The sequence below is a fragment of the Nicotiana tabacum genome, chromosome 15 (assembly GCF_000715075.1).
Source record: "Nicotiana tabacum cultivar K326 chromosome 15, ASM71507v2, whole genome shotgun sequence".
Classification (NCBI taxonomy): domain Eukaryota; kingdom Viridiplantae; phylum Streptophyta; class Magnoliopsida; order Solanales; family Solanaceae; genus Nicotiana; species Nicotiana tabacum.
In genome coordinates, this window is record NC_134094.1 from 130,839,754 (window position 1) to 130,911,842 (window position 72,089).

At 38.8% G+C, this 72,089-nt stretch overlaps 1 protein-coding gene and 1 pseudogene across 2 annotated transcripts; both read right to left on the reverse strand.

Annotated features, from left to right (window-relative positions):
* Positions 1-11,558: 11,558 nt before the first annotated feature.
* On the reverse strand, positions 11,559-32,309 carry LOC107800423 (apyrase-like; annotated as a pseudogene).
* Positions 32,310-42,633: 10,324 nt separating this feature from the next.
* On the reverse strand, positions 42,634-45,789 carry LOC107762616 (putative glucan endo-1,3-beta-glucosidase A6). Of its 2 annotated transcripts, none has more exons than XM_075231878.1 (3): positions 45,635-45,789; positions 43,950-45,254; positions 42,634-42,788 (listed from the first exon to the last, which is right to left on the reverse strand). In XM_075231878.1, the coding sequence occupies exons 1-3, from the start codon at positions 45,702-45,704 to the stop codon at positions 42,751-42,753; spliced, it is 1,413 nt and encodes a 470-aa protein (XP_075087979.1). In that variant the 5' UTR covers positions 45,705-45,789; the 3' UTR covers positions 42,634-42,750. The 2 variants fall into 2 exon arrangements, with proteins under 2 accessions (XP_075087979.1, XP_016436469.1); XM_016580983.2 differs by lacking the exon at positions 45,635-45,789 and adding an exon at positions 45,382-45,526.
* Positions 45,790-72,089: the final 26,300 nt, after the last annotated feature.

Here is a 72,089-nt window from a genome sequence, read left to right on the forward strand (position 1 = left end):
GGATTCAAAGGCGAGGTTAATGTGGTGGGTGCTTTTATTGCAAGAGTTCAATCTCGAAATCCAAGACCGCAAAGGCAGTGAAAACTAAGTGGCAGACCACTTGTCTCGCTTGGAAGAGGAGGGGAGGCCACATGATGGCCTTGATATTAATGACTCATTCCCCGACGAGAAACTTCTAGCCATTTCAATGACCGAGATTCCATGGTTCGCCGACTTAGCAAATTATCTTGTGAGTGGTATTGTACCGAATGAGTTCTCTTCAAACCAAAAGAAGAAGCTCAAACGAGATTGCCTTGACTATTATTGGGATGGACCGTATATCTTCCGAATTTGTACCGATGGTGTGATTCGAGATGTGTGCTGGAGGAAAAACAAGTGGAAATTCTTGAGGCTTGCCACTCTTCACCATATGGTGGTCACCATGGTGGAGCGAGAATGACAACAAGAGTGTTGAGTTGTGGATTCTATTGGCCTACACTCTACAAGGACGTTAGTGATCTAGTCAAGCGTTGTGATGAATGTCAAAAGAACGGTGGAATTTTTAAGAAAAATGAGATGCCACTCACCACCATCTTGGAAATTGACATTTTTGATGTGTGGGGAATTGATTTCATGGGACCGTTCGTAAGCTCTTGTGGGAACACATACATTTTGGTAGCTGTGGACTATGTGTCAAAGTGGGTTGAGGCCGTTGCTCTACCCAACAATGAAGCTCGAAGTGTGGTGGCATTTTTGAAAAAGAATATCTTTACAAGATTTGGCACTCCAAGGGCCATTATAAGTAATGGGGGATCGCACTTTTGCAACGAAGCTTTTGATACCTTACTCACCAAGTATGGTGTCACTCACAAAGTCTCGACCCAATATCATCCTCAAGTAAGCAGACAGGTGGAAGTCTCCAACCGGGAGATCAAGAGTATTTTGTCAAAGACCGTCAATGCCAACCGGACGAATTGATTGAAGAAAATTGATGATGCTCTATGGGCTTATAGGACGGCTTAAAAAACATCGATTGGGATGTCTCCATACCGGTTGGTGTTTAGGAAAGCTTGTCACCTTCCAGTGGAACTTGAGCACAAGGCTATGTGGGCATTGAAGAAGCTTAATCTTGAGTGGGATGTCGCCGCTAACCTGAGGGTGGCACAATTGAATGAGATTGATGAATTTTGGTACCATGCATATACAAGTTCTTCCTTATACAAGGAGAAGATGAAGTACCTCCATGACAAGTACATCCGGAACAAGGAGTTCAAAAAATGTTATCTTGTGTTATTGTTCAATTCTTGGTTAAAGATGTTTTCGGGAAAGTTGAAGTCTTAGTGGAGTGGTCCGTTTGAGGTTGTGAAGGTGACACCCTTTTGTGCATTAGACTTGAAGAATAAAAATGATGAAATATTTAGAGTCAATGGTCACCGCGTGAAGCATTATCTTGGAAAGGTTGATGATGGCCACGTCGTGGCTTTAATTCTTTTCAAGTGATTGATGGTAATCTGCGTCGTGTCACGACGTTAAATCAGGCGCTTCATGGGAGGTAACCCATGTTTCTTTTTATTCTTATCTTTCTTCTTTTTAGATAGATTTTGTTTTGTGCTAACTGATTTTGAAGTGAATTGCAGGAATGAGTGTGCTTTGCAGGAACTGTGCTCGAAAAAATGGCTAAGTGTTGAAAAGGTGCAGATTGCACAATCTTGCATGCCACAGCAGAAAGAAATCTGCGTCAGCATAATTCTTTGTGCGGACGCACAACTGGAGACCCAAAAATGCAAACTCTCTAAAGTTTGCAATTGTAGAGAAATGGCCAATCTGCGGCGGCACTTGGAATGGTGCGGCCCGCACAAATATCTGCGACACTATGCTGCGAGTGCCTTCTTCCTCCACATATCCACTCACTGCGCTGCGAGTCTCCCAGACATTAACGAGTCTCAACTGGATGCAGACAGCTACTGCAAAGCTGTCTGACATATCCGGTACTGTTGCAGCTCAGTCTTCTACCGCAGCAGCACCATAGGTTCTTCCGTTAATGGAGGAAACATTGAAGAAGATCTTGGACAATCGGAAGACCACCATGGATACATTAGTGGCACATGGGGAAGCTATTAAGGAGTTGGGTAAAAAGGTGAAGAAGATGAGGAAATCACAGGCCTCAAGAAAATCAGTTAACAAGTTGAGAAAAGAGGTGGCCAAGATAGCAGCAGCTGGTGATCTTCCATTTGACTTACTGATGGAGACAGATCCATCAGTACCAGCAAACCCAGGAGCACCATCAGCACCAGCTGGCTAGTCTGACGAGCCAGACCTTGCTGCCCATACTGTTGAGGAGGTGCTTCAGATGTTTACCAACCCCGTTACTCCCCAAGCAGAGGATGATGAGATCCAGTTGGAGGAGCCTGAGGGTGGTGATGCTGCCATGCACACTGAGACCACATAGGGAGTTCTCTTTACTCTCTTCCCTTCCTTATTTTGATTTTTGTTAAGCATTGAGGACAATGCTTATTCTTATTCAGGGGGTGGTCTATTTTGATTTGATATGACATTGGCCTGTAATAACTATAATACTCTCTTTTTATCTTTATTTTCTTTTTTATTATGTATATATTCCTCCCTCTCTATTGATGTATATATTCTCTTTCCCATTCTCGGCTTGTATATTCATTTTTTCTTTCAGTAGTTACTTCATAGCTTCTTTATTTTGTTTCTTAGTAGTTTAGCTTCTTATTTACTTTAATAGATTCTTGTTGATTTGGTAGTTTCTTTTTATGTTTAAGTGATCAATAAGCCTTTGGTTTTCTTAATGCCACGATTCTTTCCGAAGGTGGTTTTTGTGTAAACCGAGTGGCTCTTCCCAATGATGGATGGCGTGACAACCTTCTTAAGGGATTGAGTCCATTTTTGATGATTAGGTAAAAATAATAGTAATAATGAATAAAAGGGTCAATCATGCTTCACTTGGTACCAACACACTTAACTATACGCTTATGGTTAAAAACAAGTTCTTGGAAAGAAATGGCTCTAGTTAGTGACCTTGTGACTCTTGTGCTGACTTAGGCAATCATTGAGTGGTTTAGTTAAACCATTGGCAATTTTTCAATTTTAAATATAGTTGTTGTGGGCCCTCACCTCTATCCTCTTTAATAATCCAGTTGTGTGAGAGATGAGATGTTTTGTTACAAGTCTAAGTACCCGTGCGAATGGTCTAGAACTTGCTCGAATGTGTTCCTAGGCGAAGTTCTAAGTTTTGCTTGGCTTGAGAAGTGATTATAGGGGCTCCTTGACCCGTTTTGAAATTTTTCATGTCCCACCAATGATATTATCCCTAGTCAAATCTTTTGAGCCTAAAGCCTTTCTCATTTGATAACCATGCTACAAGCCTTTACCCGTTTTGTAGTGACCCTCTCTTGACACCCGAGCTTTCCTTAACACTCATGAGAAGCAAATTGGTGAAAACATAAGTTTGGGGGAGAGCCGAGGAGTTTAAAAGTGGTATCAAGGTACAAAAAGAGAAAAAAAATGAAGAAAAAGAACGAACAAAAGAAAAACAAAAAAAAGTGAATAAATTGAAGAGTTGAAGAGATTCAAAGAAAAGCAAAAGTGCAAAGCATGGAGAAAACAAAAAAGGAGAAAATGAATATCATGACCAAGAAAGAGTGATGTCAAGTCTCTCTAGTTCCCCTAAGGAAAACAAAATAACTCAAAGAGTCGGCAAAGCATGAGCCAAAAAGAGAAAATGGAGTGCTTAAGGAAAGATGAACGCGTTCTATTCCAACATTTCCTACCTTAGTCCAAAAGCCTTCATTACATGTTGAAAAAGCCCTACGTGATTTCAAGCTGAGTGAGCTTACATTAGTGGTGATTTACATTAGGGAAAAGCATATGGTACTTAGAGTCGTACTTGTGACATTCTTTTAAGAGTGATGAGCGACCGTTTCACAAATCATTGAATTGAGTGCTATATTCTTAAGTGAGATGAGCTAACAAGGAGCATAGGATGAGGAGTTTGGGATCCACAGTGAGCTACATGAAAGTACGAACTTTCTTGATGAGTAAAGTCAACTCTTGATGCTCAAGTATCACATTAGAGCTATTTGTGCTTTAACCTTCAAAATATTGCCTTGTTGATAATTCATGAGTGTGTGGGTAATTATTGGTCACAATTGATGTGTGTTTGATTCACCTTAGCTTAGCTGGAATAGCTCTTTTCTTGTGGAGGTGAGAATTACCTTATTTGCTTGAGGACAAGCAAAAGCTTAAGTTTATGGGAGTTGATAAGTGGGGATTGTGACTACTTATTTGCACCTTTTGACTTTCGTTTTAGTTAAAAAATGCTTAAAGGTATTCCCGAAAACTGATGAAATATGCTTACTTGCAGGAGTATTGGAAAATGAGCCAAAGTGATGAAATTCAACTCAAGAAGGACTGATTTTGAACAAGGACAAAAATCAAGCAAAAAGGCTAAAGTGCGGACCACAGAATTCTGTCTGCGGCCGCAGAACAAGAAACAAATTTGACAGTGCTGCAATGCAAAGTGTGGACCGCACAATAATTGTGCGGTCACAGAAGTCAAGGTTCAGAGATTTGGGAATTCAAGACAATCAAGATCTACTGATCGCACTATAATTGTGCGGCCGTAGAAATCAAATGTGCGGCCGCACCCAGAATTGTGCGGTCCGCAAAACTCAAGAAGTGCGGCCGTAGTTCAGAATTGTGCAGCCGCATAAACCACTCCTGTCAAGAGCTGCAGCAAAGTGCGGATCGCACACAGAATTATGCGGCCGTAGAACCTCCGAAAGTGCAATCTTGTCCGAAATTTCAGCTATGTATAAATAGTCTTTTTTTACAAAACTGAGTCAAGTTTTGAATATCTGAAAGTTGGTAGCCATTTTTATTTACTGTTTTAGGAATCTTTATCATAGCTTGTCAATTTAACATTGGATTTGCATCTATTTATCATTAAATATGAGTTTAATCATCTTTTTTTCTTTATTTTCTTCATAACCCACTATGAGTAACTAAATTTCTAGCTAGAGTTGTGACCCAACCCTAGTGTGGGTACCTAATGGGTGTTTGATTTAGGGCTTGTTTATGGTTGGGTGTGTAATATTTAGCCTAGTTCTTGCTATAATTGTAGAATTAATTGTTGCAAATATTGATTCAAGCCTATTTGACTTAGTCTCTACTTGATAAAGAGAGGCTTAGTCTAGTAAAACTTGGCTAACAAGAAATTGGGATGAACTCAAGAAATTGATAGTCCCAATTAAAGGGTTGAATCTAGAGATAGTAAAATCTGACTTGAGCATCTATCAATTGTTTTATGCATTACCCATTTGGACTTGAGAGAGAGCCAAATTGGGCAAAACCACTATATTACCGAGAGGTATTGAGTGGATAATTGTGTGTTGATTTCTATAAAACACCCCGACCAATAAAACCCACTCTAAAGCCCACAACCCGTTAGGCAAATACCTAGGTGGAAGTCACAACCCTAGATATTTTACATACTTGAAAAAAATACCAAAAATATTATTCTCTAACTTTATATTTGCAAATCGTAGCATAATTTAGAAGTAGAATCAAAACACATTTTGTGGAAGTGCATCTTAGACACTTTACACGCTTAGTCTGAATATATACCTAATCCCATCTATGCTCCCTGTGGATTCGATCCCGACTCCCAGTCAGGTAATTATTATTGCAATTGACCGTTTCACAACCCCAAACTGAGGTTTGATTTGGGCGAGATCATTTACCTCATAATAGCTATCCACATCCAATACCGAATGCATAAGCTTTACGATCATACCGGAGTCTGATCCCTTCATTTCTGTGGACAATTCAAGATTGGCTAGTGCATCTACTTTCGCATTCTCTTCCCTTGGGATGTGCGTAATTGACCAATCCCAGAACCGAGCGAGCAGAGCTTGGACTTTCATTACGTATTGTTGCATGCATTCCTCTTTGGCTTCGAATATCCTGTAGACCTGATTTACTACCAATTGGTAGTCGCATTTGAATTCTATGACCTCTGAATCCTGTCCCCGGGCCAATTCGAGTCCTACAATCAAAGGTTCATACTCTACTTCATTGTTAGTCAGAGGAACAAATCTTATGGCCTGCCTTAGGGTTTCTCCCGAATGCGTGTTTAACACTATGCCGAGCCTGGACACCTTCACATTTCTAGCTCCGTCCGTGAACAAAGTCCAAACTCCCGATGTCAATTCCGACACCATTACTGCTTCTTTGGTAGCCAAAGGTAAAAGTCCCAGACTGAAATCGGCAACAAAGTCGGCCAAAACATGTGACTTAATCATAGTCTTGGGTTTATATTCTATGTCAAACTCGCTCATTTCGACAGTCCATTTGGCTAGCCTGCCTGAGATTTTAGGTTTATGAAGAATATTCCGCAGGGGAAAAGTGGTTACCATAGCTATTGGGTGACATTGGAAATAAGGCCTTAGTTTTCGAGCAGCGACTACGAGGGCTAAGGCTAATTTTTCCATATGTGGGTAGTGAGTTTCTGCTCCCATTAAAATTTTACTAACGTAATAAATAGGAGATGGCATACCTTCGTCCTCATGGACTAAAACGGCACTTATCGCTACCTTCGAGATCGCTAACTAGATCATCAGTTGTTTGTTGTCCTCTGATTTTTACAGTCACGGAGGACTTGACAAATACCTTTTCAGATCCTTCAAAGCCTGCTGACATTCCGATATCCATTTAAAGTTATTCTTCTTTTTGGGCAAAGAAATGATGACATTAATCCTAAGATCGACAAATGAATCTGCTCAAAGTGGCCAGTCTCCTTGTCATCCTTTGAACCTCTTTTACACTTGATAGCTGGTACAGGATGTCTTCGATGGCTTTGATTTTTTCAGGATTAACTTCAATCCCACTTTGCGACACAATAAATCCTAGGAACTTACCGGAGCTGACCCCGAATGCACACTTCTCGGGATTAAGATTCATGTTGCGCTTCCTTAAGATGTTAAAGGTCTTTTGCAGGTGTTTAAGATGATCACCTGCATTCAAAGACTTAACCAACATATCATCTGTGTAAACTTTCATAGTTTTCCCTATTTGTTTCTCAAATATTTTGTTTACGAGCCGCTGATAAGTGGCTCCGGCATTCATTAGCCCGAAAGGCATCACATTATAACAATATGTGCTGAAATTCGTTATGAATGAAGTTTTTTCCCGATCCTCCGGGTTCATCTTGATTTTGTTGTACCCAGAGAAAGCATCGTGGAAACTTATTAACTCGTGTTAGGACGTCGCATCAATTATTTGATCAATGTTTGGCAATGGGAATGAGTCTTTTGGGCACGCCTTATTTATGTCCTTATAGTCTACGCACATGCGAAATTTATTATTCTTCTTTGGAACTACTACTACATTAGCTATCTAGTCAGTATACTTTACCTCTCGGATTGAACCAATATCAAACAAGCGAGTTACCTCTTATTTGACAAATTTATTCCCGACCTCGGCAATAGGACATTTTTTCTATCTTACCGGAGGGATGTTCGGATCCAGGCTTCGTTTGTTCACGACCACTTCTGGTGGGATGCCTGTCATATCTGCATACGACCATGCAAAACAATCGACATTGAATTTAAGAAATTCGATAAATCCAAACTTGAGCTCGGAATATAGTCCTGTTACCAAGTGGCACTTCCTCTCCAAGAATTTTTCGAACAATGCAACTTGTTCAAGTTCTTCCGCTATGGATTTTGTTGCGTCCGTTTCTTCTGGTACCTGAAAATATCTTGGTACCTGATAGGATTCCGATAACTCCTTCCCCTGGTTGACTTCTCTCGGCTCGGGAGCAGGCGTCGGTTCTTGTAATTGCTATACCGCATGTTCCTTCCCTTTGCTACTGGAAACTAAGATTGCATTCATCTCCCTTGTTGCCAGTTGGTTGCCTCTAATTTGTTTAATTCCCTCGGGAGTTGGGAATTTCAACAAATGATGATATGTTGATGGCACAACCTTCATCTCGTGCAACCACTGCCTCCCCAGAATAATATTGTAGCCCATATCTCCGTCCATCACTTCAAAAAGGTTCGTCTTCATCACCCCCTCAGCATTTGTGGGTAGCAAAATCTCTCCTCGGGTTGTCACGCTCGCTAGGTTGAACTCGACGAGGAGTTTTGTGGCCTGAATGATACTTCCGGTGAGGTTGGCTTGCTCCAACACTCTCCATTGGATGATGTTGGCCAAATTTTCTAGATCCACCAGAACACGTTTACTTTTAAAATCTAAGACATTTAAAGAGATTACCAATGCATCGTTGTGCAGCAGCAGCTGTCCATCTGCGTCTTCCTCCGTGCAAGTAATTTCATCCTCATCGACTTTTCGGAGTCTCTTTTTGTGGGTCACTGACACCTTCATCTTTTTTGTAGCCAAGAATGTCACACCATTAATCTCGTTCTCCCTGAAAATCATGTTGATCGTCAAGCGTGGGGGGTCTTTTCTTGCTTTTGAAGGTTCTGCATTATCATGATTGCGGTCCTAGTTGTTTTTAGCCCAGCCACTTAAAAATTCTCTGAGATGACCGTTCTTTAGTAATGTCGCCACCTCCTTGCGCAGAGTCCGACAGTCACCTGTTCGGTGACCGTTGGTCACATGTTATTCGCACCACAAATTAGGATCCCTTTGGTTGGGATCAGATCTCATTGGCTTCGGGAATCGTGCTTCTTTAATGTTCCTCATAGCCAACACCAGCTTTACTAGGTTGACATTAAAGTTATATTCAAAAAGCCCAGGTCGGAGGAATCTCGAGAACCCGACATCTCCTTGTCCTGCAATGACCTATTATTTCGGTCCCCTTGAAGACCGTCGATCTGTGTCGAAATCATCCTTTAATTTTTCTTTATCATTCTCTCGGTCCCGCCCTTTGGTTGACGTCGGAAAGCCGAGTTGGTCATCTTCAATTCTTATCTTTGACTCGTACCGGTTATAAACATCCGCCCATGTTATTTCTTGGAACTCAATCAAACTTTCTTTCTATTTCTGGTAAGCATCGGAACTTCTCAGATTCAACCCTTTAATAAATGCTTCTGCTGCCCATTCGTCTGGTACAACCGGGAGCAACATCCTTTCTTTATGGAACCGGGTCATGAACTCTCGTAATAATTCGGACTCTCCTTGTGCAATCCTGAATATGTCGGCCTTTCAAGCCTGTACCTTTTTGGCTCCGACATGGGCCTTAATGAACGAATATGTGAGCATCTGGAAGGAATCTATGGAATGCTTAGTCAAGAGTGATTACCATGTCAGGCCCCCCCTTCGTGAGGGTCTCCCCAATTGTTTTCAATAAGACTGACTCAATCTCTTGTGGATCCAGATTGTTTCCCTTGACTGTCGTTGTATAGGTGGTGATATTCTCCTGAGGATCTGAATTCCCATCATACTTCGGCACATCTGGCATTTTGAACTGCTTCGGGATTAACTCTGGTGCCGCGCTCGATTTGAACGGTAGCTGGGTGTACTTATTTGAATCCGATCCTTTCAGTACTGGTGGTACGCCCGAAATTTGATCCATTCAGACGTTTATTTCCCTCATAAATCACATGAGTTCGGTTTTAAAGGGATCATTTTCATTGTTATTTTCGGCTCCGCTTCCGTTCCCCCCAGCCCTGTCAAAGCCAACTTCTCCCCTCGGGGTATTGTTATCGACTCTCTGCATTTTTTGATTTGCGGAAGCACCGAGAGGAATTGGACCTCGTCCATTCGCGTTGTTGGAAGCACCTTACAACACCTGCCTTAATTCCGTCATGAACTGATCCTGCCGCGAGAGATGGCCCATAATGGTCTTTTGTTGCTCCCTCAGATCCTTACTGTTTCAACGACGTGCTCGTCTTCAGCATCATCAGGAGTTTCCTCTCGAACATGTCGTGGATATTGCTCGCCGTGAACCGGCGTGGACTCGTTCCCCTCGTTGCGTATATCACTGATGGAATCTTCGTGCTGAGGCTGATTTTTCTGGGCCTCAACGTTGTGTGCGATGTTGAAATTATTATCTACCATTTTTAGTGATTTTTGCTAAGAGCAAAGAATCAAACAAATTAGTAATAGATAGAGGGATCAATTTAATTACACAATTGTCTAAGCCCCACGGTGGGCGTCAAACTGTTTACCCATAAAATGATACAGTAGAATTTATACGTGGTTTATAGATAAGTGAATCGATTTGATCCTAAAATGATAAATAAATTAGACAAAAATGTAAGACTTAGCCTTAAAATTAAAATAAAATAACAGATATCTTAGTCCCGGGCGCAGAGCTTCCGGAGGCCGTGAGAATAATATAAATAAACTAGAAAGTAAAATATTATTGAGCTTTTGATAGAATATTGTGTATGCTCGTCAGAAAATTCGTGTCCCTTACAATGATGGTAGAACTCACTATTTATAATTGTACCTAGGGAATAAGGTTCTAGGATCAAGCCCCTCCTAAATGACAATTATGAGGGCCATTGAAGAATATGTAACGGTAGGCAGTAAAGGCATTATTCTCTGTAACAGACCATGCACTTAATACTATAAAATATTTTTCATTAAATGCTACCAGATGTTAGGCATTTTTTTCGTCTTTATGAATATCATTCTCTCCGATTACAAGCGAGATCATTGCTCTCGGCCCCGACTGTCTTCTGTTTTCGGCTCCACACGTCACTTTCTCATGCGAACATTAAATATGAACACATTTTACCCTATACAGGGTCATCGGGTCTGCTTCGTTTTAAAAAAATGGGCAGACTTATTTTTTTTTAATCAAATCAGACCGAATCTACCAGGAAAAAAATTACCATGTGGCTTTAGAGAAATATGTCTACTCAAAAATATTGGTAGACTTTTTTTAAAGCCCCGTGGAGAATTCTTTTTTAAAAAAATAAGATAAAATTCAGTCAGCAAAAAAGGTATATTTGCACCATTTGTATAATGGCAGGGGTATATTTGCACCATTTTGTAACGGTAGGGGTATGTATCCAACACCTTTATAACCGGGGGGGGGGGGGGGGGAGGTATATCTGCTCCAAATTGCAAAGTTGAGGGCTATATTTGCACCTTTACCCTTCCTTCCTCTTATCTATTAGGAGCTCAGTTCAACATCACCAAACTTTTGTTTTTCAGGCGGGCGGGTTCTTAACAATATTTATGGAGTTAAAGTCTATCATTAAGAATCTAAGTTTAATCTCTTCTTTTATTCGATTTTTTAGAGTACTAAGGTAATAATATCGAAGAGCTAAGATCAGAAATTGTACATACTTCCTCTTTTTCCCACGTAATCAACAGGGGAAACAGAGAAGATGTAATTTGAATATAGCATGAAATCGTTAGGACTTTGAACTCGTGAAATTACAATTCAAATTGTGACAGCTTGACTATTGGTTGTTCTATTGGAGCCACAAAATGCACAATTTTTAAGTTGGAAAAGATATTTTATTGAAATAAGTCGATCAAAACCATCAGGTTAAGCTCTTTAATATAAGGTATGTGAAAGTACTAAGATAAAAAACAAAGCAAAGGGCATGACATTATTGTTACGACTAATAGAATGACATAACACTAATGTGATGATATTCTAGTCTTCTTTGGAGATGAAGAAACTAAATCAATGGCACATCCCAATGGCCAAGCTGCTCTAACAAGATAATTTTTGTATTTGACATCAAGCATCACTGTAATGTCTTTAGTATAGATTTAGTCCTGTCCAAAGTTGCATCAAGAAAAATAAAAGGTTAAAGTAAGGGAAAAAAGGACAAGCACCAAATTATTTCTGTTAGATTGATAATACATTTAACTTATATACACCGACAATATAAAAAAACGATAAAAAATAACTTACCGAATCCATCGACAAGCAAAGTTTACTCATATACCAAATCAATGCATAAGTATGGGATATTTCTATCTTGAGTGTTTGGAAATACTGATTTCACATCTGCTGCTTTTGTCTCGCAAGCAACTTTAGCTGCATTTAGGTACTGAATTGGCTTTGCTATAGCTGATGGAAATTATTTGCTATCAACAATGCCAACCTACAATGCAAATTGAACCCCATTAGTCGAGCTTAAAAATAAACTGAATTGATTTAATCAAATAACAAGAAGTATAAACATCACATCAACTGCAACTACTAAGTTTCAAGACAAAACAAGTTGGAGTCGACTATGTGCTTATTATCCATGTCACTCTATGTTGGCCTAAATCAGTCCGCAGTTACTCTTGACATGGTATGATAATTTTCGATTTGAGCCAAGTACGCACGATTTTCCTTAAAAGACCTCATACCATTAAGAGATGTATACACCTTATATGTGTTAGGTGTTTGTCCGATTTTCTTGCCATATTTGGTTTTTCTATCTCTTGAATAAAAGACAACATATTTATCATAATTGATTTTGCCTTTTACGAAAAGAAATATATAATTCTTCCATGTTTGGCTAGTAATATTTCTAGGAGGAAAAGGCTTTAGACTTCTATAAATTGAGGATCCTTCCTTCTCATTCAATAGTATCCACAATGTCTACATGAGGTTTGAGAGTCTTGTTTAGGGTTCGAGAGTCTTGTTTAGTGTGCCACTTGTGTTTGCCTCTTTGTGAGGTTGTTCTCTCAATATTTTGTACTCTCTTTTATATAGTGGATTGCTCATCTCCACCTACGGACGTAGGTCAAATTGACAGAACCACGTTAAATGTTTGTGTCTCTTTTGATTTATTTCTCTGATTTATCGTCGTTTAAGGTTTGTTTTACTAGCTTCCGCATGACACATGATTATTTCGGTCCTAACAATATGTAGGTTTCTAATATTTTCGGCTACTAATGTAAGACTTTGTTCGTATACCCAACATTCCGTTTATGAACATCAAAACACATAATGTTGTACTTATGTATGATTATTGATTTGGCACTGTTGATTCTAACCTATATTTCTTCATTTTCTTTTTTATAGTTTTGTGGAATTGTTGAATATAAATACAACTTTTACCCGAGCACCAACACCATAGAAAGGTGATGAAACATGCAGTCTTGGTTCCAGCACCACCTCCCCCATTTCACACTCCATTGAATGTACAGTTCTTGTAATTGCATGGTGCTCTAATTTTAAGTGCTTTCCTAGCTAATGCTCTACAGTTTTTCAAGCTAGTACCACTTTGTGGAGCTTTTACTTTGTAGTCCACTCTTCCATATGTGTAGTACCCTTGAAAAATAAATGATGATTTGTATTAGCATTTGACTAATTACTTATAAGTAGCCTATAAGATACATCGTTAGCGCATATAACTTAAACTCTTAGCATATTAGCACAATGTTTCTCGTATTATTGAGAATATTTTCAATTATATTGTTGTAAATGATCATAGGCAAAAATTCATAAGAAATTAGAGATATATATACCATCATATCCTTCCAAGGCTCAAGGATTACTATAGTTTCTTGAAGTCTTTAAAATCTCAACACGACCAGCTAGTTGTCCATAGTTCAAATAACTGCATACAATATATTCTCGTTTTATGCTGTCAACATATACTCATTTTTAGGTGACATGATAGTGTAAAGTTCTTTACGTTGCTGATTAGACTTCTTATATAAATATTTTTATCTCAGTAAATATTCTCTCTCTAGCTCCCATGCCCTCAGCGCATGTTTGTTAAATGTACGCCCACCGTGGTTATGGCTATGGGAAGAGGTCGAGCTCGTGGATGATCTAGGTTGCAACCTTTAACTACCATCGGTAAAGCAGCTGAAGCTCACATGCAACCGGAAAAGCCAAAGTTGACACAATCGGCGACTATTCCTGTGTCAAATCTGAAGCAGAAACAAGTGGAATCAAGTGTGCAGCACACCGCTAAGAGAGTGGACTTAACTACTAGATCATCTCTAAACGTGCGACAAGAGATTCCACCAGAGAAAATAATAGATCAGGCGAGTACAAGTAAGGACATCCCAGATCTGGAACCAACATTTGAGAACAAGGAGAAGCCAATTGAGGGGGCATCCCACTTTGCAGGTAATCGTAGTTCAGAAAATGGTTTAAAATTAGATTACATTCCTCCTGCTATTGTTGAGGGGAAAGTTGTAGTTCAACTGAAAAAAGATGATGTTGATAGAGAAATTCAAAAATGGAAAAGTGCACTAATTGTGTATGTAATTGGAGAGACATCGGGATATAACTATATGCATAGGTTTGTGAAATAGAGTTGGAATCGAGTGGCTGAAATAGAGATATTTTACCATGAGGAAGGATACAATATTACCAAATTTCAGTCTGTAAGTGACATGCGGGAAATCTTATATTCTGGGCCTTATACAATTAATAACAAACCGGTGATATTGAAGCCATGGACCGCTAATTTTGATTTCACAAAGGAGTTCCTACAGGAAATTCCCCTTTGGGTGGTATTGCCAAATCTACCTATGAGTTGCTGGGGAGAAACATCACTGAGCAGGATTGCCAGTGCAATAAGAAAACCACTGTATGCTGATGAGTATACCTCAAAACAGAAAAGGATTTCCTATGCTTGCATGCTCATTGAAATAAATGTTAAAAGGCCACTTCCTACTAGTGTCTTAGTATGGGAACCATATGGGAGATAATTTGAACAATCAATTGAATATGATTAGAAACCAGAATTCTGTGAGGTTTGCTTAAAAATAGGTCACTGCTGCAAGCAAAAAGAAGTTGAGAATCAAACTTTTATGTAGCCAAGGAGAAGAAGAAGACCAAGAAAAAATGCAAGAGTCAGAGAACCAAATGTGAAGAGAGTTATTAAAAACATATTACTATGATGGGCATTGCAGTGCAACTACCAGAAAGCTGTGAATAGAAAAATATGGTTCACCTGGGATCCAAATGTGTATAGTGTTGATATTGAAAAAGTAGAGGCTCAGATTATACACTGCCTAGTTAAAGGCATATTGGATGGATTTGAATCATATCTAACATTGGTACATGGCTTCAATACAGTTGATCAAAGAAAAGAACTATGGACAAGTCTGGATGATATCTCTGCACACACAAACAAGCCATGGCTGATAGGTGGTAATTTTAATGCTATGCTATATACATAAGACATGATGCATGGCAACCCTGTGATATTGAATGAAATAATTGACTTTTCTGATTACATACACAATCTATTACCGAATAAACTATCATGGAAATGAGACTACCACACCTAGTCCAATAATTAACAAGTGGCAGAAAGGATTATCAGCAGAATTGATAGGATGTTGGGCAATGATAGCTGGATGATGAATCGAGATCATGTGCACACAAAATATGATATACCTTTAATCTCTGACCACTCATTAATTCTTATAAATATAAAAATATGTGAAACTCAACATTAGGACTGCTTTTAGGTTTTTTAATGTATGGGCTTCCCATGATGAGTTTGATACAATTTTTGGCAATCGATGGAGAAGAAAGGAAGCTAGTGATCAAATGGAGAACATCTGGAAGAAACTGAAAGCTTTGAAACCTCTATTCAAAAGCCTTAATACTATTGAGTATAAGGGCATTGCTGAGAGAATTGAGAATGCAAGGGCTGACCTTATTCAAGTTTAGGAGAAAATGAGGTTACAATACTCAGACAATCTGCTACTACAAGAGAAGACTATCCTACAGAACTTGGAGAAATAGTCACTTATTGATGAAAGTATCCTCAAACAGAAGGCTAGAGTGAAATGGATCAAGCTAAGAGTTGCCAATACTAAGTACTTCTCTGTTGTCATGAAAGAGAGAAGTCAAAGAAAGCAGATACCGGAGATCTACACTGATGATGGAATGAAAATGGCTACTCCTACTAGCATTAAGAAGGAGATAGTTAAATTTTATAAGAGCTTGATGGAAACTGTTGCTGCATCTATGCCTGCTATCAACAAGAAAACTATGAAAAATGGACCTAAGCTCACTCATGAACAACAGTTGATCTTATGTTTTAAAGTAACAGAGGAAAGGATATATGCAGCACTGTGTGCAATACATGAAGATAAATCTCTTGGAGTGGATGGATATAACTTTTACTTCTTCAAAAGAGCATGGCAATGATCAAAAGTGATGTAGTGAGAGCAATTGTGGATTTCTTTACTACTGGTAAGCTATATAAAGCAATAAATTGCATTGTAATTACATTGGTACCTAAGGTAAACAATCCTAGAACAGCAAGAGATTTCAGACCTATTCTTTGTTGCTTAGTACTATATAAGATCATCTCAAAGGTGCTAGCGAATAGACTACAGAAAGTTATAACAAACATCATTAGTGAAGCACATGCTGGATTCATTCATGGGAGGAAGATTGCAGACAACATCATTTTGGCTCATGAGCTTGTCAAAGCTTACACAAGGAAGAACACTTCTCCTAGATGTATGATCAAAATAGACCTGACCAAGGCCTATGATTATGTATAGTGGATCTTTCTAGAGCAGAACATGGTTGAGATAGGATTCCCTAGAAGATTTCAAGACTGGGTCATAACCTGTGTTAAGACTTTAAGCTACTCAATTGTGGTAAACGGAGAGTCTTTAGTTCCTTTCTCAGCAGCTAAAGGACTGAGATAAGGTGATCCTATTTCACCTTTTCTGTTTGCAATTGTAATGGAGTACTTGAGTAGAAGCCTCAAAGGATTGCAAAATGAGGAGTATAAACTTCACCTTAGATGTTCAAAGCTAGGTATTACACATCTCAATTTTGCTGATGATTTGCCCCTATTTATGTAATATGTGATATATATTTTGTTACTCAGCTTCAACAATGCCTTAACCAATTTTATAGAGCCTCGGGTCTTTAAGATAATCAGACTAAGAGTTTTATCTACTATAGAGGTGTTACACAAGCAGTGCAAGATGAAATCCATCAAAGATTTGGTTACCCTAGAGGTGAACTCCAGTAAAATATTTAGGAGTGCCTTTATCAACTAAGAAGATGTCCTTAGCTCAATGGCAACCTCTGCAACCTCTGATAGAGAAAATGGTAGCTAGAATATCTTCATGGACAGCCAAAAAATTATCGTATGTAGGAAGGATACAACTAGTACAATCAGTCATGTTTGGTATACAAGCTTATTGGTCACAATTGTTCTTCATCCCAAGTAAAGTTCTCAAAACAATAGAGGCTTACTGTAGTAGTTATACATGGTTTGGTTCTAATGTTATCACAAGAAGGTCGCTGGTGGCTTGGGAGAAAATGTGTACACCTAATAATACAGGAGGGCTAAACCTCATCAACCTGAAACTATGGAATAAAGCTGCAGCTGCTAAAAATCACTGGGATCTTGCACATAAGGTAGATTAGCTATGGGTTAGGTGGATCCACTCCTATTATATAAAACAGTAGTAGCTAGATGACATGCCAATTCCTCAACAGGCCTCTTGGCTGGTCAGGAAGCTGATTGGGGCAAGGGAGATAGTGGACCTAAGGCAGACAATGGCTCAAAGAAAATGCAGTATGATCACATAACTCTACCACCAGATGTTTGGAAAAATTACCTTGAGTGGAATGGAAGATCTTCATGTTTAGAAATGAAGCAAGAACCAAAGCTAAATTTACTATGTGGATGTTCTTTCAAAATAAACTACTTACAAGTGATAGACTCGTGCAATGGGGTATGCCAGTGAACACATTATGTATCATGTGTCAATTACATAGTGAAAGCAGAAACCAACTTTTTGTTGAATGTGTCTTTGCTCAAAGGATATGGAACAGAGTCCTAATGTGGCTTCAGATGCAACCACATGGTCTGAAATCATGGAACTAACATTGGAGATGGGCAATGAAGAATGTTAATGGAAAGTCTCAAGCAACGGCTGCATTCAAGATGATATACGCTGAGATAATCCACATGATATGGTGTGAAAGAAACAATCGAGTGTTTGAGAAGGCCAGAAAAGATGCAGATGAAATAGCAAGAACTATAGCATGTGTATGCAATGTTAGAGCTAATGCTGGAACTAGGAGACTACTACAACAGTTAAAATTTTGAATAGATGTTAGTGTTAGTTGACTTAATAGTTAAAAAAGGAGGTGAGAAGTTAACTAATGTATAGGAAGAGATAGATATTGTATAAAGACATCTGACTGGGCCTAAAGTCATGTATAGCTTTGTAATGATTCACTTTTTATCTCAGTGCTATATTTATTATAGTGAAAAAAAAGTTGATCTTAGATTTATTTTTGTGACATAAGAGGAATACAAACCTGTGGACATAAAGGTTGTAATCTTTTGACATAAGATGTTTTTCTTGAACATAAGGTTATCCATCCTCATTTTGAGGAGCATTTGCAATTTGTTCCTTTGAGATGGCATATGCCATTTGGACTGAACCACCACCTAGATCAATTGTTTCTGTGGTACTTTTATAGGTGTTTCCCAAATTTTCCAATAGATAATTTATTGTGACATGTATATTAATAAACACCAACAAATCAAAATTAATACTGGAAGATATATTCAAGTATTCAACTTGATAATAGCTTATTACATAAAAGTTTTACCATTAACTATTCATAACAAGTCTTATTTGGTACTTTGAAGGAATAAAGTAAATACAATAGTTTTTGATGTAAAATGTTAAATATACTCAATAGTAATATATATCTTTTGAAATATCTTATGTATATAAGTTAAATACTTATTTTTAAATTTTTAAGGTATAGTTAGAAGAGTTAAAATCATATATACCAGTTGTGTAAGATTGTTTTTACACTATTTGGTCATTTTTAGTTGTTGTAACAGATAACTTGTTTTATTTTGAAGATTATAAATCTCACATCTTAAGGAGAATACTTATCTGTACATATCTTTTAGAAACTTCAAAGTGTATAAATATTTTTATTCATTTCCCTTGTTAATATATATAACTTTGTATACGAGTGAAACTGAGCTCGTGGGACGTCTCGGTTTCCGATGAAGTGAACGGAGCAAGAAACATAAAGGCAAGGAATCAGAATCGAGGCAAGGAGCCCCTTGATCCGGGGTCCGGGCAAAATACCCGCCCTCGGGAGTATCGGGGTCATGACCCCAGGTCTAGTTCAAACCCCAAAAGCCTCGGAGAGCATTACCAAATAATCGAGCATGACTAACAAAAAGTCGTGATGTCTGCGACTAGCCGAATATCACGACATGGATCTCGACGCGTATCGCCAGAGAATCGGTGATTAGTTAAACAGAAGATTTTTAAATTTTATGGAATTTTACTTAGAGTAAAATTTATTTTCTATATAAAAGATGGGTCTGATTATTCATTAGGGACACCATAACACGCATATCAAGGCAATATATTCTTATCACCCCTCTTAAGTGGTTTAACAATCTATTACGTCCTTTATCTATTTAATCTAACGCAATTTATTGTTTGTATTAGATTAATCCGCGTATTCTTAAAATCACATACAAATTTAGTTGTTCTCCATTTTTTTGGGTGAACAAACCTAATCTTAAAAATAAAAACTTAATAAAAAGGACAAAGAAGAATGTCACGACCCAAAACCTAACTAGTCGTGATGGCGCCTATCGTGATACTAGGAAAGCCGACATTTCCAAAAAAAAAATACTTTCGACATTTAACAGAAATGAATTAAGACATTTAAAATAACCAGAGTTTTTCATAAGAACGGGGTAAAATCCAAAATATAAGTGCGGAAAAATAGCCTGTCATCAGGGTGTTACTGAATCATGAGCATCTAGATATCCCATCTAATACAAACAGTGTCTGAGTATCAATACAGAAAAGAATGAAAACATAAAAGGAGAGACAAGGTTTGCGGACGCCGGCAGCTACCTCGTAGTCTCCGGTACTCGATCGCGCACGAACGCAATGACATCCGTGATCAAATACACCTGGATTTGCACATGAAGTGCAGGGTGTAGCATGAGTACAACCAACTCAACAAGTAATAGAAATAAATAAAGAACTGAGAAGGTAGTGACGAGCTATACAAATACCGTTCATTTTCAATAATTCCAACAAGGAATAGACATGCTTTTAAATCCGGCAGTTCAAATCAAATCAGTTTTATACAGTTAAAGTGCAGGTAAATCCGGATATAGAATCTTTCAAAAATTTCACAACAATGATAGATAGCAACTAAGTGCATCAGCAATTGAAAAAGCAAGTACAACCTTTGAGGGAAACAATCACTCAACTCGCCACAACTACTCAATCACTCGGCTCTCAGCCCTCAGTACTCACACTCAATAGGTATATGCTATCACTGAGGGTGTGCAGACTCTGGAGGAGCTCCTTTCAGCCCAAGCGCTATATCGATGCGGCGTGCAGCCCGACCCAATCATATAAGTAATCATAAGGCTCGTTGCGGCGTGCAACCCGTTCCACAGTCCATAAATAGCCATAAGGCTCATTGCGGCATGCAACCCGATCTATATACCCTTTCCATATACCCTTACATAGCTCACAGCTCGACACTCAGGCCCTATCTCAGTCACTAACCTCTCCAGCATTCTCGGGCTTCCAGAAATCATACAAATCAGCCAAAAATGATAATAACAAGTGTCAACAAGAAACAAAAGGAAACGGAGATATGACTCGCAAGTAACACTGTGACTGAGTTCAAGACAACAAATAGCAATTAATTCAACAAGTACTCGATCGCTACGGGTCCCAACAGTGATAACATATGGCCTAAGCATGATTTCTAACATGAATGGTATTCAAATTTCTAGAAGATAGAAGGAACATGAAATTAACAATAAGCTATTCTACTTTACAGTCTTGCGGGACGGATCAAGTCACAATCCCCCACGGTTCACGCCCACACGTCCGTCACCTAGCATGTGCGTCACCTCCAAAATAATCACATCATACCAAAATCCGGGGTTTCATACCCTCAGGATCAGATTTAAAGTTGTTACTTACCTCAAACCGAGCAAATCTCTACTCTGAAATGCCTTTGCCTCTCAAATAAGTCTCCAATCGTCCCGAATCTAGCCACAAGTAGAACAATACAATAAATATAGGTTAAAGGTATCAATTCCACAAGAAAAGTACTAAATTATAGCCAAAAATCCGAAATTTTCCCGAACCCGGCCCCCGAGCCCACGTATCGAAATCCGACAAAAGTCACAAAACCCGAAAGCCCATTCACTCACGAGTCTAACCATATAAAATGTACTCAAATTCGATAACAAAATCCCATTCAAAACCTCAAAATCCCTACTCAAGAGTTCTTCCTCTTTTACCCCAATTTCTCACCCCAAATCACAAATTAGATGATAAAATTAAAGATGAAATCATGCGATTTAACCAAAACCAAGTAAGAATCACTTACCCCAATCAACTCCACGAAATCCCTTCAGGAATCGCCCAATTCCGTGTTCTCTAGCTCAAAATATATAAAAATGAGTTCAAACCCTCGTTTTTAAAATTAATACTACCTGTCCAGATATCCTTCATCGCGATCGCGAAACATTCCTCGTAATCGCGAAGCACAACTATGCTGCCCCACATTTTTACCCTACGTGAATGCCGAATCACCCACGCGATCGCGGATCACTGCCTCACATGCCTCATGCGATCGCATAGAGCATTGGCCACACCTCCCCTCCTGCTCAAATCCTTCTACGCGAACGCATCCTTAGCCACGCGTTCGCGAAGCACATCTTCGCACACATACGCGATCGCGTTATTAACTCTGCGATTACATAGAACAATCTCACCTCTGCCCCAAATGAGCTTATGCGATCGGGAATGAATCCCTGCAATCGTGTACAAGGAAACTAGAACCTGCTGAAACCAGAACTTCAGCTATCAAGCCAAGTCCAAAAATGATCCGTTAACCACTCGAAACTCACTCGAGTCCCCCGGGACCTCAACCAAACATACCACCACATCCCAAAACCTCATACGAACTTAGTCAAGCCTTCGAATCACTCAAAACAATATCAAAACACCAATTACACCCGGATTCAAGCCTAAAGAACTTCTAAACTTTCAAATTCCACAAACGACGCCGAAACCTACCAAACCACGACCGATTGACCTCAAATTTTACACACAAGTCATATTAAATATTACGGACCTATTCCAACTTTTGAAATCAGAATCCGACCCCGATAACAAAAAGTCAACCCCCCGGTCAAACTTTCCAAAATTTGACTTTCGCCATTTCAAGCCTAAATTAGCTACAGACCTCAAATTCACAATCCGGACACGATCCTAAGTCCAAAATCACCCAACGGAGCTAACGGAACTCCATTCCGGAGTCGTCTTCACACACTTCCAACTACGGTCAAAAATCCTGAGACTTAAGCTTCCGTTTAAGGGACTAAGTGTCCCAAAACACTCTGTAATCAAAAATAAGACCTCCCGGCAAGTCACATAAGTAGAAACAGATATGGGGAAAATAGTAAATAGGGAATCAAGGCTAATACACTCAAAATGACCGGACGGGTCATTACATCCTCCCCCTCTTAAAATAATCATTCATCCTCGAACGAGCATAGAAACATACCAAAAGTAGTGAAAAGGTGAGGATAACGACTACGCATATCGTGCTCGGTCTCCCAAGTAGCCTCCTCGATCGGCTGACCTCTCCACTGAACCTTCACAGAAGCAATATTCTTCGATCTCAGCTTTCGAACATGCCTATCTAAGATCGCCACGAGCTCCTCAAAATAAGATAAATCCTTGTTCAACTAGACTGAGCTGAAATCCAATACATGAGATAGATCGCCGTGATATTACCGGAGCATAGAAATATAAAATACTGGATGAACTCCTGCTAGACTGGGAGGCAAGGCAAGCTCATAAGCAACCTCCCCAACACGTCGCAATACCTCAAATGGACCGATAAACCTTGGGCTCAGCTTGCCCTTCTTTCTGAACCTCATAACACCCTTCATGGGTGATACCCGGAGCAATACCTGCTCCCCAACTATAAATGCAACATCGCGAACCTTCCAATCCGCATAACTCTTCTGCCTAGACTAGGCTCTGCATAGCCTATCCTGAATCACCCTAACCTTCTCCAGAGCATCCTAAACCAAGTCAGTGCCCAATAATCTAGCCTCGCCCGGCTCGAACCAGCCCACTAGAGACCTACGCTACCTACCATACAGAGCCTTATACAGTGTCATCTGGATGCTCGACTGGTAACTGTTTTTGTAAGCAAACTACGCTAGAGGCAAGAACTGATCCCATGAACCCCCAAACTCCATCACACACGCACGAAACATATCCTCTAATATCTGAATAGTGCGTTCAGACTGTCCGTCCGTCTGAGGATGAAATGTTATGCTCAACTCCACTCGAGTACCCAACTCATGTTGTACGGCCCTCCAGAACTGTGATGTAAACTGCGTACCCCGGTCAGAAATGATAGATACCGGTACACCATGAAGCTTGACGATCTCGTGGATATACACTCGAGCCAGCTGCTCGGAAGAATAGGTAGTCATCATTGGAATGAAATGAGCTGACTTGGTCAGCTGGTCCACAATCACCCAAACTGCATCAAACTTCCGCTGAGTCCGTGGAAGCACAACAACGAAATCCATAGTGATCCGCTCCCATTTTCACTCCGGAATCTCTAACTTCTGAAGCAGCCCACCTGGTCGCTGATGCTCATACTTCACCTGCTGGAAATTTAGGCACCGAGCTACATACTCCACTATGTCCTTCTTCATTCTCCTCCACCAGTACTGCTGTCTCAAGTCCTGATACATCTTTGCGGCACCCGGATGAATAGAATACCGCGAACTGTGAGTTTTCTAAAGAATCAACTCACAATAATCATCTACATTGGGCACACATAGCCTTCCCTGCATCCTCAATGCACCATCCTCCCCAATAGTGACCTCCTTAGCATCACCGTGCTGGACCGTGTCCTTAAGGACAAGCAGATGGGGGTCCTCAAACTGACGCTCCCTGATATGATCATAAAGAGAAAACCAAGAGACCACATAAGCCAATACTCGACTTGGCTCAGAAATATCCAATCTAACAAACTGACTAGCTAAGGCCTGAACATCCAATGTCAATGGCTCTCTACTACTGGAAGATATCCTAAGCTCCCCAAACTTACCGTCCCGTGACACAAGGCATAGGCCACCACATTTGCCTTCCCGGGATGGTACAAAATGGTGATATCATAGTCCGTAAAAAGCTTTAACCACCTCCGCTAACGTATGATTAGATCCTTCTGTTTGAACAGATATTGTAAACTCCGATGATCGGTCTAAATCTCACAATAGACACTGTACAAATAGTGTCGCCAAATCTTCAAGGTGTGAACAATAGCTGCTAACTCAAGGTCATGGATAGGATAGTTCTTCTCATTGGGCTTCAATTAGCACGAAGCATAAGCAATCACTCTACCCTCTTGCATCAGAACACACCCAATGCCGATCTGTGAGGCATCACAATACACTGTGTAAGAACCAGAAGCTGATGGTACAACTAGAACTGGAGCCGTGGTCAAAGAAGTCTTGAGCTTATGAAAGCTCTCCTCACACTCCTCCGACCACCTGAAAGAAGCACCCTTCTGGGTCAATTTAGTCAATTGCTATGCAATAGATAAGAAACCCTCCACAAAATGATGGTAATAGCCCTCCAATCCAAGAAAGCTCCAAATCTCCGTGGCTGAGGACGGTTTGGGCTAACTCTGCATCGCCTTTATCTTCTTCGAATCCACCTGAATACCCTCAGTGGACACCACGTGCCATAAGAACGCCACTGAACTGAGCCAAAACTCACACTTGGAGAACTTTGCATAAAGTTTCTCCTCCCTCAATAGCTGTAACACAATCCTCAGATGCTGGGCATGCTCCTCCTAGCTACGAGAGTACACTAGAATATCATCAATGAATACAATGATGAATGAGTCCAAATACGGCTGAAACACACTGTTCATCAGATGCCTGAACGTTGCTGGGGCGTTGGTCAGTCCAAAGGATATCACAAGGAACTCATAATGGCCATATCGAGTCCTGAAAGCTGTCTTAAGAATATCTGAGTCCCGAATCTTCAACTAGTGATACCCTGACCACAAATCAATCTTGGAGAACACTATCGCTCCCTGAAGCTGGTCAATTAAATCATCAATACGCGGCAAAGGATACTTGTTCTTAATTGTGACCTTTTTCAACTATCTGTAATCAATGCACATTCTCATAGTACCATCCTTCTTCTTCACAAATAGAACTGGTGCATCCCAAGGTGACACGCTAGGCCGAATAAACAACTTATCAAGGAGTTCCTGAAGCTTCTCCTTCAACTCAGCCGATGTTATATGGTACGGTGGAATAAAAATGGGCTGAGTGCCCGGCACCAAATCGATACCAAAATCAATATCCCTATCGGGCGGCATGCCCGACTGGTCTGCAAAAAACATATCCGGGAAATCTCGCACTATCGGCACATAATCAATAGCAGGGGCCTCTGCACTAACATCCCTCACAAATGCCAGATAAGATAGACAACCTTTCTCAATCATCTGCTGAGCTTTCAAGTATGAAATCACTCTACTGGGAACATAGTCTATAGAGCCGCTCCACTCAACCCTCAGCAACTCCAGCATCGCCAATGTCACGATCTTAGCGTGACAATCTAGAATAGCATGACATGGAGATAACCAATCCATACCCAAAATCACGTCAAAATCGACCATACTAAGCAACAAGAGGTCCACTCTAGTCTCAAGACTCCCAATAGTCACCACACATGACAGATATACATGGTCTACAATGATAGTATCGCCCACTGGAGTGAATACATGAACAGATAAAACTAGAGACTCACGGGGCATATCCAGATAATGAGCAAAATACGAGGACACATATGAATAAGTGGAACCATGATCAAATAATACATAGGCATCTCTATGGCAAATTGAGACAATAGATGTAATCACAACATCCGAAGCAATATCATCTGGTCTGGTAGGAAGAGTATAGAAACGGTCCTTACCGCCCCCTGATCGGCCTCCCCCTCTTGGGCGACCCCTAGCTAACTGGGCTCCATCCCGAGCTGGCTGAGCGGGTGGTGAAGAAACTAGTGTTGATGCCATAAACTTTCTCCTCTGCTGAGTCGGACCTCCCATAAGGTAGGGACAATGCCTCCTAATGTGTCCAAACTCTCCACACTCATAACAACTCCCCGATGCTGGTGATGGGGACTTAAGGGAGCCCCGAGCATCGGGATAACTGGCAGAAGGACCTGGCATAGACGAACCCTGACCCGATGGAGCACGGGACAAACTCTGAGTTGGGAGGGCATTGAGAGATACATGGCCCTGCTGATAACCATGTGAACCATGGCTAGATGATGCACCACGGTGAAATGGGCGAGCCGTTTGAGCATGTCTGAAAGGACGACCCCTACTGTGGTGGAACTGCCCCCCAGAAGGAATATCGCTATATCCACCCTGTCCACGAGGCCTCTTAGCCTCTCTCTCAACCCGCACTTAGCTGTGAACCATCTCAATCTGATGAGAAATGTTGACAACCTCATCAAAAGTAGCACCAGACACTCTCTCTCTGGTCATAAGCAATCGCAGCTGAAAACCGAGGCCATCTATAAACCTCTTGATCCACTCCCTATCTGTGGGAACCAACCAGATAGCATGAAGGTTCAACTCTGAAAATCTCATCTCATACTAAGTCACAGACATATCACCCTGACGAAACTGCTCGAACTGCATGTGCAGCTCCTCTCTGCAGGACTGTGGCACGAACTTCTCTAGGAATAGACCAGAGAACTGCTGCCATGTAAGGGGTGCTGCGTCGACCGGCCTACGCCTCTCTTAAGCCTCCCACCAACTGAAGGCAGCTCCAGAGAACTGAAAAGTAGTGAACGAGACCCCACTGGCCTCTAGAATACATGTTGTACGGAGTATCCTCTAACACCTGTCCAAGAAGCCCTGTGCATCCTCTCCCTCGGTACCACTGAAATATAGAGGCTGGAGTCTCCCAAACCTCTCCAATCGACGATGCTCGTCATCAGGCATAACAGAAACTACATAGTCCTGAGGAGCTGCAACCGGCTAAGCTGGTGGTGCCCCCAGTGTCTAGAATCCCTGTACCACCTGCACTGGTGTGCGGGCGGCGGGAGTCTGAGCAACTCCCCCGGCCTGAGAAGTGGCTGCTGCGGCCGAAACAGAGACCGCCTGAGCAAGACTAGTACACGCGGTCAGAATCTGAGCTAAGGCCTCTTGAAGGCCTGGAATCATAATAGGCACATGTGGTGCCTGTGCTGGTCCCACCGACTCATCCACAACTGGAGCCTTGTCCTGAACTGGGGCAACTGGTGGATATGCAAGTGCTTCCCTAGCTGCGGTGCGAGCTGCACCTCTACCCCTACCACGGCCTCTACTGTGACCTCGGCCTCTCGCGGCCCTGACTGGTGGTACTGGTGGTTGTCCATCTTGCCCCGTAGTATGCGTCCTCACCATCTGTGAGATAATTAGAACAACAGAAATTTAGTTATCAGAATCAAAAGACTGGCACGACAAGAACTAAAGAATATGAAGTTTCCTAAGGATTCGACAACCTCTCGAAGATAAGTGCAGACGTCTCTGTACCGATCCGCAAGACTTTACTAAACCTGCTCATGACTCGTAAGACCTATGTAACCTAGGCTCTGATACCAACTTGTCACGACCAAAAACCTAACCCGTCATGATGGCGCCTATCGTGATACTAGGCAAACCGACATTTTCAAAAAAAAGTACTTTCAACATTTAATAGAAATGATTTAAGACATTTGAAATAACCGGAGTTTTTCATAAAAATAGGGTAAAACCCAAAACATAAGTGAGGAAAAATAGCCCGTCATCGGGGTGTCACTGAGTCATGAGTATCTAAATATCCCGTCTAATACAAACAGTGTCTGAGTATCAATACAAAAAAGAATGAAAACATAGAAGGAGAGACAAGGTATGCGGATGTCGGCAACTACCTCATAGTCTCCGGTACTCGATCGCGCACGAACTCAACGACATCCATGATAAAACACACCTGGATCGGTACATGAAGTGCAGGGTATAGCATGAGTACAACCAACTCAGCAAGTAATAGAAATAAATAAGGAACTGAGAAGGTAGTGACGAGTTATACAAATACCGTTCATTTTCAATAATTCCAACAAGGAATAGACATGCTTTCAAATCCGGCAGTTAAAATCAAATCGATTTTAAACAGTTAAAGTGCAGGTAAATTCGGATATAGAATCTTTTAAAAATTTCACAACAATGAGAGATAGCAACTAAGTGCATCAACAATTGAAAAAGCAAGTGCTGCCTCTCAGGGCAACAATCACTCTACTCGTCACAACAGCTCTATCACTCAGTTCTTAGCCCTCAGTACTTACACTCAATAGGTACCTGCGCTCACTGGGGGTGTGCAGACTCCGGAGGGGCTCCTTTCAGCCCAAGCGCTATATCGCTGCGGCGTGCAGCCCGACCCAATCATATAAGTAATCATAGGGCTCGTTGCGGCGTGCAACCTGATCCATAGTCCATAAATAGCCATAAGGCCCGTTGCGACGTGCAACCCGATCCATATACCCTCACATAGCTCACAGCTCGGCACTCATGCCTTATCTCAGTCACTAACCCCTCCAACCTTCTCGGGCTTCCAGAAATCATACAAATTAGCGAAAAGAGTAATAACAAGTGTCAACAAGAAACAAAAGGAAACGTAGATATGAGTCGCAAGTAGCATTGTGACTGAGTTCAAGACAGCAAATAGCAGTTAATTCAACAAGTACTCGACCGCTACGGGTCCCAATAGTTATAACATATGGCCTAAGCATGGTTTTTAACATGAATAGCAGTCAAATTTCTAGAAAACAAAGGGAACATAAAATTAACAATAACCTATTCGACTTTACGGTCTCGCGGGACGGACCAAGTCACAATCCCCCACGGTGCACGTCTACAAGCCCGTCACCTAGCATATTCGTCATCTCCAAAATAGTCACATCATACCAAAATCCGGGGTTTCATACCCTTAGGACCAGATTTAAAACTATTACCTCAACCCGAGCAAATTTCTACTCCAAAATGCCTTTGCCTCTCAAATCGGTCTTCAAACGTCTCGAATCTAGCCACAAGTGAAACAATACAATCAATATAGGCTAAAGGGATTAATTCCACAAGAAAAGTACTAAATTATAGCCAAAAATCTAAACATTTCCCGAACCCGGCCCCCGGGCCTACGTCTCAAAATCCGACAAAAGTTACAAAACCCGAAAGCTCATTCACTCATGAGTCTAACCATACCAAAGTTACTCAAATCCTATAACAAAATCCCATTCAAAACCTCAAAATCCCAACTAAGAATCACTTACCCCAATCAACTCCAAATCACAAATTAGATGATAAAATTAAAGATGAAATTATGGGATTTAATCAAAACCAAGTAAGAATCACTTACCCCAATCAACTCCACGAAAATCCCTTCAAGAATCGCCCAATTCCGTATTCTCTAGCTCAAAATATGTAAAAATGGGTTCAAACCCTCGTTTTTGAAATTAATACTGCCGACCCAGATATCCTTCATCGCGATCGCGAAGCACAACTATGTTGCACTATATTTTTACCCTATACGAATGCGGAATCACCCACGCGATCGCGGATCACTGTCTCTCATACTTACGCGATCGCATCCTGCCTCACGCGGTCGCATAGAGCATTGGCCACACCTCCCCTCCTGCTCAAATCCTTTTACGCGAACGCGTCCTTAGCCACGCGTTCGCGAAGCACATCTTCGCACACATACGCGATCGTGTTCCTAACTCTACGATCGCATAGAACAAAGTCATCTCTGCCCCATGAATCCCTGCGATCGCATACAAGGAAACCAGAATCTGCTGAAACCAGAACTTCAGCTATCAAGCCAAGTCCAAAAATGATCAGTTAACCACCCGAAACTCATCTGAGGCCCGAGGGACCTCAACCAAATATACCAACACATCCCAAAACCTCATACGAACTTAGTCGAGCCTTCGAATAACTCAAAACAACATTAAAACACCAATTACACCCGGATTCAAGCCTAAAGAACTTCTAAACTTTCAAATTTCACAAACGACGCCGAAACCTACCAAACCACGTCCGATTGACCTCAAATTTTGCACACAAGTCATATTCAATATTACGGACCTATTCTAACTCCCAGAATCGAAATCCGGCCCCGATATCAAAAAGTCAACCCCCGGTCAAACTTCCCAAAATTCGACTTTCGCCATTTCAAGCTTAAATTAACAACAGACCTCAAATTCACAGTCCGGACATGCTCTTAAGTCCAAAATCACCCGACGGAACTCCATTCCGGAGTCGTCTTCACACACTTCCGACTACGGTCAAAACTTCTGAGACTTAAGCTTCCATTTTAGGGACTAAGTGTCCCAAAACACTCCGAAATCAAAAACAAGACCTCCCGGCAAGTCACATGAGCAGAAACAGATGCAGGGAAAACAGTAAATAGGGAATCAGGGCTAATATACTCAAAACGACCGACCGGGTCGTTACAAAGAAGAAGAAAAGAAAGTATTTTGCTGTAATTAACTTACCCACATGCAAGAGCCTTCTTGAGTTCCATCAAGAATACTGACCCATTGATCTTTTGTATGGAAGGTGCTTTCATTTTTGACTAAATCTCTCACCTTTTAAAATTGAAAAGGTCAAAAAGTCTTAATTAATAAATTAGTAAAAGAAGGATTAATTTTTTAATTATGAAAAACTAAATAAATTTTCTTCAAATAAATATATAATTAAAGATCTAATCGTAACATATATTATATATACAGCTTGTAAAATCTTTTCTGCTGCATCCCCTTTTAACATCCTCACTCCTGCTGTTGCCTGAAAATGACAAAGGAATAATAATTAAACAACTCGCTTTATTCTTTGATTCTATGTATGAAAAAGAAAAGTGAAGGGCCATTAGCTTTTCAGATTTAATTTGGACCCGTGTACTTTTATTATATGATGATAAATTGTATAATATGTTGATGTGAAATAGCGCGTGCTAGCAAGTTTCTGACTTGTAATTAGAAAATACTCGGCGTTTATAAAGTCATTAAAAAATAATTACTATTTTGTTGTAATACGGAAAGTTTCAACATAATATACTGGAGATTGATGCACTTGTGTATGAACTTCCAGTATGTTATGCTGCAATTCTAACACACGGAAAGTTCCAGCATAATATACTAGAGATTGGAGCACCTGTGTATGAACTTACAACATATTATGCTGGACGAACATATTATACTGGAACTCCAGTATATTATGCTGGAAGTCCAGTATATTATGATGGAAGTCCAGTATATTATGATGGAATATTTTTCGGATTTTGAACAGTATTTTCATTCAGATTTATCATTACATAAAAAGTGGCTAAATTTTGATTGCTTTTAAAACTGTGACTATTTTTTAATTACCACTTGTAAATCTGGTTATTTTTAAATTTTACCTTATGTTGATAGGATTTAACTTAAAGAGTTGTTATACTATCAATTAATTTAATTTATTTTAGCAAGTCAGTTGACTTATTTTTTTTCAAATTATTAATGTACTTTTTATGAGGTTTATAATTATTTCTTAAGTAATCTGATAAATTGAAAATTACTTTGCACTGTCACTTTATAGAAATTTTGATTGTACAACAATAACAAGTAAAGTCCCATCCCATTTTCTAGACAGCGCAGACGACCATTCATGGGATCTAGCTGTTATAGTATATGGGTTTATGTAAATTTACTATTTTCCTTAAATCATGTATAATAATGTTATATATTTTTAAAATTATTTAAATGTATTTGTGTGAACATATTCTCAAGGACTCTTATGGGGCAATAATTACAAGGTGCACCTCTACGATTGAAATTGACGGTTCAAAACCCATTCCGGACGGTCTTGTTTTAGACATTGAGTCGAGATTTATATGTGAAGATCAATAAAATTTCAAAAAGTATAATTTTGAACCTATAATTTTAAGAATATAGTGAGTTCAGGGTAAGAGATTAAAGTTAAATCCGTCACATAAAAATTCTTGATTCATTTCTTTATAATAGAGTATCCATCCTCTTAAAATCCTCTATCATTAATACCAAAACATAGTACTTATGATTAGTTACAAAATAAGCTTACTCAGCTTATTCACTATGCCCTTTGTCAGTTTATATAAGTTAAACTCACGTTAATATAGGCTAATCATGTGGTAATTAATACCGACCCCAAGTTCGAGGGGAGTTTCGGGTTGTAACTCTTTAGGAACAGCACCTTCAGCTCCCTCTAGAAGTGGCTCTAAAGAGTTGGCTGCGGCTTTAGGATCGCCGTTTTGTCAAGCTGCAAAAATCAATTTATTTTAAAAAGTATTTTTTTTTAAAAGTATTTTTCTCAAAAGTAATTTTGGTTGAAAAGCAGTTTGTATTTGGTTAATTTTTAAAAAAATACTTTTGAGCAACAATTAGTGTTTGACCAAGTTTTAAAAAATTATTTTTAATTGTATTTTTTTCAAAAGTACTTTTAGAGAAAAGCTCTTTTTTCTGCTTCTCCTCAAAAATATTGTTTTACTTTGAAAAGCTTGGCCAAACACCTTACAAAAAATCACAAAAATCACTTTTGACACAAAAAAACGCCTTTGCTTCAAAAGAAGCTTGGCCAAACAAACTATTGGACCTGCATTTGTCTGCAAAAGTAAGATCAAACTCATATCATAAAATTTAATTATAAAAAGTAGGGGGGATAATTTGTTAGTACTTAAAACTTCATATATGATAAATTTAAAAAAGAATTCTTGCAATCCATTTAATTATATGGGAAGTAGATGATTAAACAAACGGTAAACCTTGTGCTCTTATATAGAAGAATCACTCGTGAAACATGTGATACTACAATATTATTACAATTAAACATAATGATTTGACGTATTATTTCTTTTTTCTGTTTAAGATATTAATATTCTGTCTGTCCGATGAGAATATCAAAGCTTTCATATTTTTTTAGCTTAAAAAGCGATCCACTTTCTGTAATTATTGCATTATGACTCAAAGAAGATTTACAAATGTAAACATGTGATATTTCTATTACACAATTAAACCTAATGACTTTAATTTCCTGGAGGCAAAAGGTGTGTCGGTTCCCTACATTATGGCGATTAAGGACATGTATGATGGGGCTAAGACTCGGGTTAGGACAGTAGGAGGTGACTCTGAGCATTTTCCGGTTGTAATGGGATTACACCAAGGTTCTGCGCTCAGTCCGTTCTTATTCGCCCTGGTGATGGACGCGTTAGCACACCATATTCAAGGGGATGTGCCATGGTGCATGCTATTCGCTGATGACATAGTTCTGATTGATGAGTCGCGAGCCGGTGTTAACGAGAGGCTGGAGGTTTGGAGACAGGCTCTTTAGTCTAAGGGTTTCAAGCTGAGCAGGACGAAGACGGAATACCTGGAGTGTAAGTTCAGCGCTGAGCCAGGGGAAGTGGGCGTGGATGTGAGGCTTGATTCGCAGGTCATCCCGAGTAGAGGCAGCTTCAAGTACCTTGGTTCGGTTATCTAGGGGGGATGGGAGATCGACGAGGATGTCACACACCGTATTGGGATAGGATGGATGAAGTGGAGGTTAGCATCTAGAGTCCTGTGTGACAAAAGAGTGCCACTGATACTCAAAGGTAAGTTTTATAAAGCGGTGGTTAGACCGGCCATGATGTATGGGGCTGAGTGTTGGCCCGTTAAGAACTCACATATCCAGAAGATGAAAGTGGCAGAAATGAGGATGTTGCGGTAGATGTGCGGGCACACTAAGATAGATAAGATTAGAAATGATGATATCCGGGAGAAGGTGTATGTGGCTCCCATTGATGACAAGATGCGGGAAGCGAGGCCTAATGGTTCGGACATGTTCAGAGGAGAAGTCCAGATGCTCTGGTACGGAGGTGTGAGCAGCTATTTACGGAGGGCACAAGAAGAGGTAGAGGGCGGCCTAAGAAGTATTGGGGAGAGGTGATCAGGCAGGATATGGCGAGGCTCCAGATTTTCGAGGAAATGACACTTGATAGGAAGATGTGGAGGTCGAGTATTAGGGTTGTAGGTTAGGAAGTAGTTGAGTCGTACCTTACTTCGTAACATGGTGGGACTAGCCATGTAGGGTTTTTATCTAAGATAACTAGTGGGAATGTTGTGGCTTAATATTTTGCTTTTCAGTGCATGTCCTATTTACTAGCTATCGCTTTTGCTTTACATCTCTCTTCTAGATTTTATGGTGTTCCTATTTTTCTTATGACTGTGGTGGTGATACTAATATTGTCTCCTTTTACTTTACATCTTTCTTCTGGATTTCACGGTGTTTCTATTTATCGTATGATTGTTGTTATGATACTAATATTGTCTCCCTTTTTTCCCTTTTGTCTTTTGTCTTTTTTTTTTCTTTTTTTTTTGAGCCGAGGGTCTTTCGGAAACAGCCTCTTTACTCCTTCGGGGTAGGGATAAGGTCTGCGTACACACTACCCTCCTAGACCCCATTAGTGAAATTTTACTGGATTGTTGCTGTTGTTGACTTTAATTTCGTTGTAATTTTCCTCCTACTATGGATCACATGAAATGAATTTTTTGTAATGAGAAGTTACATAATATTTTATATATAGATATCAAAATCTTATACACTGTTCATCCCAAAAGTTACAACTAATATTTTTATGCCAATACAAGAACCTTTTTTTGTTGTTTACAGCACATTCGACCAAGTTTCGCTGGATCACATGATGACATGTACGTCAACTACTAACATAGGCGTAGAAGCTTTAAAAATAAACTTTTTATTTTATAGATATTTCTCACCTGATCTATTTTTTAAAATATATTTTTTCTTTTATCCTTTTTTTTTATGTGTTTTATGAAGAAAAATATTATTCTATTTTTTCATGATTGACTGGCTTAAATATTTTGTAGAAAATGACTTTCCTACCAAAAAGTTAAAAACATTTTCTAAATTTTTTCTCAACCTTCCCCGGCCTCCAACCTCACCTCCCTCCGCCCCCTAATATTGCCATTGCTAGCCCCTAGACCCCGACTTAATACCCTCTCCTTTTCTTAGCCATTCATCTTACATTGTGTTTGTCTAAATTATATATTTTTTTAAAATATTTTCTACTACTTAATCAAACATCAAAAATTAAGTTTAAAAAATTATTTATTTTACAAGAATTATATTTTCCTTCGTACCAAACACACCCTTTATTTTTTCTCTGTTTTCTTTCTCCATCAATAAGACAACTACATCTCCTCCGTCAGTCAATTATCTGTTACCTTCCTGCCATTTCCAAATTTGGTCTCTCTCTCTCTAAAGTTTGTCTTCTTCTTTTCCTTAACTTACCGTTGCTTCTTTTGGGGGAAAAATTGGTATGGATTTTAGCAGTAAATAAGGAGAGGTTTTGATAAATACCACAAGTGGGATTAAATTAAATTATTTAATTAAATATAAATATCATATACTTCCTCAGTTCACTTTTTAGTTTTTCATTTTTGATTTTGCACACTAAAAAAAATTAATGTATGTATTTTACAATTTCACCTATAATAATGATAGCATTTTAAAAAGTTTTGGATAATGGTTTGAGGAATAAGTAATTAATTATAAAAGTAAAACATGAAAGACCGGTTTTCTTTTGATTTAGTTTAGCGGACAAATAAGAGGAAAAATATATTTTTAGTATAGTGAACAAGTAAAAGTAAAATGAGATACAGTTAAACATTTCTATAACAATATCGTTTGTTCCGAATATTTTTGGATGTTATAGCGAAATGTTGTTATAGAGAATATATATTATAATATAAAATAAATATTAATTCCGTAAAAATTTAATTTTTATAGTGAAGTGTTATTATATAGAGATGTTAGAGATAAATCTGTCTACATAAATATTCGACAAGATTTGATCATACAGATTATAAGTTTCTTCACAACAATTGATAGAGATTGTTAGCTTATAATTTGGTGACACGTGCATATCGGATAAGACTTGTTATCTGCAAGCATAAACTTTGTTTTATTCTGAGTGAGACATAAACTACTGAGTAGACAAAAGTTGTATGAGATTTCCTCTCATATCTTGCCAAGTGGATTATAGGTCCCACTTTTCAGCAAAACAATTGGGTCGTTGTTGTTTATTTGTTTTTCAGCAAAATAATTGGAAGTTTGGAACCGTTGAATCCATGGTTAAATATGCCACAGAATATAATTATGGCAATGAGACGGAATTTAAGGTCATAAGAAATTAACCACACAAAACTTCAAGGACCACTTTAGCATTTTTATCCTTTTGATATTCTTTATCGTTATGTAATGACCCGCCATGTCATCATACCACATAGACGACATTTGGCATATATTAATGCCATGTGATATATGCCATAAGGAAGCTTACATAGGAGGAAGGCTAGGCTTGTAGAGAATTCTAGAGAAAGCCCTTATCTTGTAAATATGAAGGACTTGTGTAATAATTAATATTTACACACTAGCCCCTAGGAGACTAGTATATAAAGGGGGCATTCATTAGTAATCCACCAAGCAAACAATTCAAGTTCTCCCTATTACAAAGCTTCCTTTAACAATTCTCTTGTGTTCTTTCTACCATGTTTTAGCGATCTTGAGTGTGGTAAGGCTGACTTGGCATACCAAGAACGATAGCAAGTTATGCAAGATATTGAGCGAGTTGTCAAGTGCCGCACGTGCACTTAGTTAACAACTAAGGACGTGATAATGTGGTATAGAGCAAAGGTTGCAACTAAGGGAATTGCGAACGACGGAGAAATTAACACTGCCAACACCCAAGCCAACATCATCCAAGATGTTGCTGGCAAGAGTGGTCATAACAAAAAAAAGAATGTCACCAACAACAGCTAGGAGGGGCCACCCGAGGTTGTGTCAAACGAAGGGCTTACATCCCAAGAACCATCTGTCACTGAGGCGAGGGAGGATGAAGTTGAGGTCCTGCCCCAGGACGTCTCGCTCGGTAAAGAGTGGGTGATGAAGATGAACGTGGGGATGGACGTCGTGGAGATCTTTGGCCAACGCTTAGGGAAGGTGGAAGGCACCCTTAGCGTTCTTGAGGGGCACACTCTTGAAGAGATTGAGAGTATCCGAAATGACTTGGAGGGACATATATAGACCGAGATGGAACTAAGGCAGACACATCACTGCCTTAGAGTGCAGACTCATGGAGGTTTTGAGTACTATCGATTCTATGAAGGAAAAGATAGAGTCACTCGAGGAGCATGTTAGTGCTGGCATGACCGAGGCAGCCATCAATGTTGTGGTAACGAGGGAGGCCAAGATCTAGGCTCCCAAACCCCAGTGTTCAAAGGTGTTCGCGATGCACAAGAAGTGAAAAACTTCCTTTGGCACTTAGAACTACTTCAGGCACGACAAAGTGAGGGATAACGAGGCCATGATCAACATTGCAGTGTTGTACCTCTCAGAAACTGCCATGCTATGGTGGAAAAGAAAGATAGCTGGCGTGGATAAAGGTTTATGTACTATTAGCACGTGGGATCAATTCAAAGCCGAGTTCAAGCGACAGTTCTTTCCAAACAATGTCTTGTATGAGGCGAGGTGCAAGCTTAGGGAGTTGAAGCAAATATGGAGCATACATGTCTATGTCAAGGAGTTCACTACCTTTATGCTTCGAATCCCCAACCTAACCAATGATGACTTGTTGTTCCACTTCATGGACGTGTTGTAAAATTAGGCTAAGCAGGAGTTGCAATGCCGGTAAGTCATAGATATAGACCAATCCATAGTAGAGGCCAAATCATTGATGGATTTCAGGCATGACAAGCACGACAAAGGCAAAGGCAAAGAATCAAAGGTTAACACTGTCAAAGGTGGGGAAGACCGTGGCAAAGGCAAGGAGATACAACAAAATTACTACAAGACTCAAGATTCCAAAAAGTCGAGTGGCCATCAGGGCTACGCCGAGAAGAAGGCGCAGGCCGAGAAGAAGGGATGTTACATATGCGGAGGGCTGCACAACTTCAGGAATTTTCCCGACCTAAAGAGCCTCAGCGCCATGGTCCGTGAATGGAAGGAATAGTCGCAAGGAGAGAGTTCAGGAACCGCACATTTGGGTATGATCGGATTATGTGGTGCTGTCACGAAGCAAGCTATCCAACCTATCGAGAATGGCAATCAGTACGTGGATCTCACCATCAACAACAAGCCTGCTCGTGCAATGGTGGATACTGGAGCAACACATAATTTCGTGACTGAGGCTGCCGCAAAGAGACTAGAATTGAAGCTTGATCTAACCAACTCTCGCGTTAAGACTTTGAATGCCGAGGTACAGAATGCGCGTGGGGTAGCTAATGGAGTTGGTGTCAAATTGGGAACTTGGAAAGGTATGACAAACTTTATCGTAACCGCTATGGATATCTTTGACATCATATTGGGAAAAGAGTTCTTTAGACATTGTCATACTTTGATCGAGATCTACCTCCAACATCTCTTAGTTATGGAGCTAGAAGGAGCTTACATGGTACCTACAGTGACTATGCCACACAGACAGATCCAAGCAAAACTCTCAGCTATGCAGGTTGTCAAGGGGATCAAGAAGGGGGAACCGATGTTCGTGGCAACCATCGCAAGTCTGGAGGAAGACAAGATTTTTCAAGAGACACTACCACCTTGCATAGAGAAGTTGCTTGAGGAAAACAAAGACGCCATGCCCAAGGAGTTGCCTTAGCACTTGCCGCCTAGGCGAGAGGTGGATCACAAGACTGAGTTGGAGCTAGGGGCTAAGCCACCCGTATTTGTCCCATATCATATGGCACCGCCTGAGCTAGAGGAGCTCAAGAAACAATTCAAAGAGATGCTAGATACTGGTCACATTCGCCCATCAAAGGCACCTTTCGGCGCACCAGTATTGTTCCCGAAGAAGAAGGATGGATCTTTGCGCTTGTGCATACGCTACCGAGCACTTAATAAGGTCACAGTGAAGAATAAGTACCCGTTCCCGCTCATTGCTGACTTGTTCGATAGATTTTTGCAAGCCAAGTACTTTACCAAGGTGGATCTTCGCAAGGGCTACTACCGGGTTCGCATTGCAGAAGGGGATGAGCCGAAGACAACATGTGTGACGAGATATGGAGCCTTTGAGTGGTTGGTGATGCCATTCGGCTTAACCAATGCACCGGCCATATTTTGCACCCTTATGAACAAGATGGTTTATCCCTACCTTGATCAATTCGTGGTAGTCTACCTAGACAACATAGTGATCTATAACAACACCTTGGAGGAGCATATGGAGCACTTAAGGAAGGTTTTCCAAGTCTTGCGGGAGAACGAGCTATACATCAAGAAGGAGAAATGCGAGTTTACACAATCAAAGGTGCACTTCTTAGGTCATGTTATTAGCAATGGTGAGCTACGCATGGACGAGGCTAAGGTACGTGCTATCCAGGAGTGGGAGGCCCTTATAAAGGTAACTGAGTTGAGATCCTTCCTTGGCCTTGTTAACTACTATCGTCGGTTCATCAGTGGCTACTCAGCAAAAGCCGCACAATTGACTGAGTTGCTAAAGAAGAATAAGCCATGGGTTTGGACGGAGCATTGTCAAAAAACGTTTGAAGGCCTTAAGGCAGTTGTAATAGAGGAACCAGTCTTGGCTCTACCTGGCTTTGCCAAGACATTTGATGTGCATACAAATGCCTCAAACTTTGCCATTAGGGGTGTCTTGATGCAGGATAAGAATCCCATAACGTTTGAGAGCCGCAAGTTAAATGAGATGGAGCGACGTTACATGGTGCAAGAGAAGGAGATGACTGCCATTGTGCATTGCCTTCGTACATCGCGACATTATTTTCTTGGGTCGAGGTACGTGGTCAAGACCGACAACGTGGCTACTAGCTACTTTCAGACGCAGAAGAAGCTCACACCAAAACATGCTAGGTGGCAGGATTTCTTGGCCGAGTTTGATTATGTGCTGGAGTACAAGCCGGGCAAAGGTAATGTTATAGATGATGCCTTGAGACGGAAAGCCGAGCTTGCTGCCATCACTTCAGCAAGTTGGGACATTCGTAAGGCTATAAAATAAAGCATGCAACATGATCCAACAGCCAAACAACTTATCGAGTTAGCCAACTAGGGTAAGATGAGATATTTTTTGGTAGAAGGCGGCCTATCCACGGGTCGGCGGGTCTATGTGCCTAAGTTTGGAGACATTAGACGGCAGATCATAAGGGAGAGTCATGATACAATGTAGGCTGGTCATCCAGGCCAACATCGCACTAGGGCCTTGGTCGAGTCAGTCTACTATTAGCCATGCATACGAGATGACATAGAGTGTTACGTAGAGACTTGTCTTGTATGCCAGTAGGACAAGGTTGAGCAACAACAGCCCAGAGGACTTTTGAAGCCACTACCAGTTGCAGAGAGTCCATGGGAGAGCGTGACTATGGACTTTATCACTTGCCTACCAAAGTCCGACGGTTATGGTACTATTATGGTGGTCGTGGATAGATTTTCCAAATATGTCACCTTCATGCCCGCCTCACCAGGTTGCACTGCCAAGGAAGCCGCCAAGCTATTCTTTACGAACGTGGTTAAGTATTGGGGCTTATCAAGGCATATTATCAGTGATCGAGACCCCCGTTTTACTGGGAATTTTTGGAGAGAGTTATTCGACATATTTGGTGCAGAGCTGTATTTTTTCACTAGTTTCCACCCACATACAGATGGACAAACGGAACGGGTCAATGCCTTACTTGAATGTTACTTGAGGCATTATGTAAGCGCGCATCAGAAAGATTAGGCAAGGCTCCTAGACATCACCCATTACTCTTATAACTTGCAGCGGAGTGAGTCCACGGGGCTGATACCATTTGAGCTAGCCACAGGACAAAAACCACAAACTCCACATTCATTACCAGCCGCGTTCGAGGGAAAGAGTTCGGGGGCTTATCATATGGCCAAAGGATAGGAGGAACAACTTGACACTGCTAAGTCCTACTTGGATAAGGCAGCTAAGAAGATGAAGAAGTTTGCGGACTGTAAGCGGCGTCCCACAGACTATAGAGTTGGGGACATGGTGATGGTGAAGTTTAACCCAAGACAGTTCAAGGCACTGCGGGGCATGCATCAGAATTTGATTCGCAAGTATGAGGGGCCATTTAAGATCGTCGCCAAGGTAGGCAAGATCTCATACAAGCTTGACATGCCACCGTATCTTAAGATCTACCTTATCTTCCATGCCGGCATGCTTAAGCCATATAGTGAAAACAAGGATGATCCGAGTAGGGGCCAATTAAGTCGAGCGCCTATTACTATCACCGCCGCGCATGATCGGGATATTGAGGCTATCATGGATTATCAGGCCAGGCGAAAACATGGGCAAAAAGCCACCGCTATGTTCCTCGACCATTGGAAGGGGCAATCACCAGAGGAAGCCACATGGGAACGATATGAAGACTTATGGCAATTCAAAGATAAAGTCCGAGAGTTTATGCAGCAGCATTACGCTGCAGTCGTCGTAACATTAGGTAGGGAAAGTGTGATGACCCGCCATGTCATCATGCCACATAGACGACATTTGGCATATATTAATGCCATGTGGAAGCTTACATAGGACGAAGACTAGCATTTATGAGAAGATTCTAGAGAAGTATGGATATTTCCTTTGGAAGACTCTAGATCCCTATGGATTTGTTAGAAAAATCCTTGGAATCTTCTAGGCTTGTAGAGAATTCTAGAGAAAGACCTTATCTTATAAATATGAAGGACTTGTATAACAATTAATATTTACACACTAGCCCCTAGGAAACTAGTATATAAAGGGGGCCATTCATTTGTAATCCACCAAGCAAACAATTCAAGTTCTCTCTAATACAAAGCTTCCTTTAATAATTCTCTTGTGTTGTTTCTACCATTCTCTTAGCGATCTTGAGTGTGATAAGGTTGACTTGGCATAGCAAGAACATGATCAAGTTATGCAAGATCGTGAGCGAGTTGTCAAGTGCCGCACGTGTACTTAGTTAACAACTAAGGAAGTGACACTTAGCTGTGAAATTCTTTAGCATTTGTTTTCTCTCATCATATGCTATTTGAAGAAGTTAGGTAGAGAGAGGAAGATGTGACACCATAGGCGAATCTCACATCGACAAAACACGGGAGATGTTGGATATACGAATAGACATGCCTTAGACTCTAGTCACACGTTTTAAAGTCGTGCGAGCCTAGACCCAAAACGGACAATATCACTAGTGGGTTGAGTTGTTACACAAGATAATATTATAATGCTATTACTAAATATTACCCAATTAACCACATACATTATATTTTCAAATTTCTCTCTTTCATATCCCTAAGTATTCCTTTTTAGAAAGATAAGGAGGTCGAAGAAATGATAAGAAAAAACTAAGATTGAGTAAGGAGGCTATATTTTTAGAAAGTTTGGAGTTAATCTTACGTGATAAGTCGTGATTTTTGCAAATTTTAAGCCAGTTAATTTTTCACATTAGATTGTGTGTTGTTTACTTTTCTGTATTTTACTTACCACGCGTACGAAACTAAGTTAAAGTATCAATGTCTTAGGTAATTCTGGGAGACATTTAACCTAACAAATTTTATTAGAGGATTCACTGCATATTGGTGCAAAAAGAAACAAATTTATGTTAACAACTGCAATCAATTCCCATTATTGAATCAAATGCTCTTCAGAAAATAAAATAAATTTTATTACAAGTTCCTAATACTCCTAAGAAAGAATATCTCCCAAACTGTTTTCAGAGAGAAACATAAGGGAATTTGCATGATCCACGACCTGCCCAAAATTGCCAAATCAACAAAAATGTTTATTAGTTTGTAATATCATGAATATGATACAAAGTAAAATAAACTAAAGTATATGAAAAGAGTGTATTTATATATACTAGTAGTATAAATATTTTTAACACTAAGGTCTCCTAAAATATAACTACCGCTAGAGGTGTATAAACCGAACCGGAAAACCGCACCAAACCGAAAAATCAAACCAAACCGATTAAAAAATCCGACTAGGTTTGGTATTGAGTAAAAAAATTTGAACCAAACCGACGTATAAATATATAATTTTTTATATATAATTTTAGGATTTTATATAGAATTTTCTTTAAAAGATGTCTAGAAATATTTGAGATCCTCTCATGGGATATAATATTTAATAGAACTATAATGTGCATTCATTTTTATTTACTTTAAATAATTTATTGTATCACTTTCTTATTATGTGTTATTGAAATGCGTCAATCATCTCTTTGTTCTTTCATATTCATATGTCAAGATTTATTATATGTTTCGAAGTGATATTTCGATAATCTAAAATTACATAGAACATATCATTATTTAGGTATCATATTAATTTTTATGTTTAATTATTAAATTTGGTTAACCCTGAAAACGTACATCAACCAAAAACTATTGGTAGACGACTAAGAAAATAAATTATTATGTGTTACTAAAAATAATTCTCCCATAAGATCACTTTAATAGATCATATGTTTGTTATTTTTTTTTAAATTTTTAGTAAACATATATTTACTTATCAAAATTTTATCTATAACTTTAATAATGCAAAATTGAAATAATATTCATGTAACAAAAAAATATCGAAAACCCGAAAAATCCGATAAAACCGAACCAATCCAAACCGATATAATTGGTTTGGTTTGGTTTTGATAATATCCGAACCAATCCGGTCCATGTACATCCCTAACTACCGCTAATATAATGTAATAAGTGGTATTATTAACCTAGAAAATAAGACATGATATCTGCTAAAGCAAGTTAAAATACACTAAAATATAAAAATTCTTTATGCCGTCGATATATATAAGTTAAATCATTCTTTAAAAATCCCTTTAATTTGTTCTCGATTTTCCATTCAATGTTTCTATAAAGAATCCTACTACTATTATTTAAGAAGGAAAACTTTGGGGGTACTTACTTGGGTCAACAGTGGTTTGAACAGCAAGCCCATTGAAATGACAAGTTTCACCATCTTTTCTAAACTTAGCCCAATATGAACTAAATGCATAATTTGCATGAGCAACAATAGAAACAGGTTGATAACATGATTTTCCAGGAGAAAGTTCATCACAAATTCCATCTCTCTTACATGCAAATTCCAAAGCTTGTCCTAAATCCATTTCATTCACAATATCCTTTGCCAAAACACACCATAACTTCCCATGAAATGGTCCATTATTTTTTGGCACTGGTAACTTAGAAAATTCAGCCTCTGATATCTCTCCAGTCAAGTCGATATCGTAAATTGGCTTACCATTAGGTAGTAACAATCCCCAGTGCCTCTCGGTACCTGGACCTTCCTTTTGATTTTCATCATAGAGTGAAAAAATAAGCGTAGGTATCGTTGACTCTGGACGAGCTGGTGTACCAATAAGTGGTTGTGATGTCAATCTACGTACAAGATTTCGATTATATGTAGCTGCATTGTAGATATTAGCACCAATTTGATCATAGTCACCTCCATTAGGCCATCCAGTTTCTGCTATTGCCAATCTAATATTGTAAAACCCTAATTTTTCCATTGCAAAAATCACAGAATCAAGCATTTGATCCAAGAGGTTTGTGTAAACATAGCCACTAACTGGATCCTTATACATTTGAGTGCCTTTAAATAGTGCAAAATCAAGATTTATGGAAGATGGATTTTGGGACCATGAGAAATAAGGATAAACATCAATAAAGAAGTAAGATTTTGTCCAATTCAAGAATCTCAACAATGGTATCAATAGTGAGTTTCTTGGAATATCTAACCTAAATTCACCACTGGAAGGTGGAAATGAGGTTTGTAACATGTCCATAGCTAAAGGGGTACCAATTTTAATGTTGTGAATTCTATGTCCATCGATCGATTTCTTGATATTTCTCATTGCTGGAACAAGATCATACCATAAACTTTGATCATCCTTGTTACTTAAAACTTCATTTCCTACTAAAATATATCGGATCATAGTGTTTGGATAGTAAGAAAGAACGTTATCGCGTACCCATTGGTTTGCAACTGATTGATTTGCAGCTACAATTGAGATTTGATCATTTGGTACCATGATTGAGACATGAAGATTTGTGCCTGATAATAATCTAAGTATCTCTGGATTTGCATCATATAGCTTGACTTTACCAGCTTTCATTGTTTTTATAAGCTCTATTGATTCATATGGAGATGGTAAGTTGTTTCCTAGCCTTCCATAATTTACTCCAATCATGTTTGCTAGTGGAAATGCACCTACAAAAAAAAAACAAAGAGGAAGAATAAGATGCAAGAATTAGTACGCATTTGGATAATATTTGATTGAAGCTGAAAAAAGAAAGAATGGTATTTGAAATCTAAGTTGAAAAAGAGTATTTGTCACCTGTTGTATTTGGACATAAATTTTACTTGAAAAAAATTTATGTTTTGTGGGTGAAAACTATTATTTCTACTTTAAATATATACTTCTAAAACAAGCTTTTCAACATTTGACCAGTACTTATAATACTAAAGTTCAGTATTTGCAAATAATAGCCAAATGGGTAATATTGTAATCATTCAAGAAGATTAAAGAGAAACTAAAACGACAATCTTTCATTAGAAGCTAAGCATTATTTGAGGGAATATATACTAACCTGAGAAAGCAAGAAAAGAAAGGAAAGCAATAGTAAAAATGACTTCTACCATGATTTTCTCTTTGAACATCTTAACCAAATTTCAAGATTTTTAACAAATTGGATTGCTTTTTGTGAAGTGAAATTCCAAATTTGAATGTGTCGTTAAGGTTGAAATAGAGAGGTTTTTATATGGGGCGAACTTAGAGGAACAGTTGAACTACCAGAATATAGAATCTGTAAGTAACTAGGTGAGACAAAGATTGTGAGAGTTTTATCAAGAAAGTGAGAAATTGAATGAGGAAATTAAATGCAATAATACATTAAAGGTATGATTCTGGAATTTTACATAAATAAAGTGAAGGCGAAAGACCATGGGATGTGAAAGTTGAGTAGGTAAGTAACTATATATGCATATGCTTCATTTGTTATCTTCAACTTGTTTATTTACTTCTCTTTGTATGTTAAAGAAGTGTAGGAAAATATACAGAGGCTGAGCAACGATCAGACTTTATAGGCTCTAAATTCTAGAATAGCGATATTAGGGGATAATAACTGGATTCTGAATCTATTTTTTTTATATTTAATGAATTTTGTAATATAAATATAGATGTTGAACTAAAGCTAGTAGGTACTTTTTATTTATTTATTTATTAAAAATGTATTGAAAAATAATTTAAATGACTACTCAAAATAGAAGACCTTCTCAATCCATCATAATCTATTAACCTACAACACCTTTACCTCTTATCATGATTCGAACGATCATCTATTCCATTCGAACGATCATCTATTCCAATCTCCTTTAAACCGTCGACTGATAATAAAGGAAACAAACTAATTATATAAAATCTTCCTTCTGAAAACAGCAATAAAAATAGTTCCTGATTTTAAGGGTGTGTAGTTGTGTAGCTTTATTTTAATTCTATTAAACTTATCTTCAATAAAATTAAGTGTATTTTTTTCCTTTATCTTTTTGCATCTGTAGTAATTCGATTTTAGATCTTATAATTCATAAAATATATACATGTTATGACATGAATTTTTGTTTGTGTTTTGTTTTTCCCGGATTTTCACACATTATAGTCCCCCCCCCCCCCAAAAAAAAAAAAAAAAACATAATAACTTTTTTTTTTGAATATTAATGTTTTATAACATATAGTATATATAAATAATTAGTGCATTTTTTATATATTTGGCTAGCTGCTGTAATTATTTTTTACCACCAACAAAATGTGTTAAAAGCCCCTTTTTTCCCTAAGTTCAAAGGGCATTCGGCCCAGTAAGTTTCAATACAAATTAGTGCCCGGAGGCCCAAATTGATACTTGAAAAGAGTTCTATGTCTTGTAGTTGGGCTTTAGCCTTCTGATATCAATTTCGAAGAGAACAAAAAAAGGCCCAATATAAGCCTACAAGAATTACGCGACACACCAAACATTTATACTATATTTATCATTCGTAACTATAATTTTTAGCAAATTTATCATTCATAACTATAGTTGAATTTTATAGCAAATCTATGAAACAAGAGATTAATTGTTTTGAACTGAAACAAGAGAGTAACAAGTTGTCGTAGCTTAGTTAGTGGAGGTCCTGAGTTCGACTCTCAACAAGAGCATTTTTATTTTCTGTATTTCGCCTTAGTTGTATTCATTGTGCAAACAAATACAAGCGCTATATGCTGCATCCTTTGTATACACCAATGTATACAGTCGATAATTGATATAGGTTGTATTCATTGCGCGAAAGTGATATAAGTTAATAACAATTAAATTAGGCAAACTATAATTACTAAGCTTTAAAATATAGTGCTTTATAAAAATTTCAAGGCCAAAACTTTAAGGTCAAAATTTAAAAGTGTTTCCCATGGTACAAGCAGCATTTGTTAAACTTGACGTTATGCTTATAGGGCAAACGGGGATCACAATTCAAGATCATCCACTTTAAGAGCTATTTGTGTACTTCACCCGAGAATAACTACCATATTATCCGTGGAAATGATTTCATAGTGAAAGGCTTTCTAATCTTGTATTGAAATTACTCTGCCATATTTAAATATACAGATCATGTAAGAGTCCTAGAATAAGTCATGTACATAGGATAACACTCCTATGCAAACTAGGACACAAGTAGACAAAACCAATTGGTAATATACTACAACTGAACGTTATTCTTCTTCATTCCCTCTCAAGTTGAGCAGGGGTATCGACCACCATCAACTTGGATTTCAACTCAAGAAAGCATGACTTCAACAATGGCTTCGTCAATAGATCGGCAACTTGATCAAGAGAGCTGACATACCGAACTAAAAGCGTCTTAGCACGAACCTTGTCTCGAACAAAATGGAAATGAATTTCCATGTGTTTTGTACGAGAATGGAAAATGGGATTGGCTGTTAAGTATGTAGCACTCAAATTAGAAGAGATAAAACATCCAATTTCTCGGAGCAGAAACTCCACTCAAGTAATTTCTGAAGTTGCAGCAGCTAGTGCTCTATACTCAGCCTTAGTGCTTGATCGGGATATAGCTCTTTGCTTTCTTGATTACCATGATATCAAATGATTACCCACGTATATGGCAAAACCAGTGGTGGACTTCCTATTATCTATATCCCCCCCCCCCAATCGGAATTTGTATAGCCATGAAATAATGTAGTAGATCTTTGTGAAAAGAATAGGCCATGAGCTAATGAACCTTTGATATATGATATGTTTCACTGCCACCCAATGAATTTCCCTAGGACAATACATAAACTGAGAAACCTTGTTCACTACATATGCTACATCCGGATGCGTGAAGGTCAAGTACTGCAGCACACCAACTATGCTGCGATACAACGTCGAATCATTGAATGGAACACCACCAGATGATGAAAGTTTAGAAGCCGGGGAAATGGAAGTGTTAATAGGTGATAAGTTATGTGTTCTGTTATATTTTGATGATCTAACAAACTTAATGTTAAGAACCAGATAGGGAATCTGCTCCACATCCTCAAAGTGCTCAAGATCAACAAGTTTCAAGTCTGGGACATGTTCCAATATTCAGAGTCCAAGAAACAATAGAGGGAACAGATCGATATCAGTTCCCTTGCTGACAGTATCATTCAACTCCCTAAAGTTTTAAAGTGGCTGCAACTGTTCCTCTGCGCACACACAACAATGCAAACAGTGGAGCAGTCACTTTATGGGGAATGTCCTTGTACCAAATATGCTTACATCATTCAAGTGATGTCACTTATGTAATATTAACATGAAGCAAAGGCAAAACGTCACGCTTTCACATTCAAGAATTCATCAAGCTTCCTCTCACGTGTGTTGCTAACTTGCAAGTGACATTCAAGGCGTCAAGAATAAAGAACAACATAACGAAGGACATGTTTCCTGCATTGAGTCATTATATGTCCTTAGTTGTGTTGTACCTTTGTTAAATTGATTTTCTTATAATTCTTACTTAGTTTAGTTAGAAGCATTGTGTAGGAAACCTTTTTGTAAAACCATAAACCTTATGTTTGTGTCTTGGCTAGAGTTAGTCGAGTTGTAAGTTTTGTAATAGAGTTATTACAAATTAGTGAGGGATTAAGAGGTTAATTCCTAGGTTACAATAGTTTGTAATCTGAAGTTTGCTCAATAGTGAAGTTGAAATCCTACGAGTGTAGGTCGTAATTTTTAATCCCGTGAGCTGGGAGTTTTCCACGTAAAACTCTATTGTGTTGATTATTAACTGTTGTGTGTGTGTGTTCTGTGGGAACTAATAGAGAATCTAATAGAGAGCCTGGTTCTCTATATAGTTTAGTGAACCCTTAGTTTCTATCAATTGGTATCAGAGAAGATTCTTTCTATCAGGCTAACACTTAAAAAGGATCTGCATGGCTGCTCCATCAAACATTGAAGAAGGTCAATCTACCTACAGATCACCATGATTCAATGGACAATACTACAGATGGTGGAAGACAAGGATTCATGATTTTATCATGGCTGAAGATTCAGAGCTCTAGGATGTTATCTGCGATGGTCCCTTCGTTCCTATGAAGACTATTGGGGAACCAACAGTGACAGTTACGAAGACTAGGAAGGAGTATAATGATGCTGACCGCAAGTCTATATAGAAGAACATTCCAGCAAAAAAGATCCTCGTCTGTGGTATTGGGCCAGACGAATACAATAGGATTTCCTCCTGTCAATCTACTAAGGAGATCTCGGAAGCTCTCCAAACAGCACACGAAGGGACAACTCAAGTCAAGCAGTCGAAGATTGATATGCTAACCACTGAGTATGAACTCTTTAGGATGAAGGACGATGAGTCCATTCAGGACATGCACACTCGCTTTACCTCTATCATCAATAAGCTCCATTATCTGGGAGAAATCATTCCAAGGAACAAACTTGTCTGAAAAATACTCAACGTATTACCTGGTTCCTGGGAAAGCAAAGTAAATGCTATCACGGAGGCAAAGGATCTACAAAAGCTGATCATTGATGAACTCATTGATAATCTAAAAACTTATGAAATGGAGAAGAAAAAAGGATCATGAGAGAAGAGATCCCAAAAGGGAGAAGAACCTGGTCTTCAAGACAGACAACAACGAATCAAGTGGTGAGGATGCTGATATGACTTACCTGACAAAGAGATTTCAGAAGATGGTACGCAGAAATGGAGGCATTCCAAAAAAGGGGCAGCTCCAGCAAGCCAAGAGGGTATGACTTATGTCATAAGTACAGGTTGCCAGGACATTTCATCAAGGATTGTCCTCTCCTCAAGCAAGATCAGTACAAGTACAATGCAGACAAAGCACTCAAAAGGAACCCGGTTCCTGACAAAGGATTCAAGAGAAACGATGCCGCTGACAATGTTATGAAACAAGCTCTTGCTGCATGGGAGACTTTTCTAGTGAATCTGGAGGAGATGATGAACAAAGTGACAACTCTATGATGGCAGATGAAAGTGAAACAGCTGAATGTTATTCTATCTTTGCCTTGATGGCAAAATATGACGATGATGAAGATAATGATGATGATGAGGTAAACTTTCTAGACGTTCAAAGAAATCTGAAGTCTTACTCTCAGAAAAAGCTTATATCTTTGGCAAACATTTTAATTGATTCTTATCACAATCTTTATAAATGATAAAAATGCTTTACGTATTGAGCTAGGAGAGGTAGAAAATGAGAGAGATGATTTGGTAATCGTAGTGGCTGACCTAAAAGAAACCATCGAGGATCAAATGAGAGAAACGAGTGTTCTGATTAAAAAAAGGTGAGGACATAGAAAATGAGAGAGATAACTTGTTGGTAGTCGTCATGGACCTAAAGGAAACAATAGAGGAATTAAAAAGGGGAAAAACTTCTAGGACTGTCCAAAGGGGAAAGGAAGTTGCAAGTGATGCACACATTAAGCTTGAAAATGAACTCAAATCTGTGAAATCTAATCTGTGTGTTGAACTTGAAAGAAACAGACAGCTTCAAGAAGATCTAGGCAGAGTTAAAAATGACCTAGAAAAATCTCTAAAGTGGACCTGGTCCTCTGACACAATTGCTTCCATGTATACAAGCAATGGTGGGAACAGATAGGGAGTCGGGTTCCAAAAGGAAAAGACTCCCTACAATCCACATAGCAAGTATGTTACTATCCCTGATAACTGGCTTTGCACTCACTGTAGCAACACTGGTCACTTTAAATAAAACTGTAAGGCTAGAATTCAGTCCCAACAGAAAACAAGGTTTTTATTGAAAAGGTAACTGTTGATAAGGAACCTGGTCCCTCCGTTAAAAAATGTGTATTGCGTACATGGACAAAAAGAAGTTTAATTCACCCTTTTTCCTCACTATAAGGGACCCAAACTCGTTTGGGTTCCTAAGTTTAATCTTTTATTCTCTTGTGCAGGGAGCAGTGAAAGGAAGCAGCCAAAAATGGTATATGGATAGTGGTTGTTCTAAGCACATGACTGGAAGCATCGATGATTTCCTTTCACTCAAAGCCCTGCAAGGAGAGAGTGTGTCCTTTGGCAATGGAAAAAAGAGATACATTCTGGGAGTAGGAAGAATTGGGAAGTCACTCACTCAATTGAAAAATGTGTACTATGTGAACGGCTTGAAATATAGCATACTGAGTGTTTCCCAAATCACAAATCTTATGACTGATGAAGTGGTCCTGATGGCAAAAAGATACAAAATATTTATGTTGCTGATTTTGATTCCTTGCAAAATGGGGACCTCACATGTCTGAACGTTGTTGATGATAATGCTGAACTATGGCACAGAAGATTGGGGCATGTAATTTTTACTTTGCTAAACAAATTCGTCAAGAAAGACCTGGTTCGTGGCCTGCCTAAATGTCAAGCTTCAAAGATCACAAGGTGTGTGATGCATGTGTAAAAGGAAAGTAAGTCAGGTCCTCCTTCAAGCCCAAAAAGGAGGTCAGCACCTCAAGGCCACTTGATCTCCTTTATATGGAGTTGTGTGGACCTATGATGGTGCCAAGTAGAGGAGGAAAGAAGTACATTTTTGTTATAGTAGATGATTATCCCAGATTCACCTGGACCCTATTTCTCAGAACTAAGGATGAAACCTTTCAAGTATTTGCTGCATTTGTAAAGAACATCCAGGTGAAGATGAGCATAATGTTGTGTGTATAAGATCTGATCATGGCACAAAGTTTGACAATGCAAAATTCAATGAATTATGTGCTGAAAATGGCGCAAGTCATAAATTTTCAGCTCCAAGAACACCTCAACAAAATGGTATTGTGGAGAGAAAAAATAGGACTCTTGAAGACATGGAAAGGACAATGTTGATTGACAGTGGCGTTGCAAAAAGCTTGTGGGAAGAAGCTGTTAACATTGTATGCTACTTGGTGAACAGGTGCATGATCAGGTCCCTCATGAACAAAACTCCGTATGAACTGCTGAACGGGAGGAAACCCAAGCTAACACATTTAAGGACATTTGGCTGCAAATGTTTGTCCTCAACAATGGTAAGGAAGAACTTGGAAAATTTGATGCTAAAAGTGATGCAGGAATCTTTCTAGGCTATTCATTACAAATCAAAGCCTTTAAAGTCTACAACAAAAGAACTCAATGTGTTGAGGAAAGCATACATGTGATCTTTGATTAATCCCACCACCTATGTGGGAAAGACTCACATGATAAGATTGATCAAGGAGGAGAGCAGTCAACAGTTCTTGGTGAAGTCATTGATATGGCAAATGGAAAAGCTTACACGATGGGTCACGTCAAGGAATCAAATGATGATAACGCAGCTGTATCTCCATCTGATGCAGAGGAACCTAGTTCCTCTATCACAACAACCGAAGCTGAGAACATAGTCGTTGATGTTGTGCAAGGAACCCCAGATGCTGAGCTGAGAAGCGGGACTCAAGTCAACAATGGGTCACATTCAAAAGAACCTAGACCCTCTCACAATGAGTTTCAGGTGTCTAAATGGAAGCACAAAAGTTCACACCCCCTTTAAAATGTTATCACTCCTCTTGACTCAGGAATTCAAACTAGATCAAAGTCAAGAAACTCACTTGCCTTCTTAGTCTTTCTCTCTCAAATTGAGCCCAAAAATATCAAGGAAGCATTGAAATATGATGAGTTGATTACTGCCATGCAAGATGAACTCCATCAATTTGAGAGGAGTAGCGTGTGGCACCTGGTCCCTCGACCTACTGACAGAACTTTCATAGGAACCATAGGAACCGGGTGGGTGTTCAGAAATAAACTTGATGAGTTTGGAAACACAATAAGGAACAAGGCAAGACTAGTAGTTCAAGGGTACAATTAAGAAGAAGGGATCGACTATGATAAAACTTTTGCTCCAGTTACTAGAATGGAAGCCATCATAATTCTCATTGCCTTTGCATCGCATATGGAATTCAGATGCCAGAAGTGCATTTCTGAATGGTTTTCTAAAAGAAGAAGTCTTCGTCAAGCAACCGCCTGGCTTCGAATGTCGTGAGCATCTTGAGAATGCTTTTAAGCTTGACAAAGCTTTATATGGGCTGAAGCAGGCTCCTCGTGCATGGTATGAAAGGTTGTCCAAAGTTTTCCTAGAAAATGGCTTTACAAGAGGAAAAATTTACAACACCTTATTTCTGAAGAAACGGGGAAGAAACCTGCTCATTGTGAAAGTTTATGTTGACAACATCATCTTTGGTGCAACAAATGATTCTCTGTGTGAAGAGTTTGCAAAGCTCATGGGAAGTGAGTTTGAAATGAGTATGATGAGGGAATTGAATTTTTTCTTGGGCCTGCAAGTCAAGAAAACTCCTAAGGGCACAATGATAAGTCAGCAGAAGTACATCAAAGAGCTTCTGAAGAGATTTGAAATGGAAAGCTCAAAAATCATTGATACTCTTATTGCCACTACCACTCGTTTGGACATGGATGTACCTGGTCCTCCTGTGAACGAAACCATGTACAGAGGCATCATTGGGTCACTCTTATATCTCACAACAAGCAGACCAAATATCATTTTCAGTGTGGGGCTATGTGCCAGGTTTCAATCAAATCCAAAGGAATCCTATCTGAAGGCTGCCAAGAGAATCCTGAGGAATATAAAAGGAATGCAGGACCTGGTTCTCTACTATCCCTCAAGAGATAATTTCAACTTGATCGGGTATGCTGACGCTGATTATGCTAGTTATCTGGTAGATAGGAAAAGCACTTCTGGCATGGCACACTTTCTGGGATCGTGTCTAATTTCATGGGGTACAACAAAACAAAACTCAGTGTCTCTTTCAACTGCAGAGGCTGAGTATGTGGTAGCTACCTCTTGATGTGCTCAATTGTTGTGGATCAAGCAGCAGTTAGAGGATTTTGGCGTATTTCTTGATTGTGTGCCATTACTGTGTGATAACACCAGTGCTCTCAATACTGCAAAGAACCCAATTTAGCATAAGAGAACAAAGCACATTGATGTGCGACATCATTTTTTCAGAGACAATCACTACTAGAAATTCGTTAAAAACCGACCAAAAAAAGACCAAAGTTGGTCGGTTATGGCCAATTACCGACCAAAATGCGACCATTACAGTGTGGACGGTATTTTGATGGTCGGAATGGCTTACCGACCAAAGTTGGTCGGAAATTACTGACCAACTTTGGTCGGTAGCTTAAAACGACCATCTGACAAGTTTAATTACTTACCGACCAACTTTGGTCGGAAATATATTTTATTAATTTAATTTTACCGACCAAAGTTAGTCGGTTTAACTAAATTATGTTTTTTTATTAATTATTAAAATTAAAAAAAACCGACCAACTTTGGTCGGTAATTGAAAATATATATTTTTTTAAAATAATTAAAATTAAACATTACCGACCAACTATGGTCGGTAATCTCAACAGTGCAGGCAAAATACCGACCAAAGTTGGTCGGTAATGTTGAATTCTGGGAATTCAATGTTCATTAACCGACCAACTTTGGTCGGTATTTTGGAATAATTTATTTTTTTTAATTAAAAACCGACCAACTTTGGTCGGTTTTTCTGGGTTTAATTTTGGCATAAAATGCCTGTTTTGGCAGCTACACCACCTGCCAGCATACCAATACACCTAATAATAACAACAACACAACAAAAACAACAACCAAAACATTCAATAAATACTTTAAAACTAACAAATTAAAGTTCAATTGAACATAAAAATCCAAAACCAAGTTAAAACTAATTACAACTAGTTCAAAACTGGTTCTATTTGTCTAGTTCAAAGTATATAAAAGTCAAGGGGTATTTTCTACAACATCATCATCACCGTCTGATGAATTTTCATTTACAAGACAATATAGAGAACGTTCTTGTGGAGGACGGGAAGCACGATCACGGGGAGGACGGAAGGAACGATCACGAGCAGGACGGGAGGAACGATCACGTGGAGGTCGACCCTCTGGAGATGACTCACGATATCGGGGCAACGGAAAAGCTCCACTAGATAGGAGAGTTCTGATCTGAGCTTGCATGCCAAGGAATTGAGCATCTCTAAGTCTTTCTCTTTCCTTGGCGGCTTCTAGCTCTGATGTGAGCTTTGTCACTGTCTCCCGCATAGCGGAGAAGCTCTCCCTATTAAGTTGCTCGCCATGCAAGGAAGTCCCTATTCCTCGTATTCCACACTTATAGCGATGGAAGTTTTTAGTAGGAAGCCCGTATACCTTTCCCCATTTTGGACCGCCAACAGACTCCAACCATATTCTTTCAGCATCCTCGTCCGAAGGTTGGGTTGGCTCACCCGATTCACCAGCTGGATGACTACGGATGAATTCCTCCACATTACTTTGGTAGCGACCCTATATTATTTTAAAATAAATCAGTATTTCAAAATTTTTATAAAAGTAAATTATAATACTTAAAGAAAATTGAAAGCTTACATATGCAGTCGAGGCCCGGTCCTCGACCAACCTATCTTGATCCCCCTCTTTCTTCTTCTTCACAATATGTGTCTCCTTGAATAGCTCATCATGACTCATTGGACGCCCATACTTCTTTTCCTGAAAATAAATTAATTTAGTTAATAAACAGAATAGATATACTTAGAAAAGTAAAATAATTTAAGCAATTACGTACCAATCTTCTTTTTATATTCCCTAGGCTGATCGCACCTCCAGTGTGCAAGGAGCCTCCCTTCTCGGATGCGCGATCTTTCTTTCCTTTTTCGCACCTCTCTAAGAACTCTGCGGTAAGCCATTGCCTTTGCAAATCATTCCACAAATTCTCAAGTAACCAGCCAGGCCTCTTGTTCTTCTTTCTAGCATCCGAGAAAGCATCCGCCAATCTCTTGCGAGCTTTATGATGAAAATTTGTAGCCACTTCCGCGCTATAGCGGTCTTCCCATACACACTTGCTCTGTATTTCAAAAGTTATATATTAGATGGAAACATCATAAATATAAATTATTAAACTGTTTAAAAGAACATTTATACCTTAAATTGATTGAAAATTTGCTCCTTCAGTGATAATGGGCAATCAGTCCAAGTCGCATAAGAGCCATCATAAAGCTTTCTGATGGCATTGGTGATTATCTTCGTAGTCTTATTACCCGGCCTGAACCTGCAATTTAACAATAAAAATACATTAATATCTTAGTAAAAATATTACAAATCAATAGACGCAAAAATAATGAATAACACTTACCCATCACCCTCAGGGACTATGATGATCCAGCCATATCGATCATAATGCACTACCTCATCATCACCGTCCGAAGCATGTGTATCAGAGGCATGTGAAGAATAAATTAATTTATTCTACAATTATAAATTAATTATATCTTTTTTAGTTAATTCAAGATAATTATTTTTTCCTAATTACACCAATTTATATCCTAAAAGTTCAATTTATATCCAAAAGGTCCAATTCATATCTTAAAAGTTCAATTCATATCCTAAAAGTTCAATTCACAAGAACAAATCCTAAAAACTAAAATTTCAATTCATATCCTACGAGTTTAAACACAAACTAACTAAACTAAAGAAATTCAACCCATACCCTAAAAATTCGATTCACAAGAACAAATCGTAAACCCTAGATTCTAACTAAACTATTCATGACAATACAAAGTTAATAATTCAATTCTAACTAAACTATTCAAGACAATACAAACTCAAAATTGAAACACTCATCAATTAAAACTAATTCATAACTAATTGACTAATTAACAAAACTAATTAAAACAAGACCTAAACCCTAATCCTCAATAAAATGCAATATTCAAATAATTGAAACACTAATCAATTGAAGCTAATTCATAACTAATTAACAAAACCTAGAAATAATAAATAAATGGGTTGTAATTCAAACCTAGAATTTTTAGGAGATGGAAAAGGAGAGGGGCGGCAGTGGCAGTGGCAGCGCCGACGGCGACGGCGTGGTGACGGCGACGGCTGGGCGGTGGCGACGCGGGGCGGGGAATGGGATTTATGTGAGGGAAATAAAGAAGGAGAGGGGAAGGTTTTGAGTGAAGGAAATAAAGAAGGAAAGGGAAAAATAGGAGAGAAATAGGGGTTCCCCCGTTTTTCAATTCTGATTTCAGAATTACCGACCAAAGTTGGTCGGTAATTTTGGTCGGTACATTAAGTGTTGACCGTTTGACCAAAAATCGACCAACTTTGGTCGGTTTTTTTTAAAAAAAAAAATTAAATTCTTTTTTATTGTGTTTTTTTCTTAAAATATTATAAACTATAAAAAAAATATTATAAACTACAAGCATTTATTTTATTTAACTATGCAATTATTATAAATAATTATAAACTATAAGCATAATCTTTATAAATAATTATATTAACTATTTAATTTTAATAAATTATAATAGCATCTATCTAAGTAAATTTTCTAAGTTATAATTAAGTATGTGAGTAATTTCTCACACACACACATACACTATATTGTAATTGATGCTAATAACTTCTTTTTTCATTCGTTCATCACTAATAATGCATGACATAGATTAATCGATATATAGGTCGAGACGTTTTGATGAATCATCGATTAATATTCATCGATACATCTAAGTAAGTTATAAGTCGATGAATCAATTTACAAATAGATATATTTGATGATAAAGTATATATACTAATTAGTATCTTCCCAAGTCTATCCCTAAAAGAACCCGACCCTGTGGTCCTAGCGCTTCGTGTTCTTAAATATATACGGCTATATATATATACACACACACACACACACACACACAAACACATTTCATTGTAATACTTTAACTATATATATAGCTTGTTATAGCATATGTTAGTGTGTATATAGTTTTCGTCCAACCTGAACGGTTTTTGGTCGCTCTTTTTGACCGACCAACGTTGGTCAGAAATATTTGATCGGTTTTTAGCAGATTTTTAGTAGTGAATGTTGAAAAAGGGCTTATCTGTACGATGTTCTGCAGCACAGAAGATCAAATTGCAGACATATTCACCAAAGCACTGAGCATAAAGCACTTTGAAAAGAATCGTTTGGAACTTGGGTTGATAAAACCAAGTTGAGAACCTGGTAGATACGCATGGAGATTACAAAGCAAACAATGAGCTAATGGTATTGCACTTTGGTAAAAGGATGACGCTCACATTTACAAAATCTATCATAGAACTTGGTTCCTTTGACACAGGTTAGTAGTTACTTTGTACTCTCATGCATAACTTTTTAAACGACTAAAAAGGTGCCACGTCATTAAAATGTCAGTTTCTCCTTTTTCCCTTTCTAGAACCCTAGCGTCCTACCCGTTACGAACCGACCCGTCTACCCAAAAAATCAATACTCATTCCTAACCGGTCCCTCACCCCTCTTTAAATAAACCCAAACGTTGTCACTATCACAACTATTTATATCAAAATCCAAAATTTCCCTTTTCTCTCAACAACCAGACACTCTCTTTTTCCATAAACTCTCACTACACTCTATAATGTCTGAGAATCTCGAAGCCTCAAATGTCCCCAGTATCATCCCCACTATTCTTCATCTCTTGAAGAACCAGTGATAGAGTCTAAGTAACCTACGCCACCCAGTCCAAACCCTAAGCAAGATTCCCAACCATCCATTGCCTCTTCTCCAACCCAATCAAGTTTTGGTTCTCATCGGAGTCGCAAAACTTTGAATCCCAAGAGGTTTGTGGCTACGACCTCTCATTCTGTCTCGCCAAAAAAAATGGCTGAGGGAGAAATAATAGAGTGAGAAAAAAATCAGGAAGTCTCCAGTGTGCGTTTGGAAGAGAGTTTCGAGGCACAACAAGATATGGTTCGTACTGGTGATGAATCAGCAATGACTATCCCAGGTCTCGATTTGAATGTTGCCTATTATACAGGTAATATATTTTCTGTGCCTTCTGAGTTTACTTTGGGGTTAAAAGAACAAGAGGCCATAGAGAATATGTTGTCAATAGCTACTGAGGGATGTTTGGTTGGTGGTTATGAAGGTGTGTCTGAAACCAATAGGTCTCAGGAGGAAGGTGATAGTCAGCAGGAAGAGGATAGGGAACTGGTGCTTGTCGATAATCTGGCACCTGAAAGTACTATTGGGGAACCATATGAGGGACCTAATCCCTCCTCCCAAGAGGAGCCCTCTGCTCTTACCTGGGATGAAACCCCCTATTCTTCAAAAGAACCCCAGATCAGTACTGATCCCGCTCCCTCTCCTCATTTCAATGCTGAGCCATTGACCATTGTCGCTCCTGAGATGAGATCTCTGTCTGAGGAAGAGAATGAGGGTAGTGAAGAAGACTATGACAATGTGTCTCTTTCAAGCTTTACTAGTTATAGGAGTATAAGGGAAACTCCCAAAATACCCACTCCTAAAAGACTTACTACTAGGCTGCAAAAGAAGGAAGCTCTTGAGTCAGCTCTAAAGAAAAGTAAGAAAGAAAAGAAGAGGAGAAGGTTGGTGAAGGGTGGAAAATTAGTACATGAAAAGTTAGTGCCTACAACACTTGTTGCTGACGTTGATGACGAGGTGGATGGAGAACTCAGTCCCTTAATTCATAAGTCATGTAAGAAACATATTGTTACAAAATCTAGGAAAGTGTCACGCCTCGAAATCTAGGAGCGCGACCGACGCTCAACCGAGTAAACTAGGCCGAGCAAGCCTGTTAGATTTCCTTCTACCCAAACTCATCCATGAATAAGGAGTAGATGTACTCCATTAATCAAACATTTAAAATATTTTATTAACAACTCTCGTTTCATTTTCATTAGCAAATTCACTCATAATTTCCAAAGTATTACAAGTTTATATATATAATGAAAACGTTTTTGCCAAATACCAAGATTTCTAGTTCAATTCCCCACATTAAACACCACCCACAACCTGTCTACGGAGCCTCTAAGTACAACGGAAGAGAAATATGGAAAAGCCGGTAACAAGGCCCCGGCTATACCTTAACCACAAAGTACATGAGAAACAAAAGATACATGGCCCCGAAATGCAGTGGGCTCACCAAGCCAGCTGAAGAGAGTGTACTACTATCACTGATTAATGCCGTCTGTTGTAAAACCACCTGTATCCATAAAAGATGCAGCTCCCCTGATAAAAGGCACGTTAGTACCATCGAATAACACTAGTATGCATAGCTAAAAGTCCTCTTTCAAAATAGAATACTCATATAAGAAAAGGAAACACATAGAAACAACAAGTCACAATCAACAATATCCAAATGTCCAGTTAAAACATAATAATTTTCAAAATACGAACTTCATATACAATTTTTGGTTGGGAGATCATTAGCAACAATGTTCACAATACCGATGTTCACAATACTGATTCCATCGTACTTTTAGCACGGAGTCCGATCACGACCCGATCGGCTAGGCTATCTCAGTAGAGAATCAACCTCAATTACTATCAATACTAATACCACCGTAATTTTAGCACGGAGTCCGATTACGACCCGATCGGCTAGGCTATCTCATTAGAGAATCAACCACAATTATTATCAATACCAATACCACCGTAATTTTAGCACGGAGTCAGATCATGACCCGATCTGCTGGGCTGTCTTATTTGAAGACATCAACCAAAATCTCAATTTCAATTATAGTTATCAGCACAATCACCATCATGTGTGCGACATGGTATCCGATCACGACTCGATTGGCTAGGTTGTCTTATTCGAGACATCAACCCTTTTATATCAGTCAATCCTATCCCAATTAAGAGGAATAATTTTATAACATCAATCTAATCCCAAAAATAATTCACAAAAATAACATAGGTACAAATATATTTACCTCATCATCTTCCACATTGTATAAATCTCCACTAGTATTTTCAAACAATAATAACAACAATATTTTCTTGGCTCATTTGGCCATTCACAAGATTCTTTATTCAAGGTACGATGGCCATATTTGTTATTTCACACTTTTATTTCTTCCCTCTCATGCATCATCATCGTAAATATCAACATACATATAATATTCCGAAAATCACAACTTTAAATTCGTTAGAAATGACCAATTTAAGCACCTTAGATTTCTTTCCGAGAAGTGGAGTAAAATGATTGGCAATTGATGCGCAAGTTTAAATCTTCAGCAAATAACACACCATTTATTCTTGACACATTTTCCCCCACAAAGGGCAATACATAATTTCCACTCACAAATATGTAAGAACGCAAAACACATTGAAAATACTCACAACTCATAACGTCTATTAAAACAGACACAACCATACTTGAAACTTATGAGAACATCATTGAATTCAATCTTACGAAAGTAGTTTAGCCAACATACCTTAATGGAGCTCTTTAGTGCTACTAAAACCACCTACTACTCTTACAACTTCAATCTACACAACATAATTCAATTGGACCAATATTAGTAACAAATTCCATAATTTAGGCCATTTAGGCATTTAATCAAACACCTAGTAGGCATGAATCTTTACATCTCTTACCCATAGAATTAGTTTATCCAACCACTACCATTTACCAACATTTTATCCCACCATCATTCTTAAACAATTCATAACTTCCAGCATCGCATACATGACCATTCATTCACACCCAACCAATAAATTTCCATCAAATAATCACCTTTCAATCTCTACAATGGATATGTATTTAAATTGGGAACTTATAGTTTTCAATCACCATACCATAAGTTCCAATACTTAATTCATACTCATATTCCCATAATATATCCCTACATGTAAGTCTAAGGTTGTAGGATTACCTTTTGGAAGAAATCTTGCAAAACCCTCATTTGAGTTCTTGAAGATCTATATATTTTATGGAGGATTGAGTTAGTTTTAAGGTGGAATTAATGGAATGAAACATAAAATTAGTAGGGATTACTCACCTTGAAGATTGGGGGAGTTGGAGGTCTTGAGAGAATGGAGAAAAACCCCAAAGTTCGACCAAGAGAAATGGGGTAAAATTAACCCAAAAATGAGTATATAGCGTTTCGGGTGCCACAAGTGGCGCCGGAGGCCACCTGTGGCATTGGTTCTAGTAACTGAAAGAAATCCCATCGCCAGGGACAACACCCCACACCACCCTGGATGCTGGCGATGGGAAATGATTTTTCTTGTCACGGGAATGGGAGTAACTCTCTCATATGATGTCTGAATTTGACGATTATTTTTGCTATGACTCCGTAATTTCAATACGGATCTAATTCTTCAATAAAAACTGAATTTGGAATTTTTTGCTTAATGTGATACCACATATACTCGAAGAAGCGACGCAGAAACATCCTAAAAATATCCAAATTAAATTCCGAGCATACGCCCGAGTCCATAATCATCATCCGGACCTAACAGAATCATCAAAACTCCGATTTAGGGTCGAATACAAAAGAAAACTCAAACTTGGTCATAATACATCATATGAAGCTACTCAAGACTTCAAATAATTGAAAGGAGCGTAAATGTTCAAAACGACAAGTAGGGTCGCTACAGTTCCAACACACCTTACACATATATTTTCATTTTGAGAAGATGTGGTTCTATCATATGGGTCTCCTTTAATACTAGAATACGTTATTCCTGAATACCGTTGTCGCACTTTAAAATATTAAATCATTAGAAATTTTTAACGGGACCTTATATATTCATTTGTGAAATTTTCTGTGGTATTACATTCTCCCCCGCTTAGGATCATTCTTCTTCGAATGAGGGTCAAAATCCGTCATTAGCATTCAGTGTTACCCAACTGTTAGTTCACACACACCAGGAGTTTCAAAATTTGGCTAACTCCCTAAATTTCCAAACTTTTCGCCCGAGTCTCCCCTGTAACTGGGCCTATCCACCAGTCAGAGTAACACCAAAACAACTCCTAACAACACATCCACAACCCAATAAAGTACCACAATGTATATATTAATAACACTAATCTCAGCAATACAAGCACTGCATTATTAAAATGATATCTAGAAAGGAACTGCACATTTTTAAATCATAACACCTAGAAATTACCTTTCAAATCACAATCATTTGACTATACGCTCGAGTGAGAACATTTTATTTCCTTAACACTTTTGGCCCTCAAGGTGGCATTCTCGACTTACAGACTTTGCCATTACACATTAACGTAGGCAATCCCAACTTCCAGTATCATCTAACAAGGATGACAATTATATACCTCTCATGAGATAACTATCTATTAACTTCACCTTCAATAACCTCCACCGGAACGATATACAAAGTATTTCCAATTACTTCTTTAGACATAGACACATGAAACACCTGGTACACGGAGGACAATAATAGGGAAACATCATACTCATAGTTTGGCCTATTTCCTTCAAGATTTCATAAGGCCTAATGTGACTACACATACTTTAGCTTCCTTAACAATTCACCCAATATAATCATAAAATCTTGAGAATAACCTGCTCACTTTCTTCAACTCTAGATCCCTATGCCGATCACCTAAACTAAACCTTTGGCGATCTCCAACAATTACTCTAAGGTGTTGTAGCTTGAATATGGCCATAAAACTTCCTATACCATATATTTTATCATGGGATGATGTTTCTTATTTCACATGTTTGAACTTTCAACCCCCATAGGTTACTATAAATAGGAACAACGAGGTCCGAGATTGGGCTGGAATGTTTCAAAAATCCATCAATGTGCTGAGCAGGGCATTTTAGGAGGTTATATCCTAAGAGACATGAAGGTTACTACCAATAGTGATGACATGATTAATCATTGTGATGACATCATTGATTCGACAAATGAGGCATAGAGTTTCCTAGTAGGCATTGATAATGTAGGGACCATGTTCATGATTCTGATATTTAAAACAAATGAGTCCTTTTAGACATGTGACATATGGGAGGCATAATCGGGAGGATAAAAACATTAGCGCCAGTAATTCTCGGAAGACTATGAGTCATGAAAAGGAAGGACAACAACAATTGTTTCATTCCATATGTGCCTTATTTGGCAATAGTAGGCCTCAAAGATAAATAGCCAAGTACGTGACACCAGTCGCCTCTTGGAATGTAGGAAAAATCAGTTTAACTCGAAATGAGAATATTCTACCACCCTCAATATGATATGGGTTTCAAAATACATGAAGTTTCATTATGCTCGCAACAGTAACTAGCACAAGGAATCTATGCCACAAGCCCGCGAGGATGAAAAACAAATTGAACACTTTTGAGATTATTATCACTCTCACAACTTAACCTTTGCCAGTAGTTGGTCCTATATGAGAGGACTGGAGATATGACGAATTTGTCTTTCAATTAAATATGCTTATCATAAGGCTACTTAACTTTAAACCTCACACAAGAGAAATCATGTAGCTAGGACATCTTAATGTTTGGATGAAATCATGTATTGGTTAGAGAGAATATACACTTTGCTATGAGCTAGACATATCTCTGCCATAACAACTCTCAAGCTGCGATACTAGGCCACTTCATGGGCAACTACAATACTAGGAGCAAAGTGAGTTACTCATTGGGACATGATCTAGGTGGATATGAAAGTCATACTGAGATGCGTGAACAAAAAGATCTTCCTGTGATGAATTTGTTTTTTGAAAATCTCAAATTTTTGAGAAACTTTTATGCGGACAAGTGACCCCTTTTCAATTGACAGTTACACATATAATATGTGTTGAGATATGCTCTCATGTTACTAGACAATGAAATGGATTCATGATAATGGTCATAAAGGAGTAAAATGACTTTTCCAATAATAGGAGCCACAAACACCGGAGAGAAAAGAGTGGCTGAGAGAGGATCTGAACACTAGGCTACTTTACATTAGATATGATACCACATAGGTAAATATTACGATGGTGCGTGCATAGGCACACATGAGTAGATGTTATTCATTCGAATCAAAACGTTCTGTAAGAAATTCATCAGGTATAGTCCCTTGTTGATAATCTAGGGAAGCAAGTGGGAAGTGTTAACCCTAGAGTTATAACTCAATTCAAGGACATAATTATAGAGCTCAATTCCTCAAGAGGATGTAAATAAGAGAATTTGTGATAGAGTGGCTTCACGAATAATGCGTCTCATTTAGAAAGTAAGTACATGCAATGTTTTGTGATTCAGCGTCCTGTTAAGACAGTGTTTATGAATGCTCTTCAATATGGATGTTCATATACAACAAGGAAAATAATGCGGTGTTCATAATGATGTACTAAGGAATGACTTACTTGAAGACTTTAGATTGACAGGGCAGTACCTTAATTGATTCCCCTCTACTCCACATCCAAAACATACATTAGTACTAAAGTGACATACCCCCGAATGACATATCACACACTTCACATAACGAGGATGGGGTCTGCTAAACTGACTCGCCATATTTACCTGATATTATCCTTTTTGCATACATCATAAGCGTTCCCCTTAGTCTTCCTCCAAGCCTTCATGGCGGGAGTAACAATCTTTGCAATAACTCGTTGTATGGGCTTTTCGAATTGCCCAAATGTACCACCCGTAACATGCTTCTGAGCATACTCACAACATGAGGCGAAATATTTTCGCCTACATATCGGGCAGACCGGGATGGGTGTATCCAACCTAAGGGAATTTGTTCTTATTATGCCCCCTTCTTCCACCACCATGACATATTTCAAGAATCATCCAACATAAACCGGAATGGCTCTTCTTTCATATCAAACATTTTGGCTCATTGATGCCAATAATCCTCTTTCATTTCTTAGGTGCTCTCACCACATATTCCAGTGTCACTGTAACATTAATAGGAACAACGACACTTTCCCTAGCAACTGGTTCTTTTAATACCACCTCGCTGCCTCGAACCCGTGGGTTACTCATATGGAAAATAAGACATGACGAGGAATTTAGCTTCCTACCTTGAGCTATATCACACGATCTGGAGTATCAAAGAAGTGTGATAATTCCTAAATGTCCATGTAGCCTCCTCATTATAGATGTGGTAGACAACACACCGATAAGAAGGACTCTACTAGACACGACTCAGAGACATCTTAGGACCTTTTAAAACCTTAGGCTCTGATACCAAGTTTGTCACGCCCCGAAATCTAGGAACGCGACCAGCACTCAACCGAGTGAACCGGGCCGAGCAAGCCCGTTAGATTTTCTTCTACCCAAACTCATCTATGAATAAGGAGGAGATTCACTCCATTAATCAAACATTTAAAATATTTTATTAACAACTCTCGTTTCATTTTCATTAGCAACTTCATTCATAATTTTTAAAGTATTACAAGTTTATATATATAATGAAAACGTGTTTGCCAAATACCAACATTTCTAGTTAAATTCCCCACATTAAATACTACCCGCAACCTATCTACGGAGCCTCTAAGTACAACGGAAGAGAAATATGAAAAAGCCGGTAACAAGGCCCCGGCTATACCTCAACCACAAAGTACATGAGAAACAAAAGATACATGGCCCCGAAATGCAGTGGTGCTCACCAAGCCAGCTGAAGAGAGTGTACTGCTATCATTGATCAATGTCGCATGTTGTAAAATAACCTGCATCCATTAAAGATACAATGCCCCCAGCTAAAGGGATGTTAGTACCGTCGAATAGCACTAGTATGCATAGCTAAAAGTCCTCTTACAAAATAGAATATCCATATAAGAAAAGAAAACACATAAAAACAACAAGTCACAATCAACAATATCCAAATGTCCAGTTAAAACATAATAATTTTCAAAATATGAACTTTATATACAATTTTTAGTTGGGAGATCATTAGCACCAATGTTCACAATTCTGATGGTCACAATACCGATGCCATCGTACTTTTAGCATGGAGTCCGATCACGACCCGATCGGCTAGGCTATCTCATTAGAGAATCAACCATAATTACTATCAATACTAATACCACCGTAATTTTAGCACGGAGTCCGATTACGACCCGATCGGCTAGGCTATCTCATTAGAGAATTAATCACAATTATTATCAATACCAATACCACCGTAATTTTAGTACGGAGTCCGATCATGACCCGATCGGCTGGGCTGTCTTATTTGAAGACATCAACCAAAATATCAATTTCAATTACAGTTATCAGCACAATCACCATCATGTGTGCGATATGGTGTCCGATCACGACCCGATCGGCTAGGCTGTCTTATTCGAGACATCAACCCTTTTTATATCAGTCACTCCTATCCCAATTAAGAGGAATAATTTTATAACATCAATCTCATCCCAAATAGGGGGAATAATTCATAAAAATAACATAGGTGCAAATATATTTACCTTATCATCTTCCACATTGTATAAATCTCCCCTAGTATTTTCAAACAATAATAAAAATAATATTTCCTTGGCTCATTTGACCATTCACAAGATTCTTTATTCAAGGTACGATGGCCATATTTGTTATTTCACACTTTTATTTATTCTCTCTCATGTATCATTATCGTAAATATGAACATACATATAATATTCCAAAAATCACAACTTTAAGTTCGTTAGAAATGACCAATTTAAGCACCATAGATTTCTTTCCGCGAAATGGAGTAAAATGATTGGCAATTGATGCGCAAGTTTAAATCTTCAGCAAATAACACACCATTTATTCTTGACACATTTTCCCCCACAAAGGGCAATACACAATTTCCACTCACGAATATGTAAGAACGCAAAACACATTGAAAATACTCACAACTCATAATGTCTATTAAAACAGCCATATATGAGCATGACTTGAGTTTATAGGCTTTTAGGCAATTCTATTTTCGAAGTCAATTCGGAATAGATGAATCAAGGCTCATTTCATAACCTTTCTCATATTATTTCATTTCATTGATTCCATTGGCCACAAGTATAGCTTTCACTTATATCAATCATCGCATTTTATACTTATTTCACATCTTTATAGGTTATCAACAGTAAGACATTTCCAATCAAGGCTTTAGGTACACATATGAGCAATTGAGAGTCTTAAGCATATTAAGTTTTCTCACACAATTTGGAATCATAACCTTCATTTGAAACACAACTCAAAGACATAGCATTTTAATACACGTATCATTCTTGAACACATTCCCAAAGGATAACATAATGTGTTAGGAACACTCTGAACACGTTTTGAATACTTAATTCTCGACACTTTGCGTATTCGGGACAATCGAATTTATTGGAAACAACTCGGAATATAGAATAAGGAACTTGAGACAACCATACTTGAAACTTATGAGAACATCATTGAATTCAATCTTACGAAAGTAGTTTAGCCCACATACCTTAATGGAGCTCTTTAGTGCTACTAAAACCACCTACTACTCTTACAACTTCAATCTACACAACATAATTCAATTGGACCAATATTAGTAACAAATTCCATAATTTAGGCCATTTAGACATTTAATCAAACACCTAGTAGGCATGAATCTTTACATCTCTTACCCATAGAATTAGTTTATCCAACCACTACCATTTACCAACATTTTATCCCACCATCATTCTTAAATAATTCATAACTTCCAACATCGCATACATGACCATCCATTCACACCCAACCAATAAAATTCCATCAAATAATCACCTTTCAATTTCTACAATGGATATGTATTTAAATTGGGAACTTATGATTTCCAACCACCATACCATAAGTTCCAATACTTAATTCATACTCATATTCCCATAATATATCCATACATGTAAGTCTAAGGTTGTAGGATTACCTTTTGGAAGAAATCTTGCAAAACCTTCCTTCGAGTTCTTGAAGATCTATATATTTTATGGAGGATTGAGTTAGTTTTAGGGTGGAATTGATGGAATGAAACATAAAATCAGTAGGGATTACTCACCTTGAAGATTGGGGGAGTTGGAGGTTTTGAGAGAATGGAGGAAAACCCCAAATTTCGGCCAAGAGAAATGGGGTAAAATTAACCCCAAAATGAGTATATAGTGTTTTGGGCGCCATATGTGGTGCCGGGGGCCGCCTTTGGCGCTGGTTCCAGTAGCTGAAAGAAATCCCAGTGCCAGGGACAGCGCCCCGCGCTACCCTGGGCGTTGGCGACGTGAAATTATTTTTTCTGTCACGGGAATAGGCATAACTCTCTCATACGATGTCTGAATTCGACGATTATTTTTGCTATGGCTCCGTAATTTCAATACGGATCTAATTCTTCAATAAAAACTGAATTTGGAGATTGTTTGCTTAATGTGATACCACATATACTCAAAGAAGAGACGTAGAAACATCCTAGAAATATCCAAATTAAATTACGGGCATACGCCCGTATCCAAAATCACCATCCGGACCTAACAGAATAATCAAAACTCCGATTTGAGGTCGAATACAAAAGAAAACTCAAACTTGATCATAATACATCATATGAAGCTACTCAAGACTTCAAATAATTGAAAGGAGCGTAAATGTTCAAAACGTCAAGTAGGGTCGCTACAGTTCCAACACACCTTAAACATATATTTTTATTTTGATAAGATGTGGTTCTATCCTATGGGTCTCCTTTAATACTAGAATAAGTTATTCTCGAATACCGTTGTCGCAATTTAAAATATTAAATTATTAGAAAATTTTAAGGGGGCCTTACAAATTTATTTGCAAAATTTTCCAGGGTGTTACAGAAAGAATCATCTGTGAGAGTGATGGAGGTTAGCAATGTTGAAGTGGGAGAGTCTGGAGAGAAAGTGGCTTAGGAGTCTGGTGAGAAAGTGTCTGAGAAACCCGGTTCCTCCAAGAATGCCAAGGTGGGTGTGGCCAAGAATGAAGGAAGGAAAAATCTGAGAAACCAGAAGGTGCTGTGGGGTAGAACATCTGCCCTTGATATTATTGACATGACAGGAATGCGCCAACTGGTTGATATCTCTGACTTTCAACAATGGACATATTTGTTCACAATTGAGAGTCCTAAGGTGTATGAGGTAGAGGTGCGCAGTTTCTATGCTGTCTTTTTCACCATTGAGGATGACAACATCTTCATGAAGGTGAATAGTGTTGACTTTGTGATGGATGAGGCTGTCTTGGGAACCATATTGGGAGTGCCTACTAACGAAATATTGTCCATTGAGGGGACTTGTTATTCAAACTTCAGAAATGCCATTTGGAAGGATGATGCAGTACAGCAGGGGGAATAGGTACACAAGAAAACCCTCATTCTAGTGTACCAGCTGTTATTCGAGATGGTGAACAAGGTTTTGCTCCCTCGTAAAAAAAGACGTTTCATTACATCACGAGCAGACTTGTTCCTCATGGAAGCACTGGATCATACTCCACTATCAATCTACCGGGTATCATAATTGAGCACATAAAGAAAGTGGTGGATTTCAAGGATGGTAATCATGGGCTGCCCTACGGGTTTTTACTCACCAAAGTATTTGAGTTCTTCAAAGTCCCTTTGGGAAAGGCTACAGTGGGTACTCGCAAGCAGACCTTCTCCAAGACCACCTTAGAAGAGTGTGAGTGCATCGATAAGAAAGGAGGGGTTGACAGCAATTCCACTATCTCTCAACTGATTGAAGCTCAGAATATTGCCAATGAAGAGATAAGGAATTTGAAGGCACGAAATGTTATTCTTGAGGGACAACTTAGTCAGGTCCAGGAGGCACCTGGTTCCAGCAGCACACAAGACGCAGAGGTTGCCCGTCTGACCAAGAAGAATGTTGATCTCAAAAAACAGGTTGAGGACCTGAAGGAGAGGTTACTTACTGAGCAAGGGTCCGTAAATGCTCGAATGGATATCCTCCTTAGAACTCTTGCCTCTTCATCTTTGCCTCCCCCTTCCTGTGCTCCTTAAAATCGTTCCTTTCCTAGTGTCAAGTTCAAGTTGTTTGTCCTCTGTTTTTGTATCATTTGTGTGGATATGTTTAGTGGCTGGTACTTTTTTTGTTGTTTTATTTTGTGGATGATTATGTAACAAATGGCACTGCTCTCTGTTTATTTCCAAAGTTAATAAATATCCCGTCATTTTGCTATGCATGCTTTGTTCTTCTACTCTGTCTTTTGTCATGTTTGTGTGCACACATGTGGAATGAATTAAGCTTGCTAGACTTCGTTTTGCTTATTATTTGTTACTAATCTTTTTATGATGCCAAAAGGGGGAAAAGTAATTGAGGGGTAATAGAGGGGGAAACAGGTTCAGGGGGAATACAAAATTGTTTTTGGTGCTATTTATGGTACTTTTGTTCTGAGGGGAAATTTTAATTAAGTTTGACATCATCAAAAAGGGAGAAATTGATAAGTTATGTGTCATGTTACGTTTTGATGATCTAACAAACTTATATTAAGAACCAGATGGGGAACCTGCTCCACATCCTCAAAGTGCTCAAGATCAACAAGTCTTAAGTCTGGGACATGTTCCAACATTCAGATTTCAAGAAATAACAAAGGGAATAAATCGACATCAGTTCCCTTGCTAATGGTATCAGTCAACTCCCCACAACTGTAAGGTGGTTGTAATTGTTCTTCTGCACACACGCAACAGTGCAAACAGTGGAGCAATCACTTTATGGGGAATGCCCCTGTACCAAACATGCTTACATCATTCAAGTGATGTCACTTATGTAATATCATCATGAGACAAAGGCAAAACATCACACTTGCACATT

Bases quoted from the DNA above. Each gene is read 5' to 3' on its own strand.
- LOC107762616 (XM_075231878.1), bottom strand. From the start codon at position 45,704: ATGTTCAAAGAGAAAATCATGGTAGAAGTCATTTTTACTATTGCTTTC. The intron at 45,255-45,634 runs GTTAGTATATAT...TTTTTTTTGTAG, and splicing joins TTCTTTTCTTGCTTTCTCAG to GTGCATTTCCACTAGCAAAC. The intron at 42,789-43,949 runs GTAAGTACCCCC...AATTTTGGGCAG, and splicing joins TCAAACCACTGTTGACCCAA to GTCGTGGATCATGCAAATTC.